Source organism: Triticum aestivum, chromosome 2A, assembly GCF_018294505.1.
Source record: "Triticum aestivum cultivar Chinese Spring chromosome 2A, IWGSC CS RefSeq v2.1, whole genome shotgun sequence".
Lineage (NCBI taxonomy): Eukaryota > Viridiplantae > Streptophyta > Magnoliopsida > Poales > Poaceae > Triticum > Triticum aestivum.
The window spans coordinates 210493747-210565835 of NC_057797.1; positions in this window are offsets into that span (position 1 = coordinate 210493747).

Below are 72089 nucleotides of genomic sequence, written 5' to 3' on the forward strand. Positions count from 1 at the left end.
GTTTTAACACAATAACACATTATGCTTTTCTCAAGCTCAAGATGCCCGGTCCACGTGGCATCATCTTAGTTAGCGAAAATACCGAACATTTTTTACGTACGGAAGAGGACGCGGAGGCTCTAGCAGTCGCAAACTAGAAGGCCTCACCAACCAGAAAAGTGGCAGGTCGTCAAGACCACGAACAAACCAGTCGGGCTTTCCATCATATATACATGAGATTGGTTTGATGATCAAACCCTCATAAACAATATCAGGGGCTTCCCGCGTGTAATTAGGGCCAGCCCGGCTCAACTTGGCTTCTCTTGAATTTTGATAGTTCATTGCTAATAACCAATTCTTCTTTTTTTGGCACGACAACTTTCACCTAAGTTCTTTCCTTTTACAGATAACAATCGTGCTACACCCATCCAGGACACGGCACAACGGAGACACATGTGTAGACGTGCAGCAGGGGCCCGCCCAAAGGTTTTTTTTAGATTAAGACCCTGCATAAACCTTTTTTACTGTCTCTTGTTGCTCACGTCCTCTGGATACTCCACACAACCGAGAAGGATGCTGGCGTTATTGGCATGTGGCCACGCCAGGATTTTGCACGTACCTGGACACATGGGGTTTCTTATTAAGGGTATTGTTTAGCCCGGTATATGTTATAAAGACCGAGCACCTTAGGGAGTGTTCGGCGTCACGAGTTTGGCCCTATATGCATCAGCTCCGAATCATGTCTTTGGTCAAATGTTGGGTTTGCCCGGATCCCACGTTTTGGTACCTTACGTTTCGTTATATCGGCTAAGGTACACTGGGAGAACTACTGCGATTGTGCCCTGGTTCATCCGGATGAGCACCTCAGTAGAGAAAGCCAAAAACTGACTATCATGATATAGCGAGAGACTGGTCAACCACTCGATGACTCATCGGAATCTTCGGGATTCCTCCGCATTAATGAAGGGCCGTTTCCCGGTCATGTACGTACGCACCCCATATTCAGACGAGAGCAGAAGTACCAGGGGCTATATAGTAGCCCCACTGTCAAACTCCCATGGCTAAGTGAAAGTGTTAAAGCAATATAGTCCGATTGACTCGTTCGCTGTCCTATCACCTCCTTAACAGACCAAGACGTTGGATCAAGTGTGGATATGCATCTTTTGCGAACACCCCCGCATTATATGCATGGGGGCGGAAGCCGACGACTGCAAACTTTCAGGTTATATACATATATACATAGATGGCCGCACAGGAGGCATCATAGTACTTTCGGGCAAAAGTATAAACACAGCCTTGATAATTCAGTAAAACATTGTTTGTACAATGGGAATACATGTCACTAGAACATAATATTCTTCAAGCACTGAGCCTCTATCGAACGAGCGCCTTCAAGAACTTCTTCAAAGTAGTGCTCGGCAGCCACTCGGCCTACGGTCGAACCCTATGTCGCAACAGTGGTGGCCTCCATCTCCGCCCAGTATGTCTTGACATGGGCAAGGGCCATCCGCGCACCCTCTATGCACGCCGATCTCTTTACAGCATCGATGTGTGGCACAGCACCAAGGAATTGTTGCACTAAGCTAAAGTAGCTATTCGGCCTCGGCCCTCCCGGCCACAGGTGATCCACAACGGACCTCATCGCAAGTCCGGACAACCTATGGAGCTCGGCCCCCTCGGCCAATCACTCAATCAACAGTAGGGGACAGACTGGAGCGTGAAACTGTGACCAGAACAGCTTTTCCACTTCGGGACCTTTCTGATCCTTGAAGTACTCGGCCGCATCAGCAGCACTTGCATCCAAATCCATGTACGCGTCCGCAGAACTCCATAGCCGGTCCAGAGGAGCGTACTTTGGATCACCGAACTTAGTCCGCAACAAGAAGGGCTTCCCAGACACGATATATGCAGCTTGATTCAGCTCCTCCTTCATCGCTCTAATTTTGGAGCGGGCTTCCTTGGCAGGCACCAGGGCCTTCTCCAGGTCCGTCGCCTTCACCCGGTTTTCTTCTTCAAGAAGTTGATAATGGTCAGCGGCATCTTTTAACTCTACAGCCATCTTGGCTATTTTGTCCTTGCTCTCGCAATGTGCGGCCTGTTCGGCCCTTAACTCTTCGGCCGCCTTTGGAGCGGCCACATTGCTACTCCTTGCTTGCTCCTTGGCTCGGGCAAGCTCCGCCCGAAGGGTCTCCACAGTGGCAGCTCCATCTGCAGTCACAACATATTAAAGATACTGGCACCATGCTACTCTTATTATGTGACGATCACCAGAAAAATCACTCACCCTGTGCCTCGTCAAGCCGCTTGTTGACAAGCACGATGTCGGCATCTGCCGCATCAAGTTGCTGCTTTAGCTCGGCAAACCCATCAGTCCGGCTAGCCACCGAAGCTTCAGCCACCTGCACATAAAGGCAGTCTGGTTATTACCTGGGACTATGATCCTCTGTTTGCCGCCTTTTTCGACGACAACCAGAGTCTCAGGGGCTTCTATCTGCATAGAGCACACCTAACGTGTGTGGTACTGTTAAAAACATACATCATTTCACGTACCTTGAAGCCTTTCAGCAGACTCATAAAGGCTTCATGCACACCGCTTTCAGTGGATGAAATCCTTTCAATTACCGTACCCATTAGCATACGATGTGCTTCCGAGACGGCCGCTTGCCCCAGAAGATCCTTCAGTGCGTCCAACCGCACTCTGTACGGACCCTTGCTGTCGCCCTCCTTAGGAGCCGGATACTGGGGATACTGGGTAGCCAAAGGGTCATCCTTTGGCCTTAGTGGATCCGGAGATACCCTTCGCGACGACACTTCAAGGTCGCCCGCTTCATGAGGCGGGGTGTCGGGGGAGGCTTTCTCTCTCCATCATCTCCGAAAGAAGATCCCTCGAAGACGAACTCTGTCGAGACGGGCTACGATCCGGACTACAATTTATAAGCACTGGTTATTGTCTTCGGAAGTAAGGTAGGATATTTCCACTATTAAGTACCTTTCGACTACTTACAGCTCGGTAGAGGGCTGATCCCCGTGCGGACATTGTGTGGCAAGAATACCCTCTGAGGCAGGACCCTCTGATGAAGATTTCTTCTCCCGTTTGGAAACCTTAGTTTCCGGATCTTCAGAGGTAGTCCTCTTCCTTCCCCGGGGTGAGAGAATGTCAGATTCTTCCCTTTGATTGTCCTCCCTCGCGGAGGTGCTCATTCCCCCGGCTGGAATAAGTAGCGAGTGAGGCCCGCTTTCGCCCTCTCTATTCCCCCATCATCTTCCTTTGAGGGCATTGGATAAGGCGCCGGCTCAAGCATCTTGTCCAGTACCGGATTGTCCAAGCCCTCAGGAAGGGGGGCCAAACACCTGATCATCATCGCCTTTGTTATCCAGTCCTGGTCAAAAGGCGGCTCTTTAGAATGATGCCATGATAAATAAAAGGACAGCAGGTTTGGCATGGGATTACTTACTTGGGCAGCGGGGCGGTTGCAGCTCAGGCCCACGTCCTCGGTGGTGTCCGGACACTCTATTCGGGGTCCGAAGAACGATTTGTACATCTCTTCGTGCGTCATACCGAGGAAATGCTGAATAGCTCGTGGTCCTTCCGGGTTGAATTCCCACATACGGAGGGGCCGGCGTTTGCAGGGCTAGACTCGACGAACTAGCATAACTTCCATTACCATAACCAGACTGAAATCTCTCTCAAAGAGATCTCGGATACGGCTTTGCAGTATTGGCACGTCCTTGGGCTCGACCCCAGCTCAGCCCACTGCTGATCCATGACATCAATTGCGGTGGGGGCCCGAGCGAAAGGTGGTGGCAGCTACCCACTTGGCACTTCGGGGAGCTGTGACGTAAAACCACTCCCGCTGCCACAATCCGGACACCTCTGGGAAGGAACCCTCTGGCCATGGAGCGTCAGCGATTTTGCTTATTAAGGCACCTCCACACGCTGCATGCTGCCCCTCGATCATCTTCGGCTTCACATCGAAGGTCTTGAGCCACAGGCCGAAGTGAGGGGTAATGCGGAGGAAGGCCTCACATACGAAAATAAATGACGAGATGTGAAGAAGGGAATCCGGGGCCAGATCGTGAAAATCCAGCCCGTAATAGAACATAAGACCCCTAACAAAGGGATCTAGAGCGAGGCCTAGTCCTCGGAGGAAGTGGGAGATGAACACAACGCTCTCGTTGGGTTCGGGAGTAGGGACGACCTACACTCGGGCGGGCAACCTATGCAAAATTTCAGCGGTCAGACATCTGGCCTCTCTCAACTTCTTGATGTCCTCCTCTGTGACGGAGGAAGGCATCCACCGACCTTGAAGGTTGGATCCGTACATAGTTGAAGGTCCGAAGAACCTAACCTGAGCTTTGGGTGTTAGAACTCGAGGCGGGAGAAGGATTCGATTGAGCGCGGGAGGGAAAAAAGAAAAAGCCTTGTCCCCTTTATAAAGAGGGTGAATATCAGGCATCCTCCTTGTGGCCGTTTGAGACTTACCTAAGATCTAGGAGTCATACCAACAGGCATGGTTGGGTTACCCACGTCTGTATTGATGAGAATCCCGTGATAAGGGGGACACGATCTCTGCTTTGACAAGACGTGTCAAGAAAGCCGCCCCGCGTTATGTGCAGAGCTGGTTGAGAAAAACGATTCGAATAATGACCGGGCCATGGCGTGATGTCACGCTGTCAAAACGTGTCACCAGATTAGATTTGTGGAAATATTATTCTCTCTACAGTGGTATGTGGAACTTATTTTGCAGCGTCAGACACTGTCCTTGTATTCAATCTCTTCCATGGTGTATTCGGGGGAGGAACCCGCCTTGCAATGCCGAAGACAACACTGCGCGCCGGACTCATCATCATTGAAGCCTGGTTCAGGGGCTACTGAGGGCGTCCTGGATTAGGGGGTCTCCGGACAGCTGGACTATATCCTTTGGCCGGACTGTTGGACTATGAAGATACGAGATTGAAGACTTCGTCCCATGTCCGGATGGGACTCTACTTGGCGTGGAAGGCAAGCTAGGCAATACGGATATGTATATCTCCTCCTTTTTAACCGACCTTGTGTAACCCTAGCCCCGTCCGGTGTCTATATAAACCGGAGGGTTTTAGTCCATAGGATAACAGACAATCATACCATAGGCTAGCTTCTAGGGTTTAGCCTCTCTGATCTCGTGGTAGATCAACTCTTGTAATACTCATATCATCAAGAACAATTGAGCAGGACGTACGGTATTACCTCCATTAAGAGGGCCCGAACCTGGGTAAACATCATGTCCCCTGCATCCTGTTACCATCCGCCTTAGACGCACAGTTCGGGACCCCCTACCAGAGATCCGCCGGTTTTGACACCGACAAAGATCCTCATCGGTCAAACCGCATAACAACATACGTTGTTCCCTTTGTCATCGGTATGTTACTTGCCCGAGATTCGATCGTCGGTATCTCAATACCTCGTTCAATCTCGTTACCCGGCAAGTCTCTTTTACTCGTTCCGTAATGCAACATCCCGTAACTAACTCACTAGTCACATTGCTTGCAAGGCTTATAGTGATGTGCATTACCGAGAGGGCCCAGAGATACCTCTCCGATACACAGAGTGACAAATCCTAATCTCGATCTATGCCAACTCAACAAGCACCATCAGGGACACCTGTAGAGCATCTTTATAGTCACCCAGTTACATTGTGACGTTTGATAGCACACAAAGTGTTCCCCCGGTATTCGGGAGTTGCATAATCTCATAGTCATAGGAACATTTATAATTTATGGAGAAAGCAATAACAGTAAACTAAACAATCAAAGTGCTAAGCCAATGGATGGGTAAAGTCAATCACATCATTCTCTAATGATGTGATCCCGTTCATCAAATGACAACTCTTTGTCCATGGCTAGGAAACTAAACCATATTTGATTAACGAGCTAATCAAGTAGAGGCATACTAGTGGCACTCAGTTTGTCTATGTATTCACACATGTACTAAGTTTCCGGTTAATACAATTCTAGCATGAATAATAAACATTTATCATGAGATAAGGAAATATAAATAACAACTTTATTATTGCATCTAGGGCATATTTCCTTCACATATACTCAGAATGTGTGGGTAGTACAATCGCTTGAATCAAGTGGGAGTTAATCTTCCAGATAAGATAGTGATTGATAGAGTTCTCTAGTCACTATCACCAAGTTACTAGAACTTCGTGATGAACTATAATATGCAAGGGATGACGAAAATGATTCCCAAGCTCTCCGCGATGTTGAAATCAGAGAAGGTAGAAATCAAGAAAGAGCATCAAGTGTTGATGGTTAACAAGACCACTAGTTTCAAGAAAAAGGGCAAGGGAAAGAAAGGGAACTTCAAGAATAATGACAAGCAAGTTTTCACTCTTTGGAAGAAGCCCAAAGCTGGACCAAAGCCTGAAACTGAGTGCTTCTACAACAAAGGGACTGTTCACTGGAAGCGGATCTACCCCAAGTATTTGGCGGATAAGAAGGATGGCAAAGTGAACAAAAGTATATTTGATATACATGTTATTGATGTGTACTTTACTAGTGTTCGTAGTAACCCCTGGGTATTTGATGCCGGTTCAGTTGCTAAGAATAGTAACTCGAAACAGGAGTTGTAGAAATAAACATAGACTAGTTAAGGGATAGGTGATGATGAATGTTGGAATTGATTCCAAGGTTGATATGATCAACATCGCGCACTCACTCTACATTCGGGATTAGTTTTGAACCTAAATAAATGTTATTTGGTGTTTGCATTAATCATGAATATGATTAGATCATGTTTATCACAATACAGTTATTCATTTAAGTCAGAGAATGATTGTTGATATGTTTATATGAATAAAACCTTCTATGGTCATACACCCAATATAAATGGTTTATTGAATCTCGATCGTAGTAATACACATATTCATAATATTGATGCCAACAGAGGAAAAGTTGATAATGATAGTGCAACATACTTGTGGCACTGCCGTTTAGGTCATATTGGTGTAAAGCGCATGAAGAAACTCGATGCAAATGGGCTTTGGGAGTCATTTGATTATGAATCATTTGATGCTTGTGAACCATGCCTCATGGGAAAGATGACTAAAACTCCATTCTCTGGAACAATGGAGCGAGCCACTGACTTATTGGAAATAATACATACCGATGTATGCGGTCCGATGAGTGTTGAGGCTCGTGGTGGGTATCATTATTTTCTTACCTTCACGAATGATTTGAGGAGATATGGGTATATCTACTTAATGAAACACAAGTTTGAAACATTTGAAAAGTTCAAAGAATTTCAGAGTGAAGTGGAAAATCATCATAACAAGAAAATAAAGTTTCTATGATCTGATCGCGGAGGCGAATATTTGAGTTACGAGTTTGGCCTTCATTTAAAACAATGTGGAATAGTTTCACAACTCACACCACCTGGAACACCACAGCGTAATGGTGTGTCCAAACGTCGTAACTGTACTTTATTAGATATGGTGCGATCTATGATGTCTCTTACCGATTTACCACTATCGTTTTGTGTTATGCATTAGAGATAACTGCACTCACGTTAAATAGGGCACCATCTAAATCCATCGAGATGACACCGTATGAACTGTGGTTTGGCAAGAAACCAAAGCCGTCGTTTATTAAAATTTGGGGTTGCGATGCTTATGTGAAAAAGCTTCAGTCTGATAAGCTCAAACCAAAATCAGAGAAGTGCATATTCATAGGATTACCCAAAAGAAACTGTTGGGTACACCTTCTATCAAAGATCCGAAAGCAAGATTTTTTGCTAAGAATGGATCCTTTCTAGAGAAGGAGTTTCTCTTGAAAGAAGTGAGTGGGAGGAAAGTAGAAATTTGTGAGGTAATTGTACCTTCTCTTGAATTGGAAGGTATCTCATCACAGAAATCAGTTCTAGTGATGCCTACACCAACTAGATAGGAAAGTAATGATAATGATCATGAAACTTCAGATCAAGTTACTAGCAAACCTCGTAGGTCAACCAGAGTACGTTCCGCATCAGAGTGGTATAGTAATCCTGTTCTGGAAGTCATGTTACTAGACCATGACAAACCTACAAACTATGAGGAAGCAATGATGAGCCCAGATTCTGATAAATGGCTTGAGGCCATGAAATCTAAGACAGGATCCATGTATGAGAACAAAGTGTGGACTTTGGTGGACTTGTCCGATGATCGGCAAGCCATAGAGAATAAATGGATCTTCAAGAAGAAGACTGATGCTGATGGTAATGTTACTGTCTACGAAGCTCGACTTGTTGTGAAAGGTTTTCAACAAGTTTAAGGAGTTGACTACGATGAGACCTTCTCACCCGTACCGATGCTCAAGTCTGTCCGAATCATATTAGCAATTGCCGCATTTTATGATTATGAAATATGGAAAATGGACGTCAAAACTGCATTCCTTAATGGAATTATCAAAGTAGAGTTGTCGTGGAATTGTCACAGCAGATGTCCTAGTGAAAGGACTTATTCATGGAGCCATCACAACTAGGAAGCTTAAAGGGGTTAATCGGGACAAAGGACACGAAAGGTTTATACTGGTTCGGCCCCTTGCGGTGAAGGTAAAGCCTAGTCCAGTTGATGAGCTATTGTTAGGTTTCGATGACCAAGGAGTGAAATATGCTAGCTTGGCTTCTCGATCTCTTGTTTCTTCCCCTAAGCCGCCACCGGGTCATCCCCTTATATACACGGGTTGACACCTAGCGGCCTATAGAGTCCCGACCGGCTCATATAACGTGTCCGGCTCGGTGACTTCCTTTACATGCCTTTCTTTACAAGCCTTTCTTACTCATGGCGGTTTACAATTATGGGCCTCAAGCCGCCTCTGGGCTTGGGCCTACTACAAGTCTTATACTAAACCATCGCCTTGTATATTCACTGAACTTTTAGTAACCCGCCATTAAGATTGACCCGGCCCCTTCTGGGCGGGTCATACCTGGTAGTTATATCCCCAACATTAGGCCCAGGTTGATTTGAACCTTGTTCTTGTCAATCTCTAACACCTTAACCGAAATCCATCCTCCTTTGTTTGTAAAAGCTCTTGTAACCCGCCATGGCGTCATCTTCAGAAAATATGAAAATCTGCCATGATATCATCTTCAACGGATCCTTATCCTTAAATGTCTTCCGAGAATCGAGGCGTCCATTTAGCTGGATAATCATTACTTTGGTCTTCCTCGATTTCCGCGCCTGCCTGTTCACTTATCCCCTTATAAATAGGCTTGGCCATTCCTTCCTCTTTCTTCTTCTTCCTCTCTCACCTTCTCTACCACTCGAGCTCCGCCGCTGCTAGCGCACCATCGTCCTCAACTCCGGCCGCTACATCACCCTGATTCTGTCCAGAGAACGGCGGCGATCCTCCGCAGCAACTCCGCACCCGTAAGCTATCACCTTCCCACCCCCATAGATCTGCATTAGGGTTTAGGAGGTTTTGTTCTTGTGTTCTTCGCTGTTCGTCGTAGATTCGTTGTAACCTCTCTTACCGCACCCTCTTTCAATCTAAAAGTAGTGCAGAACTTATGCGGTAGCTGTTTCTCATCCATTTTAGATGCTAGCAGACCCCCTTCTCTTGTATAAATGCCTCTTTGGAACTGACGAACTCCTTTGTGCCCGTTTTTTAGGTCTAACTTTATTTTTCTTTTCTGAACCATTTTGATCCATAATAATAGCCACAACTTGGGAAACCTGTTTGTCTCAACACTTAGCCAATTTTGATTCTAGCAACCTTCGAGTACTTTTTAGTCATGGCGGCTTATGACCCCAGCTTATTTTTCCTTTATATGCCATTAGCCCTTACTTACGCCGCCATTACTCATTTGTGCCATTATCATTTAACTTTTAATTTCACCATTGAATTGAACCGGCACATTACTTTATTTTCAGTTTGTCTTTTGCTCATCATGCCGTCAAAAGCACCAACTATCTGCAACTGGGTCCCTTCCACAGTTACTGAGGATACCTTGAAGGAATTTGTCACCATAGGATTTTTGCCAGAGAAAAATGTTATGTCTTATCGTGCACCTGACCTGGACGAAGAACGGCCTCGGCCCAAAGACGGTGAAGTTATCATTTTCACTGATCACATGAACCGAGGCTTCTCACCACCCGACTCAAAGTTCTTCCGAGACGTTATGCATTTTTTCAAGCTTCGCCCACAAGACATTGGACCCAACTCTATATCCAACATCTGCAATTTTCAAGTTCTTTGTGAGGTATATCTTCAAGAAGAACCGACGGTGGAACTCTTCAGAGAGTACTTTTACTTGAACCACGAGAATGAGTGCACCAACGGCCTTAGCTTGGAACTTGGCGGAATTTTAATTCAACGCCGACAAGGTGCCATTTTTCCTTTAGTGGTCTTACCAAGCCATCCCAAAGACTAGAACCAAACCTGGTTCTACTGCCAAGATACATCACCAGCTGACGAAAAACCACTGCCAGGTTATCGTGCGGAGCATCTTGATTCCAAGTTTGTGCTTCCTGAAAACTGGCTACTGCTGAACGCAAGAAGCTTATCCCATCTATCAAAAGGACTCAAGCTTTATTAGGAAATGGCTTAACCGGAGTTGACTTGATCCGTTGCTGGATCTCGTGGCGGGTCATCCCTCTAAGCCGCCGATCCAAGTTAATGTATGAATATGGCGGAGGCCCAGATGACTCTCTGCGTTATAGCTCTGTTCAATTGACTGAATAAGACATTGTTGCAATGTCAACCATCCTTGTGAACGGCAAATATGAGGACTGCAGTAAGGTTGGATTAAATCCCTTCTGCAAACTTAACCCGTCAGTTTGTCTTTTGCTCATCATGCCGTCAAAAGCACCAACTATCTGCAACTGGGTCCCTTCCACAGTTACTGAAGATACCTTGAAGGAATTTGTCACCATAGGATTTTTGCCAGAGAAAAATGTTATGTCTTATCGTGCACCTGACCTGGATGAAGAACGGCCTCGGCCCAAAGACGGTGAAGTTATCATTTTCACTGATCACATGAACCGAGGCTTCTCACCACCCGACTCAAAGTTCTTCCGAGACGTTCTGCATTTTTTCAAGCTTCGCCCACAAGACATTGGACCCAACTCTATATCCAACATCTGCAATTTTCAAGTTCTTTGTGAGGTATATCTTCAAGAAGAACCGACGGTGGAACTCTTCAGAGAGTACTTTTACTTGAACCACGAGAATGAGTGCACCAACGGCCTTAGCTTGGAACTTGGTGGAATTTTAATTCAACGCCGACAAGGTGCCATTTTTCCTTTAGTGGTCTTACCAAGCCATCCCAAAGACTGGAACCAAACCTGGTTCTACTGCCAAGATACATCACCAGCTGATGAAAAACCACTGCCGGTTATCGTGCGGAGCATCTTGATTCCAAGTTTGTGCTTCCTGAAAACTGGCTACTGCTGAACGCAAGAAGCTTATCCCATCTATCAAAAGGACTCAAGCTTTATTGGGAAATGGCTTAACCGGAGTTGACTTGATCCGTTGCTGGATCTCGTGGCTGGTCATCCCTCTAAGCCGCCGATCCAAGTTAATGTATGAATATGGCGGAGGCCCAGATGACTCTCTGTGTTATAGCTCTGTTCAATTGACTGAATAAGACATTGTTGCAATGTCAACCATCCTTGTGAACGGCAAATATGAGGACTGTAGTAAGGTTGGATTAAATCCCTTCTGCAAACTTAACCCGACACCAGAGGTGAAAACCGCTGACCTCTTTCTCTTTTTGTGTTTTCCTCAGTAGTTTAAATACTTGCATGACCTTTTAACCTTTTTATTGGTTTACAGGCCAAATCTGACTTCTGGAAGGCCAAGTATGATCATGAAGCTGCCTAGAAGGCTAGAGCCGCTGCCATAGCCGCCAGAAGAACGACCCGGAAGCCCAAGAAGAAGAAGACAACATTTGACATGTTCCAGCTGGATGATGTTTCTGAGTCGGAGGTAGCCCTTGACTCCCTTGGCCAATTTTTCAACTATCTTATTGACACTGACTATTGCCAGGACGACACGAGGGCCAGCTAGGCCGTGGAAGAAGAGGTAACTATTTCCTCCGACTCAGCCCCTTTGCCAAGACAGAAACTTCGACTGGTAACCCGGAAGGTAAGGTTTTCGCACCCTTTGGCTTACTTGGACCCTCATTTTCTTTGAAAAAGAAGCAATATGAGAGCCACCGTCAGGCCCGGACTAATGATGATGATGAACCACCTTCTGACTTACAAAAAACTCCTCGAAAACGCCAGAATGAGGTTTCTTTCACCTTTGTCCTTTGTTTTCATCCATGAATCTATTTCCTCTTATGCTTTAACTTTATTTTACCTTTGTAGGAGGTTTCTCGCTCTTCTGGCGACTCATATCAAAGTCAATTTCCGGCTTTCAAGACTGCCCCTGGGTAAGGAAAATCATCTTTCCTCTGCATCTTTAAAACTGCATCATTATACTAACTGTCTCATAAAAAATCTTTCTTAGTGGTCAAGCAAAGTCCAAGAAAGCTAAGGTGATTAAACCGGCAGAAGACCCAAAAAATCCTGCACCTGAACCGGCAACATCAACTCCTCCCACTCAATCTGAAGTACCAGAAGATCCGGCTGTCCATGCTCAATTGGACCCTCCTGAGCCATTAGCTGACGAAACCATTGCCGATCCATCCACTGTCAGACCATCTGGTTCAGCTAACCCGCCAGCGTCTTCTGACCATGACGTTTTGATCACTGGCAGCATATTTTTTGTGCCGGGTAATCCGACTGTGCTGGCCAGGCATTCTGCCAAACAGGAGGCCTTGGAAAGACAGAAAGTACAGTTTGATATCTCTCACTATGCTCACCTGAATGTTAGTGACGTGTTGTCCGGCTATCTCAGTCATGTGCATTCCAGCCGTGACTCGGAAATTGAGATGGTCAAGCAATTGCAACTGAAATATGAGGTATGTACTCCAGTTTATATATACTCTGCTAGCCCCCAAGTCTTCAGATTATGATGAACCTGAATGATTTGTAGAATTATGATATAGTTTGATATCTTGTATTTAGATTTTTCCTAACTCCAACAGATTAGTCTAAGATTTCACCTGTAGTCCCCAAGGCCCGGCTCAATTTATCATAAATGAGCTGGTACTTAACTTCATAACTGTCTTAAATCAGTCCAAATAAGCAGTGTGATCCGGCTCAACTTAAAAACTTTCTGAATGTCATGCATTAGCCCCCAAGTGCCAAGCGTTGTTACTTTGTAAAACACTTGGGACTTGAAGCATAGAAGAGTCATTTTGCATAAAAATTGCTTTGGCAGACATTAGCCCCCAAGTGCCAAGTGGTATTGCGTTTGCAAATCACTTGGGACTTCAATCATTATAACCTTTAGTTAAATCTTGACACACCTGTGCATGCTTGTAGACCGCCCTAACTGAATTGGGCTCTCAATTGACGGATGCAAAGACCCGGCTGGTGGATCAGGAAGCAGAGATAAAGACTGCTAATTCCAAACTTCAACTGAGTCTCCCTGAAACTGAAAAATTGACGGCCAGCTTGACTGAAAAGAATAAATCCTGGGCTGATGAGAAGACCTTGCTGATACAACATGCCGAGACAGCAGAGGCGGCTCTTGAGGAGGTTACCACGGAGCTCACCAGTTTAAAAAACCGTGTGTCTCAAATGGTCTCCGCCATCTTCGATGAGTCATTTGTATTGATCACTTATACTTTATTTTGACCAGGAATATAAGCCGCATGCTGAGCTTTTGTTAAAAAACACCCTCAGGTCCACGAAGTAAAAATCTGAGCCAAGACAGTGTGACAAAACTGAAGGCGGTTTATACCTTGGTGGAGCAATTGTATACTGGCGCTCAACGAGCACTTGCTACTATCTCCCCTGCCAACCAAGGACCCAACCATTTGAGTGATGTTTTGAAGAAGTTATCGAACTTACCCACCAGGTTTCAAGAGGTCAAACGATCATGTGCCAGAGCCGGAGCCTTGACTGCCCTGAGCCGCTCCAATGCCTGGGTGCCGGATTTAGACCCGGTGGACGTGGCTAAGGGGTACCCTACCGTGAAGGAAGACGGGACTCCATTTAAGCAAGATGACTTTATTGCCTATGTGAGGGGAGTTCGTCCTCAAGCTACCATTCTTGGAGAGGAGACCAACATCGATAAATATTAGCCGGGTTTTGATATGGAGAATAAGAAGATGGCGACTCCCTCTTATAAAGTGACAGATCTTATCCTGCCGGTTCACCAACACACTTTTGCCCCGGAAGTCGACCCAGTCGGCCTGATTGACGATGAAGCGGAGTTCATTGCTCTGAACGGCTTTGACTGGTCCAATCCCAGCTTCCAACCAGTAGAGGGAGGTGAACCGGCGAGGGGAGAGTCATAACCATCTTTTGGGCTCTCAAAGCCTTGTAAAAGATTAGTTTGAAAACTTCATGTTTTGCCTATGCCATCGTGCATAAAATGTTGCATATGAATCTTTGCCAATGATGTCAATATATAAATGCAGCACATCCGTGATTACATCTGCAATGTTTTAACTCTGTTCCTGTAAAAAATGAAAAAATTGTCCTGGCGGTTTAACACTGGACGGGTCAAAACACCCGGTATATGACTATGAAATTATCATAGTGGAAAAAACAGAACCAGATGTAAGATAAACAAGGCTGAAAAAACCTTTGATTAACGAAAAAATACAGAGAAAACTGTTCATGAATGACATTGTCATACCTGTGTTCTTTGAATCTGGACTGCTGGTTTACATGACCCGGATGATGAGGTTGATAACCCAATCTTTTGTAGAAGTCAATACTTCCATATGTCTGATGACTGTTATGCCTTGGCAACTCATTGTTAAATAACCGAGCCAGTTTAATTTGAAACCATACTGACAGTGAGATTTGAGATGATAAAAAAATAGTAAGACAAAACACCAGGCTTCAGACAATGTAAATCAAAACATTTAAATAAAAACTGGAGGCTTCTGATTTGAATACGATCAGTAAGCCGGACCAAAGGGGTTAAGCTAAGATTCGAATGCGATCATATAGCCCCCAGTGGCTTTGGCATTGCGCCGATCAAGAGGGTACCGACAGTTATGTTCTCTTTGGTTCGAATACGACCTATGTTTGAACAGGAAGCCCCCAAATGACCTTGAGAGGTTTTTAACAACCCTGATTCGAATACGATCCAAGTCGGACCCAAAAGGGGTTAAGCTATGATTCGGATACGATCAAGAAGCCCCCTAGTGAGTTTGGCTTTGAGCCGGTCAAGAGGGTTACGATAGCTATGATCTCTTTGGTTCAAATACGACCTATGTTTGAACAGGAAGCCCCCAAGTGACCATAAGGTTTACAGCTAGATTCGAATACGATAATGAGCTGGACCAAAAGGGTTAAGCTAGATTCGGATACGATCAACCCCCTTTTGGTCATTAAAATAATGAAAATAAGAAAGATATATGATCATTTAAAGGGAAAAGGACAGCGGTCCTACTTTATTACTTATCATAATATATACAACGTCAAAGTATGTACATGACGAGAGCCGGTGGCTTAAGTGTAGTATGGCCGAAGCTGAGCAATGTTCCACGGCCGGCGGGTCTCCTCCTCCGACTTACGTGAGTCTTTGTGATCTCGAACGTCAATGAGGTAATATGACCCATTGTTTAAGTTCTTGCTGACCACAAAGGGTCCTTCCCAAGGCGGGGATAGTTTGTGTGCATCAGACAGATCCTGGATGAGCCGGAGCACCAGGTCACCTTCTTGAAAGGTTCTGGACTTAACTCGAAGGTTGTGATAACGGCGCAGGTCCTGTTGATAAATTGCTGATCGAGCCGCCGCCAAATCTCTCTCCTCATCTAACAAGTCAAGTGCATCCTGTCGGGCTTGTTCATTATCAGCTTCAACGTAAGCCGCCACGCGAGGCGAGTCATGACGGATGTCACTAGGCAGAACTGCTTCTGCTCCATAAACCATGAAGAAAGGTGTATAACCTGTAGACCTGTTAGGAGTGGTATTGATACTCCACAGCACCGAGGGTAATTCCTCTACCCAACAACCCGGCGTCCGGTGTAAGGGAACCACAAGCCTGGGCTTGAGACCTTTTAGGATTTCCTGATTTGCTCTCTCATCTTGACCATTGGATTGGGGGTGAGCTACTGATGAAACATCAAGCCGGATATGCTCACGTTGACAAAACTCCTCCATAGCACCTTTGGACAGATTAGTGCCATTGTCAGTTATAATGTTGTGTGGAAAACCAAAGCGAAAGATCACCTTTTTCATGAACTGAACCACCATGGCTGCATCACACTTGCTCACTGGCTCTACCTCAACCCATTTCATGAATTTGTCAACTGCCACCAAAAGATGTGTCTTTTTATCCTTAGACCTTTTGAAAGGTCCAACCATATCAAGCCCCCAAACCACAAACAGCCAAGTGATTGGAATCATCCGTAGTTCTTAAGCCGGTACGTGCGCTCGTCGTGCGAACTTTTGACATCCATCGCACCTACTGACCAGATCCTCTGCATCAGCATGAGCCGTTAACCAGTAAAAACCATGACGAAAAGCTTTGGCCACTAGAGATTTTGAGCAGGCATGATGGCCACAATCTCCCTCATGGATCTCACGAAAAATCTCTTGAGCTTCTTCAGGAGAGACACATCGCTGAAACACCCCAGTGACACTACGATGATATAATTCACCATTGGAAATTGTCATTGACTTAGACCGCCGGGTTATCTGTCTTGCCAAGGTCTCATCCTCTGGCAACTCGCCCCGAGTCATGTAAGCCAAATATGGCACTGTCCTGTCTGGAATGACCTGAAGAGCCGCCACCAACTGGGCTCCGGGTCAGGAACGGCCAAGTCTTCCTTTGTAGGCAACTTGACAGAAGGGTTATGTAAAACATCTAAAAATGTGTTAGGTGGCACCGGCTTACGCTGAGATCCCAACCGGCTTAAGGCATCCGCCGCTTCGTTCTTTCTACGATCAATGTGTTCCACCTGATACCCCTAAGTGTCCAGCCACAGCATCCACCTCTCGACAATAAGCCGCCATGAGAGGGTCCTTGGAATCCCACTTGCCTGACACCTGCTGAGCCACCAAATCTGAGTCGCCATGGCACCATACCCGGCTCAAACTCATCTGTTTAGCCATTCGAAGACCATGGAGCAAGGCCTCATATTCTGCTGCGTTGTTAGTACAAGGAAACATCAATAGCAACACATAAGAAAACTTCTCACCTCGAGGAGAAGTTAAAACAACTCCAGCCCCCGAGCCTTCCAACTGTCTGGACCCATCAAAATGAATCGTCCAATATGTGTTGTCTAGATTTTCTTCAGGTGTCTGTAACTCTGTCCAATCGGTAATGAAATCGACCAACGCTTGAGATTTGATCGCAGTACGTGGCACATACTTTAAACCATGAGACCCAAGTTCCATGGCCCACTTGGCGACTCGTCCTGTGGCTTCTCTATTTTGAATAATATCTCCTAACGGAGTGGAGCTAACCATGGTGATAGGGTGACCCTGAAAGTAATGCTTGAGCTTCTGGCTTGCCATGAACACCCCATAAACAAACTTCTGCCAATGTGGGTACCTTTGCTTAGATTCATTGAGCACCTCACTCACATAGTAAACCAGCCGCTGAACCGGATGTTCCTTGCCAATTTTCTTGTGCTCCACCAACAATAGCCACACTGACAGCACGTGAGTTAGCAGCCACATATAACAACAATGGCTCCTTCTCAACAGGAGCAGCAAGAACTGGCGGCTTAGCGAGCTGTCTCTTCAGATCCTCAAAGGCAGAGTTGGCAGCGTCACTCCAGACAAAGTCATCTGCCTTTTTCATCATTTGATACAATGGCATAGCCTTCTCACCCAACCGGCTTAAAGCTGCAACACGGCCCGCCAGCCGCTGAACGTCATTGATGCACGCCGGTTTAGCCAGATATGTGATTGACTTAATTTTCTCCAGGTTAGCCTCAATGCCTCTATTAGACACCAAAAAACCCAAGAGCTTGCCAGCTGGGACTCCAAAAACACACTTGGCCGGGTTAAGCTTCATCTTGTAGACCCGGAGGTTGTCAAAGGTTTCCTTCAGATCAGCTACCAAGGTTTTCTTCTCTCTAGATTTCACCACTATGTCATCCACATAAGCATGAACATTACGTCCAATCTGTTTATGAAGGCAATTCTGTACACACCGCTGATAAGTCGGCTGGGCACTCTTAAGCTTAAAAGGCATAGACACATAACAGAAGGCTCCAAACGGAGTGATGAAAGATGTCTTCTCCTGGTCCTTAACTGCCATCTTGATCTGATGATAACCAGAGTAAGCATCCAAAAAACTTAAACACTCACAACCCGCCGTAGCATCAATGATTTAATCAATACAAGGGAGAGCAAAAGGGTCAGTCGGACAAGCTTTGCTCAAATCTGTGTAATCCACACACATGTGCCAGGTGCCATTCTTTTTAAGCACAAGCACCGGGTTAGCCAACCACTCTGGGTGAAAAACTTCAATAATGAACCCGGCCACCAAGAGCCGTGCCACCTCTTCTCCGATAGCCTTGCGCCTTTCCTCGTTAAACTGCTAAAGAAATTGTCGGACCGGCTTAAACTTTGGATCAATATTGAGAGTGTGCTCAGCAAGTTCTCTCGGTACACCCGGCATGTTAGAAGGCTTCCATGCAAAGATGTCCCCGTTCTCATGGATGAACTCGATGAGCGCGCTTTCCTATTTTGGATCCAAGTTAGCACTGATAATGAACAGTCTGGATGAATCGCCAGGCACGAAATCAATCATCTTGGTGTCATCAGCTGATTTGAATTTCAACGTCGTCTCATGCTCCATAGTTGGCTTTTTCAAAGATGTCATGTCTGCCGGGTCAACATTATCCTTATAAAACTTCAACTCCTCGGTTGCACAAACAGACTCGCCATATGCAGCATCACCTTCTTCACATTCCAGGGCTATTTTCTGGCTTCCATGTACCGTGATAGTGCCCTTATAACCCGACATTTTGAGCTGCAGATACACATAACACGGCCGAGCCATGAACTTAGCATAAGCTGGCCGTCCAAACAGAGCGTGATATGGGCTTTTGATCTTAACCACTTCAAAGGTTAACTTCTTAGCCCTAGAATCATACTCATCTCCAAAGGCTACTTCCAACTCAATCTTACCAACTGGGTACGCCTACTTACCAGGCACTACCCCATGAAAAACAGTGTTGGATGTTTTAAGACTCTTATCAGTTAACCCCATGCGACGGAACGTCTCATAATAGAGGATGTTGAGGCTACTACCTCCGTCCATGAGCACTTTAGTGAACTTATATCAACCAACCTGAGGCGCCACCACCAAAGCCAGATGACCCAGATTATCAACCCGAGGTGGGTGATCCTCTCTACTCCGCACAATAGGTTGTTCACACCATCTCAAATAACGCGGAACCGCCGGCTCAACAGCATTTACATCCCTCTAATGAAGCTTATGATCCCTCTTGCACAAACTGGTGGTAAACACGTGGTACTGCCCACTGTTCAACTATTTTGGGTTACTCTGATACCCGGACTGTTGCTGCTATTATTGACTGCCCTGGCTGGATTGCTAATTATAGCCGCCTTCCTAGATGGCCCTGGCCATGAAAAACCGCCACCGCCTGAGCCAGCGCCCGGGCCATGAAAGACGTCACCACCTAAACCGCCGCCAGGTCCGTGGTTACCATCGAATATGTTAGAATTCTTAAAAGCTTTCATGATCATACAGTCTTTCCACAGATGGGTAGCTGGCTTCTCCTGGGTGCCGTGTCTTGGACAAGGTTCGTTTAGCAGCTGCTCAAGCATGGGACCTGACCCGCCAGACCCTGGAGGCGGCCTCCCCTTGCATCGTTGATTGTTTCCCTACGTATTTGTGTTAGCCACAAACTCGTCAGCGTTACGTTTATTACCTCCTTGATTCGTCGGGTTGTGCTGGTGACCCTTGCCATTGCCATTCTTCTTTCCCTTCCCTGTCTTCTCTTCGTCAAACGCGGGGTCCTTGGTACTATCAGAATCGGCGTACTTGACGAGAGATGCCATCATCTGGCCCATGTCATTACAGTCACGCTTGAGCCGCCCCAACTTTTGTTTCAGGGGTTCAAAATGGCAATTTTTCTCCAACATTAAGACCACGGAGCTGGCATCCATCTTATCAGATGAATGTATTATTTCCTTGACCCGGCGCACCCAATGGGTCGTGGATTCACCTTCCTCTTGCTTGTAGTTGGTCAAGTCCACGATCGACATGGGCTGTTTGCAGGTGTCTTTGAAGTTCTGAATGAACCGGGCCTTTAACTCTGCCCATGAGCCGATGGAGTTGGGCGGCAACCCCTTTAACCAAGTACGAGCTATTCCATCCAACATCATGGTGAAGTATTTGGACATTGCTGCGTCACTGACCTCTAATAACTCCATGGCCATCTCGTAACTTTCAATCCACGCTTCGGGTTGCAGGTCGGCTGTGTAATTGGGCACCTTATGAGGCCCCTTAAAATCCTTTGGCAAACACTCATTACACAAAGCCGACACAAGATAAGGGACACCTTCTGTCCTGGTGGCCACCCCAGACTCAATAGAGGCCACTGGATAAATCGGGAAAGCTTGCTGAGTCGCCTGCTCGGCCGCCTACTGAATCGCCCGTTCAGTCTCTTGACGGATCCTTTCCCAGTCCACCAAGTTAAGGGCTCCGCCTGGGGCTAGGCCATGCCCGCGTGGTTGGTTACGATGCTGGGTGTTGCTCGACATGGCCGCTGAGTCCATATGCCTGCTATAGCTTGGGCTCCGGCTTGGTCGAGGGGTTGAATGGATTCTATCTCGACTGTAATAATACGCATCCTGCTGTGCCAGAGCTGTCTGAAGAAGTTCTCTGACCCTTCGTGTTTCGATCACCATCCATTGGGAGAGACGCCAAACGAGCCGATGCAGCAATTAAATTCTCTAGAGGGTTATAGAAGTGACCCGGTGGTATTGGTGTGTAGTGAGGCGGAGCAGTATTCACACGTGGCGGCTCCATGGCGTGCGGTTGAACCGGCGCCCCAGCCCCGGGTGTTGTGATCCGGTTGCCTCCGGCGGGTTACTGGGACCAGCCCCGGGTGTGCGAAAAAGGTTCCTAGGATCATAAGTCAGAGGCAGACGTGATTGAGCCTTCTGGTACCTTCTCCTCATGACCTCGTTTGGCGTGTTCAGATCCACCGAGAGCCGGAAAGTCTCCGCTTGAAGCTGCTGAGCACGTGCATCCAGAGCCGCCCGTTCTGCGGCCATCCTGACATCTTCCGCCGCAAAATTTTCCTTGGCCTGTGCTACCTCTCCGTGTAGCCGTGCTACCTCTGCATCATGCTGAGCCTTATCCGCCGGCTCGACCACAGCAGTCAACAGGGCCGTCATCCTATCCATGAGGTCCATTAATACCTGAGCCGGGGGGGCGCACGGGGTCTCCTGACCCGGCCACTACTGACCCAGTGGTTATTGCTGCCGCAGCCGTAGAATTCTGACCAAGTTGAGTGCTAGCCATGAAGACTCCGGCTCGATTCGGCGGCTCAGTGGGGTCCGAAATACTGCTGCCATCGGAACAGCCCCCAAGCCTGCCATCTTGTAACTGATACAAAGAATCTGTTTCGCCTGTGGACGACTCACCATCAGAGCAAATGGCCGTCTCACCACCGTCCACCGATCCTTCAGAAAGTTTCCCTTCATGGATGCAACCCACGAAGGCACGCCTCATGGCGGGTTGAGCCAGGGCGGATCTAGCATGCTGAGCCGTCTCAACGAGGTTGGTGCAGATGTCCGGATCAGGGCCCGGCTCGCTGATCCGGCCGATGAAGACGTGGATTCCACCGAAGGGGGCTGTTGAGGATATAGCTACCAGGTATGACCCACCCAGGAGGGGCCAGGTCAACTCCAATGGCGGGTTACAAAAAGAAGCCCGGTAAACATACAAGGCGATGGTTTGTTATAGGGCTTGTACTAGGCCCAAGCCCAGAGGCGGCTTAAGGCATGTAATTATAAACAGCCATGTGTAAAGTAAGACTTGTAAAGAAAGGCATGTAATAGATGTCACCGAGCCGGAGACGTTATATGAGACGGCCTGGACTCTGTAGGCCGCCAGGCGTGAACTCGTGTATATAAGGGGACGACCCGGTGGTGACTAAGGACAAGAATCAATAGATCGATAGCCAAGCTAGCGGATTCGCTCCTTGGTCATCGAAACCTAGCAATAGAACATCAATTGGACTAGGCCTTACCTTCACCGTAAGGGGCTGAACCAGTATAAACCTCTTGTGTCCTTTGTCCCGATTAACCCCTTTAAGCTTCCTAGTTGCGATGGCCCTACGACTAAGTCCTTTCGCTAGGACATCTGCTGTGACAATTCCACGACAGTTGGCGCCCACCGTGGGGCCAGCGCACAGTGGATTTGAGTTCTTGAAGGGCAACTTCGAAGGGCTCAAGGGATGCGCTATGTGCCGGATGACCAAGAGTCGTCGCCGCAAGCTCTACATTGACGATGAAGGCTGGGGCCCCGACGCCGGCTCAATTGAGTACGGATACCGGGTCCCCTTCGGCGGAATCCACGTCTTCATCGGCCGGATCGGCGAGCCAGGACCTGAGCCGGGCATCTGCACCGACCTCGTTGAGACGGCTCAACGCGCTAGATCTGCCTGGGCTCAACTTGCCATGAGGCGTGTCTTCGTGGGTTGCATCCATGGAGGGGAATTTTCTAAAGGATCGGTGGACGGTGGTAAGATGGTCGTTTGTTCTGACGGTGAGTCATCCACAGGCGAAACATATTCTTTGTATCAGTTACAAGACGGTGGGCTTGGGGGCTGCTCCGATGGCAGGAGTATTCCGGACCCCACCGAGCCACCGAATCGAGCCGGAGTCTTCATGGCTGGCACTCAACCCGGTCAAAATTCTACGGCTGCGGCAGCCATAACCACCGGGTCAACAGCAGCCGGGTCGGGAGACCCCGTGCGCCTGCCAGCTCAGGTATTAATGGACCTCATGGTTAGGATGACGGCCCTGTTGACTGTTGTGGTTGAGCCGGCAGATAAGGCTCAACATGACGCAGAAGTAGCACGGCTACGCGGAGAGGTAGCACAGGCCAAGGAAAATTTAGCAGTGGAAGATGTCAGGATGGCCGCAGAATGGGCGGCTTTGGATGCACGTGCTGAGCAGCTTCAAGCGGAGACTTTCTGGCTTTGGTGGATCTAAACGCGTCAAACAAGGTCATGAGGAGAAGACACCAGAAAACTCAATCACGCCTGCCTCTGACTTACGATCCTAGGAACCTTTTCCACACACCCAGGGCCGGTCCCAGCAACCCGCCGGAGGCAAACCGGATCACAACACCCGGGACGGGGGCGCCGGTTCAGCCGAGGGCCATGGAACCACCCCGTGTGAATATTGCTCTGCCTCATTACACGCCAGTACCACCGGGTCACTTCTCTAACCCTTTGGAGAATTTAATTGCTGCGTCGGCTCGTCTGGCGGCTCTCCCAATGGAATGCGACTCTCCAACGGCGATCGAAACACGAAGGGTCAGAGAACTTCTTCAGACAGCCCTGGCACAGCAGGATGCGTACTCTTATAGTCGAGACAGAATCCATTCAACCCCTCGCCCGAGCCAGAGCCCGAGCTATAGTAGGCATATGGACTCAGCGGCTATGTCAAGCAATGCCCAACGCCATAACCAACCGCGCAGGCATGACCCGACGTAGGATGGAGCCTTTAACATGGTGGATCACGAGAGAATCCGTCAAGAGGCTGAGCGGGTGATTCAAATGGCAGCTGAGCAGGCAGCTCATCAGGCTTTTCCGGTTTATCCAGCAACCTATGTTGAGGTAGGAGTGGCCACAAGGACAGGAGGTGTCCCTTGCCTGGTACCGGCTCTACGTAATGAGCGCTTGCCAAAAGATTTTAAGGGGCCTCGTAAGGTGCCTAATTACACGGCCGACTTGCAGCCTGGGGCATGGATTGAAAGTTATGAGATGGCGATGGAGCTATTGAAGGTCAGCGATGCAGCAATGGCTAAATATTTCACTATGATGTTGGATGGAACAGCTCGCACTTGGTTAAAAGGATTGCCGCCCAACTCCATCGGCTCATGGGTGAAGTTAAAAGCTCGGTTCATTCAGAACTTCAAGGACACATGTAAGCAACCTATGTGAATCATGGACTTGACTAACTGTAAGCAAGAGGAAGGTGAGTCCACGACCCATTGGGTGCACCGGGTCAAGGAGATAATACATTCATCTAATAAAATGGATGCCGGCTCTGCGGTCTTAATGTTGGAGAAAAATGCCGTTTTGAAACTCTGAAGCAGAAGCTGGGGCGGCTCAAGCGTGATTGTCATGACATGGGCCAGTTGATGGCGGCTCTAGTCAAATATGCTGATTTAGATAGTACCAAGGATCCCGCGTCTGATGAAGAGAAGACGGGGAAAGGAAAAAAGAACGGCAATGGCAAGGGTCACCAGCATAACCCGGCGAATCAAGGAGGTAATAAACGTAAGGCGGGCGAGTTTGTGGCTAACACCAGTACACAGGGCAACAACCAACAGTGCAAGGGGATGCCACCTCCTCGGTCCGGCGGGTCAGGTCCCACTCTTGATCAACTACTGAATGAACCCTGTCCGAGGCACGTCACCCGGGAGAAGCCAGCTACCCATCTGTGGAAGGACTGTACGATCATGAAGGCGTTTAAAAATTCCAACATATTCGATGGTAACCACGGACCTAGCGGCGGTTCAGGCGGCAGCGGTTTTCATGGCCCGGGTGCTGGCTCAGGCGGAGGCGGTTTTCACGGCCAGGGCCATCCGGGTAACCAAGGTGGTTATAATCAGCAATCAGGCCAAGGTAATCAGCTGCAACAGCAGCAGCAGTCCGGGTATCAGAGTAACCCGAAACAGCTGAACAGTGGGCACTACCACGTATTCACCACTAGTTTGTGCAAGAGGGACCAGAAACTTCATAAGAGGGTTGTAAACGCTGTTGAGCTGGCGGTTCCACGTTATTTGAGATGGTCAAAACAACCTATTATGTGGAGTAGGGAGGATCACCCTCTCCGGGTTGATAATCCGGGTCACTTGGCTTTGGTGGTGGCGCCTTAGGTTGGTGGATATAAGTTTACTAAGGTGCTCATGGACGGAGGCAGTAGCATCAACATCCTCTATTATGAGACGTTTCGTCGCATGGGGTTGACTGACAAGAGTCTTAAACAATCCAACACTATTTTTCATGGTGTTGTACCTGGTAAGTCGGCATACCCAGTTGGAAAGATTGAGCTGGAAGTAGCCTTTGGGGATGAATACGATTATAGGGCTGAGAAGTTAACTTTTGAAGTGGTTAAGATCAAAAGCCCATATCATGCCCTGTTTGGACGGCCGGCCTCTGCCAAGTTCATGGCCTGGCCGTGTTATGTATATCTGTAGCTCAAGATGCCAGGTTATAAAGGCACCATCACAGTACATGGAAGCCGGAAAATAGCCCTGGAATGTGAAGAAGGTGATGCTGCTTATGCTGAGTCCGCTTGGGCAACAGAGGAATTAAAGTTTTATAAAGATAATGTTGACCCGGCAGACATGACGTCTTTGAAAGAGCCAACTGTGGAGCATGAACCGGTGTTGAAATTCAAATCAGCTGATGACACCAAGATGGTTGATTTTGTGCCTGGCGACTCATCCAAACAGTTCATTGTCAGTGCTAACTTAGATCCAAAGTAGAAAAGCGTGCTCATCGAGTTCATCTATGAGAACCGGGGCATCTTTGCATGGAAGCCTTCTGACATGCTGGGTGTCCCGAGAGAACTCGCTGAGCACACTCTCAATATTGATCCGAACTTTAAACCGGCCAGGCAGTTTCTTTGACGGTTTAACGAGGAAAGGCGCAAGGCAATTGGAGAAGAGGTGGCCCGGCTCTTGGCGGCCGGGTTCAATTTTGATGTTTTTCACCCAGAGTGGTTGGCTAACCCGGTGCTTGTACTAAAAAAGAATGGCACCTGGCGTATGTGTGTGGATTACACCGATTTAAACAAGGCTTGTCCGGCTGACCCTTTTGCTCTCCCTTGTATTGATCAGATCATTGATGCTACGGCGGGTTGCGAGCTTTGAGTTTTTTGGATGCCTATTCGGGTTATCATCAGATCAAGATGGTAGTTCAGGACTAGGAGAAGACAGCTTTCATCACTCCGTTTGGAGCCTTCTGCTATGTGTCTATGCCTTTTGGGCTTAAAAGTGCCCAGGCGACTTATCAACGATGTGTGCAGAATTTCCTTCACAATCAGATTGGGCAGAATGTTCATGCTTATGTGGATGATATAGTGGTGAAATCCAGAGAGAAGGAAACCTTGGTAACTGATCTGAAGGAGACCTTTGATAACCTCCGAGTCTACAAGATGATGCTTAACCCGGCCAAGTGTGTTTTTGTAGTCCCAGCTGGCGAACTCTTGGGTTTTTTGGTGTCTAACAGAGGTATTGAGGCTAACCCGAAGAAAATTAAGGCAATTACATATCTGGCTAAACCGGTGTGCATCAATGATGTTCAGCGGTTGGCGGGTCACGTTGCAGCCTTAAGCCAGTTCATAAGACGGTTAGGGGAGAAGGCGATGCCTTTGTATCAAATGATGAAGAAGGCAAATGACTTTGTCTGGAGTGACGCTGCTAACTCTGCTTTTGAGAATCAGAAGAAACAGCTCGTTGAGCCGCCGATTCTTGCTGCTTCGGTTGAGAAAGAGCCATTGTTGTTGTATGTGGCTACTAACTCACGTGTTGTTAGTGTGGCTATTGTTGTGGAGCGCAAGGAGGCTCGCAAGGAACATCCGGTCCAATGGCCGATTTACTATGTCAGTGAGGTGCTCATTGAATCTAAACAAAGATATCCGCATTGGCAGAAGCTTGTTTATGGGGTGTTCATGGCAAGCCGGAAGCTCAAGCGTTACTTTCAGGGTCACCCAATCACTGTGGTTAGCTCTGCTCCTCTAGGAGACATTATTCAAAATAGATAATCCATAGGACGAGTCGCCAAGTGGGCTATTGAACTTGGGTCTCATGGTTTGAAGTATGTGCCACGTACTACAATCAAATCTCAAGCGCTGGTTGACTTCATTAATGACTGGACAGAGTTGCAGATGCCAGAGGAGAAACCAGACAACACATATTGGACAGTTCATTTTGATGGGTCCAGACAATTGGAAGGCTCGGGGGCTGGAGTTGTTTTCACTTCTCCTAAAGGTGACAAGTTTTGTTATGTGTTGTGATTGATGTTTCCTTGTACTAACAATGCAGCAGAATATGAAGCCTTGCTCCATGGACTTCGAATGGCTAAAGAGATGAGTCTGGGACAGGTACGATGCCTTGGCGACTCAGATTTGGTGGCTCAGCAGGTGTCAGGTAAGTGGGATTCCAAGGATCCTTTCATGGCGGCTTATCACCGCAAGGTCGACGCTATTGTGGGGCATTTTAAAGGTTATCAAGTGGAACACATTGACCGCGGAAAGAATGAAGTATCTGATGCCTTAAGCCGGTTGGGATCTCAACGTAAGTCGGTGCCACCTAACACCTTTTTGGATGTTTTACATAACCCGTCTGTTAAGTTGCCTACAGAGGAAGATTTGGCCATTCCTGGCCTGGAGGCACAGTTGGTGGCGGCTCTTCATGTCATTCCATATTGTACAGTACCGTTCTTGGCTTACATGACCCAGGGCGAGTTGCCAGAGGACGAGACCCTGGACCGATAGATAACCCGGTGGTCCAAGTCAATGACAATTTCTGACGGTGAGTTGTATCATCGCAGCGTCACTGGAGCATTTCAACGTTGTGTTTCTCCTGAAGAAGGTCAAGAAATTCTTCATGAGATCCATGAAGGGGATCGTGGTCATCATGTCGGGTCAAAGTCTCTTGTGGCTAAAGCTTTTCATCATGGTTTTTACTGGCTAACGGCTCATGCTGATGTGGAGGAGTTGGTCAGTAGGTGTGATGGATGTCAAAAATTTGCACGACGAGCGCACGTGCCGGCTCAAGAGTTGCAGATGATTCCAATCACTTGGCCGTTTGCAATCTAGGGGCTTGACATGGTTGGACCTTTCAAAATGTCCAAATATAAAAACACACATCTTTTGGTGGCAGTTGACAAATTCACAAAATGGGTTGAGGCAGAGCAAGTGTGATGCAGCTACGGCGGTTCAGTTCATGAAAAAGGTGATTTTCTGCTTTGGTTTTCCACACAACATTATAACTGACAATGGCACTAATTTGTCCCAAGGTGCTATGGAGGAGTTTTGTCAACGTGAGCATATCCGGCTTGATGTTTCTTTAGTAGCTCACCCCCAATCTAATGGTCAAGTTGATAGAGCAAATCAATAAATCTTAAAAGGTCCATTGCCCCGGCTTATGGTTCCCTTACAACGGACGCCGGGTTGTTGGATAGAGGAATTACCCTTGGTGTTGTGGAGTATCAATACCACTCCTAACAGGTCTACAGGTTATACACCTTTCTTCATGGTTTATGGAGTAGAAGCAGTGCTGCCTAGTGACATCCATCATGACTCACCTCGCGTGGCGGCTTACGTTGAAGCGGATAATGAACAAGACCGACAGGATGCACTTGACTTGTTAGATGAGGAGAGAGATTTGGCGGCAGCTCGATCAGCAATTTATCAACAGGACCTGCGTTGTTATCATAGCCGCCGGGTTAAGTCCAGGACCTTTCAAGAAGGTGACCTGGTACTCCGGCTCATCCAGGATCTGTCTGATGCACACAAACTATCCCCGCCTTGGGAAGGACCCTTTGTGGTCAGCAAGAACTTAAACAATGGGTCATATTACCTCATTGACGTTCGAGATCACAAAGACTCACGTAAGTCGGAGGAGGAGACCCGCCGGCCGTGGAACATTGCTCAGCTTCGGCCATACTATACTTAAGCCACCGGCTCTCGTCATGTACATACTTTGACGTTGTATATATTATGATAAAGTAATAAAGCAGGACCTCTGTCTTTTTCCTTCTCAATGATCATCTATCTTTATTATTTTCATTATTTAAAATGACCAAAAGGGGGCTGATCGTATCCGAATCTAGCTTAACCCTTTTTGTCCGGCTCATGATCGTATTCGAATCTAGCTGTAAACCTCATGGTCACTTGGGGGCTTCCTGTTCAAACATAGATCGTATTTGAACCAAAGAGAACATAGCTGTCGTAACCCTCTTGATCGGCTCAAAGCCAAACTCACTAGGGGGCTTCTTGATCGTATCCGAATCATAGCTTAACCCCCTTTGGGTCCGACTTGGATCATATTCGAATCAGGGTCGTTCAAAACCTCTCAAGGTCATTTGGGGGCTTCCTGTTCAAACATAGGTCGTATTCGAACCAAAGAGAACATATATGTTGGTACCCTCTTGATCGGCGCAACGCCAAAGCCACTGGGGGCTATATGATCGTATTCGAATCTTAGCTTAACCCCTTTGGTCCGGTTTACTGATCGTATTCGAATCAGAAGCCTCCAGTTTTTATTTAAATATTTTGATTTACATTGTGTGAAGCCTAGTGTTTTTTATCATCTCAAATTTCACTGTTAGTATGGTTTCAAATTAAACCGTCTTAGTTATTTGACAATGAGTTGCCAAGGCATAACAGTCATCAGACATATGGAAGTATTGACTTCTACAAAAGATTGGGTTATCAACCTCATCATCCGGGTCATGTAAACCGACACTGTCATTCATGAACGAGTTTCTCCGTGTTTTTTCATTAATCAAAGGTTTTTTTAACCATGTTTATCTTACATCTGGTTCTGTTTTTCCACTATGATAATTTCATAGTCATATATCGGGTGTTTTTGACCCGTCCGGTGCTAGACCGCCAGGACAGTTTTTTCATCTTTTACAGGAACAGAGTTAAAACATTACAGATGTAACCATAGATGTAACATATATATTGACATCATGGGTAAATATTCATATGCAACATCTTATGCACGATGGCATAGGCAAAATATGCACTTTTCAAACTAACCTATTACAAGGCATTGAGAGCCCAAAAGGTTAGACTGTTTTTTCTCTCCTAAGCAGGTCTTAAGCTAAAAGATGGATTGTTCAGATGGTTATGACTCCCCCCTGGCCGGCTCACCTCCCTCCACTGGTCGAAAGCTGGGATTGGACTAGTCAAAGCCATTCAGAGCAATGAACTCAGCCTCATCGTCAATTAGGCCGACCGGGACAATTTCCGAGGCAAAAGTGTGTTGACGAACTGGCGGGATAAGATCCTTCACTTTATAAGAGGGAGTCGCCATCTTCTTATTCTCCATATCAAAACCCGACTGATATTTGTCGATGTTGGTCTCCTCTCCAAGAATGGTAGCTTGAGGACGAACTCCCCTCACGCGGGCAATAAAGTCATCTTGCTCAAATGGAGTCACGTCTTCCTTCATGGTAGGGTACCCCTTAGCCACGTCCACCGGGTCTAAATCCGGCACCCAGGCTTTGGAGCGGCTCAGGGCAGTCAGGGCTCCAGCTCTGGCACAGGATCGTTTGACCTCTTGAAACCTGGCGGGTAAGATCGATAACTTCTTCAAAACATCACTTAGGCGATTGGGTCCTTGGTTGGCAGGAGAGATAGCAGCAAGCGCCCGTTGAGCTCTCGTATATAGTTGTTCCACCAAGGTATAAACCACCTTCAGCTTTGTCACACTATCCTGGCTCAGGTTGTTACTCCGCGAACTTGTAAGTATTTTAACAGAAGTTAAGCAGGCGGTTTACATTCTTGGTACAAATAGAGTATAAGGGACTTATGCAAATAACTCACCAAAGATGGCGGAGACCATTCGAGACACCCGGTTTTTTAAACTGGTGAGCTCTGTAGTAGCCTCCACAAGAGCCGCCTCAGCTGTCCTAGCGCGTTGTATCAGTAGCGTCTTTTCTTCAGCCCAGGATTTCTTTTTTGCAGCTAAGCCGGTCTTCAATTTCTCAGATTCAGAGAGGCTCAATTGGAGTTTAGAGTCAGTGGTCTTTATCTCTGTCTCCTGCTCCGCCAGCTAGGTCTTGGCATCCGTCAATTGAGAGCCCAATTCAGATAGGGCGTTCTACAAAACATTCACAGGTGTGTCAAGACATAAACTAAAAGTTATAAGGGTTCAAGTCTCAAGTACTTTGCACTGCAATACCACTTGACACTTGGGGGCTAATGTCTGGCAAAGCAATTGTTTATGACTTTTATATGTTTCAAGTCCCAAGGGTTTTACAAAGTAACAACGCTTGGCACTTGGGGGCTAATGAATGATATTCAGAAAGTTTTTCAAAGATTGAGCCGGATCACAATACTTATTGGGACTAGTAAAAGACAGTTATGCAATTAAGTACCGGTTCATTTATGATAAATTGAGCCGGCCCTTGGGGACTACAGGTGAAGTTTATGCTACTCTACTGGACTTTCGAAAAACTTAGAGGCAAAGTATCAACTTATATCATAAAGTCTACAAATCATTCAAGTTCATCATCTGAAAACTTGGGGGCTGGCAGAGTATAGGTAAACCGGAGAACATACCTCATCTTTTAGCTACAATTGTTTGACCATCTCGATTTCCGAGTCACGGCTGGAGTGCACAGACTGAGATAGCCGGATAGTACATCATTGACATTGAGGTGAGCGTAATGGGAGATATCAAACCGCACTTTCTGCTTCTCTAAAGCCTCTTGCTTAGTAGTATGCCGGGCTAATACAGTGGGGGTCCCTGGTTCAACAAACCGGCTACCGGTAATCAAAACGTCAGTATCAGAAGTTGTTGGCGGGTTAGCTGAGCTAGATGGTTCAGTAATGGTCGGATTAAGGGTGGCCTCATCGGCTGAAAACTTAGGAGGGTCCAATTGAGTATGAACAGCCGGGTCTTCCGGTGCTTCAGTTTGAGAGGGAGTTGGCATGGCCGGTACAGTTGCAGGAACTTTCGGGGTCTTCTATCGGCTTAATCACCTTGGCCTTCTTGGATTTGGCTTGACCACTAAGAAAGATTTTATGAGTCAGTTAGTGTAATAATGCAGTTTTTAAAAGATGCAGAAGAAAGATGATTGTTCTTACCTAGGGGCAGTCTTGAAAGCCAGAAATTGAGTTTGCGACGAGTCGCCAAAAGAGCGAGAAACCTCCTGCAAAGGTAAAATAAAGTTAGTGATGCAAGGGAATAGATCCATTAATGGAAGCAAAAGACAAAGATGAAAGAAACCTCATTCTGGCGTTTTCGAGGAGTTTGTTGTAAATCGGAAGGCGATTCATAGTCGTCATTAGTCCGGGCCTGACGGTGGCTCTCATGTTGCTGCTTTTTCAAAAGAAAATGAGGGTCCAGATAAGCCAAAGGGTGCGAAAACCTTACTTTCCGGGTTACCAGTCGAAGTTTCTGTCTTGGCAAAGGGGTTGAGTCGGAGGAAATAGTTACCTCTTCTTCAACGGCCTGGCTGGCCCCCGTGTCGTCCTGGCAATAGTCAGTGTCAATAAGATAGTTAAAAAACTGGCCAAGGGAGTCAAGGGCTACCTCCGACTCAGAAGCATCATCCAGGTGGAATAAGTCAGATGCAGTCTTCTTCTTGGGCTTCCGGGTCATTTTTCTGGCGGCTATGGCAGCGGCTCTAGCCTTCTTGGTAGCTTCATGATCATACTTGGCCTTCCAGAAGTCAGATTTGGCCTGTAAACAAATAAATGGGTTAAAAGGTCATGCAAATACTTAAACTACCGAGGAAAACACAAAAAGAGGAAGAGGTCAGGAGTTTTCACCTCTGGTGTCGGGTTAAGTTTGTAGAAGGGGTTTAACCCAACCTTACTGCAGTCCTCGTATTTGCCATTCACAAGGATGGTTGACATTGCAACAACGTCTTCTTCAGTCAATTGAACAGAGCTATAACGCAGAGAGTCATTTGGGCCTCCGCCATACTCATACATTAACTTGGATCGGCGGCTTAGAGGGATGACCCGCCATGCGACCCAGCAACGGGTCAGGTCAACTCAAGTTAAGTTGTTCCCCAGTAAAGCTTGAATCCTTTTAATAGATGGAATAAGCTTCTTGCGTTCAGCAGTGGTAAGCTTATCAGGGAGCACAAACTTGGAATCCAGACGCTCCACGCGATAACCCGACAGTGGTTTTTCATTAGCTGGTGACATATTGGCAGTAGAACCAGGTCTGATTCCAATCTTTGGGATGGCTCGGTAAGACTATTAAGGGAAAGACGGCGCCCTGTCGGCGCTGAATTGAGATTCCACCAAGATCCAAACTAAGGCCATTGGTGCATTCGTTTTGACGGTTCAGATAAAAGTATTCTCTGAAGAGTTCCACGGTCGGTTCTTCTTGAAGATATACCTCACAAAGAACTTGAAAATTGCAGATGTTGGAGATAGAGTTGGGTCCAATGTCTTGTGGGCGAAGCTTGAAAAAATGCAGAACGTCTCGGAAGAACTTTGAGCCGGGTGGTGAGAAGACCCGGTTCATGTGATCAGTGAAAATGATAACTTCACCGTATTTGGGTGGAGGCCGTTCTTCGTCCGGGTCAGGTGGACGATAAGACATAACATTTTTCTCTGGCAAAAATCCTATGGTGACAAATTCCTTCAAGGTATCCTCAGTAACTGTGGAAGGGACCCAGTTGCAGATAGTTGGTGCTTTTGATGGCATGATGATCAAAAGACAAACTAAAAAGAAAGTAATGTGCCGGTTCAATTCAATGGTGAAATTAAAAGTTAAATGATGATGGTACAAATGAGTAATGGCGGCTTAAGTAAGGGCTAATGGCATATAAAGGAAAAGTGAGCCGACGGGATAAGCCGCCATGACTAAAGACATTCGAAGGAAGCCAGAAATAGAATTGGATAAGTGTTGAGACAAACAAGTTTCCCAAGCTATTGCTATTATTCTGGATCAAAATGGGTCAGAAAAGAAAAATAAATTTAGACCTAAAAAATGAGCACGGAGGAGTTCATCAGCTCTAAGAAGGTATCTATACAAAGGAAAGGGATCTACTAGCATCTAAAATGGGTATAAAACCACTACCGCGTAAGTTCTACATTTCTTCTAGATCAAAAGAGGGTACAGAGAAGAAACTACAAGAAGGTCTGTGATGAACGGCGAAGAACACCGACAAACTCACAACCCTAATATAGATCTAAGGGCGCGGAAAGGTAGGAACTTACGAATGCAGATCTACTGCGAAGGGTCACCGCGGTTCTCTGGACGAGCTCAAGGTGATGCAGCGGCCGACGTTGAGGGCGACCGTGAGCGCTATGGCGACGGCGGAGCTCGAGAGGCAGAGAGGTGTCGAGAAGATGGAAGGAAGACGAAGAAAGAGGAAGGACCGACCAAGCCTATTTATAAGGGGATAAGTGAACAGGCAGGCACGGAAATTGAGGAAGACCAAAATAATGATTATCTAGCTAAACGGAAGCCTCGATTCTCGGAAGACATCAAAAGATAAAGATCCATTGAAGATGACGTCATAGCATGCTTTCATGTTTTCGGAAGATGACGTCATGGCGGGTTACAGAGTTTTTACAGACAGAGGAAGATGGATTTCGCCTAAGTGTTGAAGATTGACAAAGAACAAAGTTCAAGTCAACCTGGGGCTAATGTTGGGGATATAGCTACTAGGTATGACCCACCCAGGAGGGGCCGGGTCAACTCCAATGGCGGGTTACAAAAAGAAGCCCAGTAAACATGCAAGGCGATGGTTTGTTATAGGGCTTGTAGTAGGCCCAAGCCCAGAGGTGGATTAAGGCCTGTAATTATAAACCGCCATGTGTAAAGTAAGACTTGTAAAGAAAGGCATGTAATAGAAGTCACCGAGCCGGACACGTTATATGAGCCGGACGGGACTCTGTAGGCTGCCAGGCGTCAACCCATGTATATAAGGGGACGACCCGGTGGCGACTGAGGACAAGAATCAACAGATCAACAGCCAAGCTAGCGGATTCGCTCCTTGGTCATCGAAACCTAGCAATACAACATCAAATGGACTAGGCCTTACCTTCACCGTAAGGGGCAGAACGAGTATAAACCTCTCGTGTCCTTTGTCCCGATTAACCCCTTTAAGCTTCCTAGTTGCGATGGCCCTACGACTAAGTCCTTTCACTAGGACATCTGTCGTGACAATTCCACGATAGGACTCGGTATCCGTACTCAATTGAGCCGGCATCGGGGCCCCAGCCTTCATCGTTGATGTAGAGCTTGCCGTGACGACTCTTGGTCATCCGGCCCACAACATATCCTTTAAGCCCTTCGAAGTTGCCCATCAAGAACTCAAATCCACCGTCCGCTGGCCCCATGGTGGGCGCCAACTGTCGTGGAATTGTCACGGCAGATGTCCTAGTGAAAGAACTTAGTCGTAGAGCCATCGCAACTAGGAAGCTTAAAGGGGTTAATCGGGACAGAGGACACGAAAGGTTTATATTGGTTCGGCCCCTTGCGGTGAAGGTAAAGCCTAGTCCAGTTGATGTGGTATTGTTAAGTTTCGATGACCAAGGAGCAAAATATGCTAGCTTGGCTTCTCGATCTCTTGTTTCTTCCCCTAAGCCGCCACCGGGTCGTCCCCTTATATACACGGGTTGACGCCTGCCGGCCTACAGAGTCCCGGCCGGCTCATATAACGTGTCCGGCTCGGTGACTTCCTTTACATGCCTTTCTTTACAAGCCTTTCTTACTTATGGCGGTTTATAATCATGGGCCTCAAGCCACCTCTGGGCTTGGGCCTACTACAAGTCTTATACTAAACCATCGCCTTGTATATTCACTGAACTTTTAGTAACCCGCCATTAAGATTGACCCGACCCCTTCTGGGCGGGTCATACCTGGTAGTTATATCCCCAACATGAGTTGTATATGATGCAACCAGAAGGTTTTGTCGATCCTAAAGGTGCTAACAAAGTGTGCAAGCTCTGGTGATCCATTTATGGACCGGTGCAAGCAACGCGAAGTTGGAATATACGCTTTGATAGTGTGATCAAAGCATATGGGTTTATACAGACTTTTGGAGAAGCCTGTATTTACAAGACAGTGAGTGCACTACAAAAAAAGACACATCCGTGACATTTTGGGCCGAACTAAATTTTTTTCTGTCATACATATGACACTTCCATGATGATAATTGTGACAAAACCCGGTATCATCATAGATGTGGTGGGCTCCTACTTCTATGACAAAAAATCATGACAGAAAATGGGCTTTTCATCCTGGGCGGGCCAGAGACGCAGCTGCATGACATTCTTTGGGCCGTCCATGACGGAAAAAATCGTGGTAGAAGCGAGGGCGAGGAAAATTTCGGGGAGTTCCCGGTTACGGTGGGAGGTCGGGGGACGAGCGATGCACGTTTCTCTCGTACATGTACGCGCGTGTGTGCGAGGCGTTGGCTCTAACTGAACCCGAGCGAGTCATTGGGCTCTAACTGAACCCGAGCGATTGCACTGCAGGCTACGTGTTACTGAACCCGAGCGATTGATCGATGGCTGTTAACTGAACCCGATTGAGCAATTCCTTCGCTACTGCTGCTAACTGAAGCCGATCGATGCTACCTCTGGGATGAACAGTGAGCGTTGCGGGGGGGGGGGGGGGTGGATGAACAGTGAGCGGTAGTGTTGCCTCTGGATGAACAGGACCCCGTGGTGTGGTGGAGGGCTGGATGAACAGTAGACGGTGGAGGGGTGCCCGTGTAGGGGTGATTGAACAGGACCCCGTGGTGTGGAGGGCTGGATGAACAGTAGGCGGTGGAGGGGTGCCCATGGAGGGGTGGTTGAACAGGACCCCGTGGTGTGGAGGGTTGGATGAACAGTAGGCGATGGAGGGGTGGTTGAACAGTAGCCGGTGGAGTAGCGCGCGGTGGAGGCTGGATGAACAGGAGCCCGTGGTGGCTGGAGGAGGTCGACGGTGGAGATGAACAGTATCCCATGGAGTCCCGTTTTGCGGTACGCCACACCCCTCCCAATGAACAGGACCCCTGTTTCGATCGTAGGAGGACCATTTCGTCCGTTTTGCGGTACGCCACACCACTCCCGATTAACAGGACCCCCGTTTCGACCATAGGAGGTCCGTTTCCTCCGTTTTGTGGTACGCCAGACCCCTCTCGATGAACTAGATCCTGTTTCGAATGTGGCCGGTCGAACACAAGGTCGTTTCCTCCGTTTTACGGTACGCCAGGCCTCGTTTACATCGCCTATTCCGTCCAAGCCCTCCCAATGAACACGACCACGCATTCCGTTCTGACCTAGCCGGTTGGCTCCCACGCGTTCCATTTCCTCCTGTTGAACACGCCGCATTCTGTTGCCTCCCCATGAACACGAGCATTCCGTTGCCTCCCCATGAACACGACGACGACGCTGTTTCTCCGTTCCGACCCAGCCATGTACACGATCCCTGGCCATACGTATGCATGAGTAGGCGTTCGAGACCCCGCCCGTATGTACACATACGTGGCCATATTTTCTTTCTTGCACCCTGGCCGCTGTACGTACGTGTACATGCTACATGTGCACCTCTACTACGACACGTGCGCGCCTCTACATCCACCAGTATATATGTACATACACGTTCGCCACCAGAATGACAACGCTACGTACGCTTCGACCAGGTGGGTCCCGACTGTCAGGCACTTCCTTGCGTGCGAAGATGTAGCTGGTGGGTCCCAGCAGTCAGGGGGGCGAATCATTTTGTTTTTTTTTGCCCGGATGCACTTCCTTGCGTGTGAAGGTGTAGCTGGTGGGTCCCAGCAGTCAGGGGGGAAACGTTTTTTTCGTGAAATACGATGGCCCGTCCAGTGGGTCCCCGCTGTCAGGTGGAGGAATAATTATTTTGCGCGTAATAAGGAGGCACTTCCTTGCTGCGGCCGTGGACCCAGTTGTCAGTGTCTCCTCGCATAGTACTCTTCCGATGGAAGTCGGTCGTTGACCACATTGACCACGCCGCGCCGAGAGCGCCACGGTGATGGACGACGGCGAGGCCTAGGAAGGGGATGACACAGAGGCAGGGAAGACTCGGCAGTTGTTTCCCACGCGGAGGGGAGTATGACTCTACGAGGGTTTGCTGGTTCGTCTGCCGCCGCCGGAGAATAACAATAGGTGTGGGTGAGTAGAGGGATGGCTAGGTCAGCGATGGGAGTACGGTGGGGCGATGAGGCCTGCACGGCAGCACAGCCAGCTGCGGGGAGGAGGGAGCAGGCAGTCCTGCCGGCGCTTGTTTGAGCGGCTGGAGCAGGAAGAGCAGAGATTGAAGAAGCACGACGGTCGTTGGATGGACATCCAATAGTCAGTGCTTGTGCATCAACCTTTTTTTAGGAAAGCCTCAAATCTGTGGAAAACAGCATACAACCCATCTGCCATTATTTCTAATAATTTACAGCCCATTTCATAATTCTTAAGGGTTTTTTGGAGCCGTATTCTTTTTGTTAGCATTACAGTCCATATTGTGGCCACGGTTAAAAAATTATATGAAATTTTGCATATTTCGGTGCGGTCCGAACTGTTTTTAATCCTGAAATTTCGACTCACATTCAAACTGATTTTAAAAATAAATGTATATCAATATAAAATCCAACAAATTCTCCACGCATAAAAATTAATGTAATTTAAAATCTTGAAATGAAAAAAAAGATATTTGAAACTAATTGGCGGTTTGATGTGATTTAAAAATGTACAGCCCATTTCTCATTACTGATGGGCCATTTTCTCGGCCAGCCGAATGAAAGCTCTCCTCGTCTTGAAAGATTTGTAGCCCAACAGGCCTGACAAAGCGACTTACTTGGCAAATCACAAAAAAACTGGGTTGTGGCCGTGAACCCAACTGTCAGCCTCTCCACATACAGTACTCTTCCGATGGAAGTCGTTCCTTGACCACGTTGACCACACCGCACGGAGAGCACCACGGCGGTGGACGACGGCGAGGCCTAGGAAGGGGACTATGCGGAGCCGGGGAAGACGCGACAGTGGAAGCCCGCGCAGAGAGGAGTACGAGGGTACACTGGTTCGGCTGCGGTGTGAGGCTGCCTTCGCCGCAGGGCCTGGCCAGCGGTGGGAATAGTAGGGGCGGTGAGGCCTCTACGGCAGCACAGCCAGCCACGGGAGGCAGGAGCATGCGGCAAGATCGGCGCTGCTTTGGGCGGCTGGAGCAAGAAGACCAGAGGTTGAAGAAGCACTACGGCCGTTGGATGGACATCGTACGGTCACTAGAGCTAGAATCGTTCTTATTGACTAAGTTGACAAAGCCCTTCGTCCCCGACAACTTAGTAGGCCCACAAGTCAGCCTCCCACGAAGGTGGGTTCCAGCTAGCCGGGGGAGTATTCATTTTATTGTGCGTAATAAGGAGGCACTTCCGGTGGGTCTGAGCTGACAGCGGGGGAACGTTTTTTCGCGAAATACAGTGGCCCGTTTGGTGGGTCCCAGTAGTCAGGGGGAAATGATTTTTTTCGCAAAATACTGTTGGCCCGTCCGGTGGGTCCCCGCTGTCAGGTGGAGGAATAATTATTTTCTGCGTAATAAGGAGGCACTTCCTTGTGGCTACCGTGGACCCAGCTGTCAGCCTCTCCACGTACAATACTCCTCCGATGGAAGTCGGTCGTTGACCACATTGACCACGCCCCGCCGAGAGCACCACGGCGGTGGATGACGGCGAGGCCTAGGAAGGGGACAACACGGAGCCGGGCAAGACGCGGCAGTGGATGCCCACGCGGAGAGGAGTACGAGCATTCACTGGTTCGGCTGCGGTGCGAGGTTGCCGTCGCCGCAGAATAACAGGGGGTGTGGGTGAGTGGAGGGATGGCCTGGCCAGTCGTGGGAGTAGTATGGGGGCGGTGAGGCCTCCGCGGTAGCACAGCCGGCCACGAGAGGCAGGAGCAGGCGACACGACCGGCGCTGCTTTGGGCGGATGGAGCAAGAAGACCGAAGGTTGAAGAAGCACTATGGCCGTTGGATGGACATCATACGGTCACTGGAGTATTGACTAAGTTGCAAAGCCCTCCGTCCCTGTCAACTTAGTAGGCCCACAAGTCAGCCCAACAATATGGTGGGTCCCAGCTAGCAGGGGGTATTCATTTTTTTGGGTGTAATAAGGAGGCACTTCCTGCGTGCAAAGATATAGCTAGTGGGTCCAACCTATCAGCGGGGGGAACGTTTGTTTCGCGAAATACAGAGGCCCTTCCTGTGGGTCCTAGCTGTCAGGTGGAGGAATCATTATTTTGCGTGTAATAAGGAGGCATTTCCTTGCGTGCGGCCGTGGACCCAGCTGTCAGCCTCTCCATGTATAGTCCACTTCCGATGGATGTCGTTCATTGACCACGTTAACCAGGCCGCGCCGAGAGCACCAGGGCGGTGGACGACGGCGAGGCCTAGGAAGGGAACAACACGGAGCCAGGGAATACTCGGCAGTTGTTTCCCACGCAAAGGAGTATGAGGGTTTACTAGTTCATCTGCCGTCGTGGGAGAATAACAGCATGTGTGGGTGAGTAGAGGGATGGCTAGGCCAGCAATGGGAGTACGGTGGGGTCATGAGGCCTGCGCGGAAGCATAGCCAGCCGCGGGAGGAGGGAGCAGGCAGTCCCGCCGGCGCTTGGTTGAGCGGCTGGAGCATGAAGAGCAGAGATTGAAGAAGCACGACGGTCGTTGGATGGACATCCAACAGTCACTGCTCTCGTGTGTTGACTAAGTTGACAGGGCGTTGCGTGTGCGTCAACCTTTTTTTATGAAAGCATACGCGTCAACCTGTAGTAGGCGCACAAGTCAGCCTCAAATCTGTGGAAAACAGCATACAACCCATCTGCCATTATTTCTAATAATGTACAGCCCATTTGCTAATTCTTAAGAATTTTTTTGGAGCCCATCTTCTTTTTGTTAGCATTACACCCCATATTGTGGCCACGGTTAAAAAGTATACGAAATTTTGCATATTTCGGTGCGGTCAACTGTTTTTAATCCAGAAATATCGATTCACATTCAAACTATTTTGAAAAATAATTTATATAAATATAAAATCCAAATAATTGTCCACGCATAAAAATCAATGGAATTTAAGATCTTGTAATGAAAAAAATTGAAACTAATTCCCGGTTTGATGTGTTTTAAAAATGTACAGCCCATTTCTGGGCAAACCGAATGAAACTCTCCTCATCTTGAAAGATTTGCAGCCCAGCAGGGCCGATAAAGCAAGTAGGCCTTGTTTGGGTATTTCTTTAAAAAAATAGAACTGGGCTAGCCATTTTCAGCAAGAAAAAAACACAACTGGGCTCATGATGTGGTAAACATAAATAAAACCCTGGCTAGACGGGCCACAGCCCCCGCACAGCCCCGTTGTTACCCTGATCCGTCGCTAAAACTAGTATAAATAACAACTGCTTGTTCCTCAAAAAAACTGCGCGACTTGCTGGGTCCCTGGTGTCAGCCGCTCGTAGTGTAATTCTCTCGTTTATTGACTACGTTGACAATGGCGTGAGCCCCAGATGTCCAACCATTAGGAGGAACCATATTTTTGGACTTGTACTATAGAGGCACTTGCTTGTGTACTGCCCTGATGCTGGTGGGTACCTACTGTCATCCTCTGCACGTACAATCATCTCCTTGTTCCTCTCGGTTGTTGACGACGTTGACAACGCAAGAGGGCGGCGCACCGCGCATGGCGAGCGAACCAAGGCCGCAAGGCGGAGGACGATGACGAGGCCTCGCACTGAACGAACATGAGCCGTTGAAGATGTGTCGGTCCAGTCGCGGGGGGAGGGGAGTACGAGGGTTGACTGGTTCGGGCGCAGGTGCGTGTTGGGGCTGACGTCGCCGGAGAATAACAGGACGTGTGGGGGAATAGAGGGAGGGACCGGCCAACGTTGGAGGGTACATACGGTAGGGCGGCGGAGGCGCAGCCAGCCATGGGAGGTGGGAGCAGGCGGAGCCGACGGGGTGGTTTGGTTTGGGCGGCTGGAGGAAGAAGAAGACAAGAGATAGAAGATACACGACAGATGTTGGATGTCAATCCAACGGTTGGTAGGTAGAATTGTTTGTTGAGTGGCTAGTAAGTTGACACCACCTTGGATAGGCTATTTCCTCGCGGGTCCCAAATGTCAGAATCCAAATCTGTCACGGTTATGCAGCCTTTCTATAAAAATTTACAGCCCATTTGATGTGCTTGTTCGAAATAAGTTTGTGGGTGCTGGTGGGGGCTAATCACTTGGCTTCTGTAATGCACAGTGAGCTCAAGCAGCCGGTGAGAGTGATGTTATTTCCCTTGGTTGGGATTTGTTACAATATTTCACTCTAAATTAAATAAATGGCAAGCCATTTGCCTTGTTTCAAAGAAAATATGACAGTCATAGCCGAGTTGAAAAGGGTAGGAACATCTAACTTCAGCTTACAAGCACAAGATTTAATTGTTCATCAGGTTTACAAAAAAACAAGATTGAAAAGGGCAACAACATCTAACTCCGGCACTATTTTCGGCAGTCACAGTCAAATGGATTGTCAGGTCCATAGAATGAACATCCTGGGTCGTAAAATTTACTAGATTATGACCACAATATGTTATAAATAGAGGCCCGACATGTTCAGAAGCTCTTTTGCCCACCTGAAACTCCTTTTTTTGCTCTTCGACATACCCATCCGTCAATTCAGTAAATATATGGGCTTTTGAATTGATTGTACTATTTACTAGTGTGGATGGGCTGTTTTGTCTTGGGCCCAGAGAAACAATTACTACTAGTACAGTGGAGACACTCTACAGCTACCCAGAAAAACAATTACTACTAGTACAGTGGATACACTCTACCGCTTATGGCTCCTCCTAGGTCATTGAAACGTCTCCCTCTACTGAATGCCGTTATACTTTTGTTCGCCGACATGCGGGCCATGCAGCACGCGGGCGCAAATGCCATCCACCAAATTAGAAGGCAGTATGCAGGTGGAGAGTCACCCCGGTCGTAGTGTGGCAGTAATGAGCTGTCGTATCACAAAACCCCACCTCCCCGTAGTCTAAGTTTGACGGACGAAGCAACCATCATTTCACTCTTCGCTGAATCCCCTTCTCCCTCACCGTCTTCAAGAAAGGCAACACTCGCATCTGCCACTGTTCTTCTCTCCGAACGAAGGGAAGGTAAGCAGATTCGTGATGTTGGTATATTTCGTTCAGAGAAAAAAAGAACTTTTGCAAAGCAGTAACCGATCCTCACTCTCTTTTTTGTTTCATTGTCATTGCGATTGTGTTTTCCTTTCAGTGGTCTCCTAGTATTCGTCAGTTTCATGATGGACCAAGGAGAACCAGGCAAAGATCTGCCGATATTGGAGCAGACACGGGAGGCTGATCCTCACGAGACAGAAAGCTCCAAGAAGATGGAGGCAACCACCGAGCCGACCCCAGGTACGCTCACGACCACTACTGAGATGGTCAACGCCCCGTTTGAGGTTACAGCCCCCGTGGCACTCCAGGAGCAGTTTTCCCCCTTCGAGGATGTGTCCCCCCCCCCGCTGAGCTGCCCAAGGTGATTTCCTTCTTTGCCGATCTCGATTGTGGTTTTTCATCTAAGTATGTGGTGATTTTTTTAGAAAAGGAAGTATGTGGTGATTAATAATGCAAAATTTTATTAGCTTCGATGCCATGCTATACATAGTGGTTTAAATAACTTGTGTTTCTTATACTGAAAAGTAATTCAGAATTTGTTTCTGTTTCAATTAGAGCCCTGATGCAGACAAGGATTGTGTGGTTGTACATGTCACTCGCTATGAGGCGGACGACCTGAATATACGCACTGGGAAAACAGAGTTCTTAGGCTGTTGGATCCTGGAAGCCATTTGTGGTTATACCAATGAAGAGTTGTATTCCAGCCTCACTGTTGTCAGGCGTGTTGTCCAGGGTGTACTGAAGCACAAGAAGTTCAAAGCTACTCCTTCGTTTGTGAGGCATACTGTTCTTGTCAAGCTTACGCAGGAAGATGACGTGGCATGCCTCCACAAACAAGTTTATCAGTGGCAAGGCCACAAGGTTGTCTTCATGAAGGTTCACAGGATTGAGCTGCTGCGGGACGTCCTCGATGATGTTCATGGCAAGGTCCGTCTTGTGTCCAGCCCAAATTAGATCGAGGCATGAAATAGTTGCCCCAGCTAGTGTTTAATAGTAGTTTGGATTGTGTCTAATTATCCGAACCTTGCCTGTTATCGACCCCTCTGGGGCTAGTACTCTGTTTGAATCCGTCTATGGGAACTGCTGCTACTTTTGTGTGCCCGTGAATCATTTGAGAACCATCGTAATTGTTGCCGAAATAGATGCGTCCTCACTAGTTTTTTCATGAATATGGCATGGTAAGACATAAGTTGTCACGGTTTATCATACGAGCAGTGTGTGTTTTGATGAAATAGAGCACTCTTCGAGAACCGTGCGCCGACGTATACATAAGTACTTGTAAACACTGTTGGTGCTACCCCACTTGTAAGCAGTTGTGCAAAACACGGCACATTGGCTCAGCTCGCTTCAACACTAGGCTATCGACCAGCTAACAATCAACAATCTGATGTCTGACATATAAGCAACTATGTATCTTGTTACAGTGGTTCATGCAGTTAATTGAGGCCACAATGTAATAAATTCCAAACGTTCACACGCTAGTCCAGCGCTCATGTGGAACACTCACATTAAACTCGTCTTCATAAAAAACTTGAAAAGCATAAGTTAAGCAATTTTAGACATCTCAATGATTCATAGAACATAACTAACATATACTAGTTCACAGCAAAAGACAAAGTTGTGAGAAGGTTTACAAATCAGGAAAAAACAAGCAAGGCTTCTCTGAGCAAAGGGCCTCCCGGCAGGCTTAAATTTCCTGGAGTTCACTCTGGTTTTTTCTTGTTGCCACCATTCAGGGTTAGGTTCTCTCATTCCAGAATAACCAATTATAATTGTGGTCTCAGCTGGAATGCTGAACTGAACCATGTAGTGTACTGACCAGCTGAAATGCTTGTGCATTCCATTAAATTTAAGCACAACTATTTGCAGAAATAAGCAGACCACAATGCCTCTTGTCCGTGCACCTATCCAAAAAACCACAGTGCAGCCGTGCCAGCTAGTCCTCGGTCCATGGATGAACTAGTAGAAAGTGCATTCCGGACTAGGATGCAGTTGTTTTCGCTCGTCCCTGCACTGCAATCAGGAAGTAAAACGTACGAATCAGCTTCTTTTAGATTGCGTTGGTCATTCTACCTTAGTTACTACCAATGTAGGGATACCTTGAGGACGGGAGGTTAGACGACGGCAACGAGGGATAGCCATCTCATTTTGCGCAGTTGTGCTAAAACTGAGGTGTGTGCTTTTGATTGCGCGAATAGAAATGATACAGAGACAGACATCCTGAAACGATATGGAGACAGACATCCCTGTTTGCGCAAATACGAAATATGGTTATTTAAACAGTGACAGATATTACTACTTTCCCCCGTTTCCTCTTAGAACCAAGTCCTAGATTCATGCTACAACTTTCCCACTTTCTTCCCTGTTTGAACCAACGCTTTGAGTCGACTGTATGAACTAGCTTTACTTCTAATAATAGTAGAAGTCTAGGTGGCTTTGGAACAGCGGATGGAAGTAGAAAAGGATCCACATGAAGGGAGCTGGGGCAGTAGAGCAAGGCATGTTTCGAAGGAATATATACCCGAGGGTCGTCGGCATGTGGCAAAGACGGCGTCAGAGGCCCTCCCGAGCCGGCGCTCTCTCGGAGAGAATGGCACGGCCGCCGATCGGGACGTGCTGGCAGTCATTGGTCTCCTCCCTCGCCGCCGATGACAGCATGAACGATGCACCTACACCCCTGCCCTGGTCGAGGTTGTCCGGCCGGATTTGTGACCAACCGTGAGCTGAGAGAGAGTGTGGCCACATATGCGTTGCTTAGATCTGGAGAGCATGAGAGAGTGAACGAGAGGAACCCTAGTAAAGCAAGCGCTAAGGCTCCTGCTTTTATATATAGTGGAGTGATTTTGTTGTACCAGCTTCAAAAAAATGCGCTCCTATGTGTACCCGCGAGTGGGTGTGAGAGAGTGCGTGCATGCACCGCTTCTCTTCGTGAGAGTACAATATACTATGCCCCAAGAACGTTCGCCGCAAGAGTAATAGTATAAGTGTGTGACGTGTGAGCTAAAATAAAATGTGCGCCGTCTTTTGTTTTTTAGAAGTTCTGAGGGTAGGGTGTGGAGCACATATGTGCGTGACGTCTACCTGCAGATAGACGGTGGGTGCGACGTGCGAGTCTGCGAGAGGACTCGGGAGAGTCGTGACTCGTGAGGGTGCGTGTGCGTGAGAGAGAGGGGGCACGTATCAATGCAATGCATGTGTCCATAAATCATTATCCGACAAACGTTCGCCAAAAGCCTTTTCCTGACGAACGCCGTAAGAACCGTTAGATTGACATCCGACAGTGTCAGTTTTGCCATGTCATTTAACAGAACAGCCACTCCTCCTCCACACAAATCTTCCACGTGAGTGTTAGCAACTGCCGTATGCTCCCTCCGTTCCGAAATGCAGTGCATATAGCTTTATTGAAAATTCGAACCTCGCAAACTTTTACCGAGTTTTCGCGTACCAAATTGCACATGTTGAATACCATGTACTATATATCATTTCATTCATCTTTGAGAGGTAACTATAAAGATGGGTGAGGAGTCTACAAAGAAAGACCATCGTATCACCCGCAGCAATTTCATATATCCTTTAGTGTCGAGGAATATCATAGGAACTCTATATGATATGATTTATATAGGATTTTTTCCTTTAGAACCAATTGGTTCATAGGAATAGATTCATATACTCCACATTTCAAAGGAAATAAACATGATATCATTTCTATAGCTTTAGAGCCACTTGGTTCATATGAATGGATTCCTATACTCCCTTAATTTCAAAGGAAAAATAAACATTAGCGTATATTCAATAGAAAAGTTCCTATGATATGAACCAAATTACATATCTTTTCTAATCCCTCCTCATAGGAATTGAGATACATGTCATCTCTAGATTCAATAGAAAAGTTCCTATGATGTGAACCAAATGACATCTCTTTTCCAATCCCTACTCATAGGAATTGAGATGCTCCATGTCATCTCTTTCCCTACAACTTCCATGTATACATCTTCTATTCCTAAATAGATAGTACAACCCACTAGTAGCTTTTTTCCAAAACATGCAACTATGGCACAAGAACTATATAGTGTGCCAATAACTTTGAAAGATGGTCGCTGGATGAAGCTAACCCGACAGTGCAGAGATAGGAAAAATCCAAGCACTACTGGCCATTGGATATCATAAACATTCCACCAGATCTGCCACATGTACAATTTAGAAGACTCCATGGTTGAACTTAAGCATAATGCACAAACCTCAAAACACAAGCACTTCTCCTTTGTTCTAGAATCTTCTGTATCATAATTGATTATTTTTTCTAAATGAATTGCCATTATTTGTTTTTTACTTTATGATTTACAACGCACAACCCCATGAATCTTAACATTTTTATAAAATTAATTGATTTTGAATGAGATGAACTATAAGAACTAAACGAACATCTACATCATGCATATATGACTCAAAGCTTTACATGCTATAGTGTGTATTTATTCATAATTTGGTTTCGAAATCTGATGCGTTCAATACATGTGTACCTTACTAGTTTTGAGTAGAGCAGCAAATTTCACGCGGCCCCGGGTATATCAAAATGCAGGGCCCATGCATCATTGCCTTTCGGTCGAACCTACGTCCACAATTTTTTGTACGTACTATATCTCCATTGGTCCCCGAACCCAAAATGTTACCTCGTTCCCATAAAACAAAGCGGCCCATACATATTTAAGGCGTCGACTCGAACCCGTTTACTACGACGTGGCCCCGCACGCCGTAGTACTCCTACAAACCCTACTGCCGCACTCATCATTGGTTTTCTTCAAGAGGACGAGGGAGAAGCCGATTTGTAGTGGAGGTGCTTTCAAAAAAAGGATCTGTAGTGGAGACTCCTACCCTAGGGTGCCCTAGGTAGCTGCCGCATGCATCATTGTTTTCTCTTTTCTTTATGCTCTTGCGCCGTAGAGTGAAATGATGGTTGCTTCGTCCGTCCAACTTAATGCGGGAAAGGTGGAGCTTTGTGATTTGACCCCTCATCGCTCATTTTCTACTACTGCGGTGCTACAACCGGGGTGCCTCCAATTCCAACCGCTGCTCCGAACTGTAATTTGGTGCATCGCAGGTGGAACAAGACGGTGGATGAGCCACATGTCGGCCAAAGGGGTCCTGTTAAGTGTGTCGCCATTTCGTGTGTGGACTGACCCTGCTTGAGTTGCTACGCCAACACGACAGGAGCAGCCTACCACTTGGTTTTGCTCCTTGGTGAATCCCGACTATATTGATCTAAAAAGATACGTGCTGAACTACCCTCTTCGTCTCGGTTTTTTTATTTTTAGGCGTCTCGGTTTATAGGGCATGCACGTAGTTCTAGGTCATCCATTTGACTAACTAAATATGAGTTACTATATCACAAAAAGTATATCATTGGATTCTTAAGTGGATGTAGTTGTATTTAAAAGTCGAGGGCGGGGCTTTTCCTGCGCAGTAGGCGGGGCAGTTCCGCCTAGTCGGTTCGACAGAGACGCGAGAAGACGAGGGAGTAGGCTGCTGCAAACGTAGGGCTGTGTGATTTGACAGAGGGTTACTGCTGGACAGGTGGGGCCCCATGATTTGACCTTCCATTATCATTTTAACTGCGGTGCTATGACCGACGTGAGTCTCCCGATTCCTGACCACCTCCATTACAAAGAAAGAGATAGAGAGGAGTAAAAAAATACACTTATAGCCAACCTTGTTGTAGTATGAGTGACTAAGTGATGACTATGTATGACATGCCAACATCAGATAGCCTAACACACCGTGTTAAATCTCCAAGGGCGCGAGCGACGCGACGGTCGTGGTAGGCGCGACCATGATACGGGCTGCTGGCAGCCCTTGGATCTGAGATCAAACGGTCGCATGCTAAGTTGCTGAAAATTTGCAAAATAACCCTCCAGGATAGGATATTCACCCATAGGTGCAGAATCACGCCATGCAACCGTTCGATCTCAGATCCAAGGGCTCTCGGAAGCCCGTATCATGGGATAATGGAAAGCCACTACCCAGCCGTTCGCACGCTGGCAGTTCGCTCCTACTCGTCCCCGCATGTCCTTCAATACTACGGCGGTTCGCTCCTAGTCGTCCCGTCCATTCACATTATGGCAGTTCCACTAATCCTAACCCTCCTCCCAAATCCATGGCGTCCCAAATCTCCACGATTGGCAGTGAGTACAAGGTTAGAACCATCACCAGCGATGAGTTCGACGTCATCTACACCCGTTCTTCTGCGACGGTGAAAGGATGCCTTTCTCGCTTCAGACGCATGTTCGAAAACTCAGATGATGAGTAGGTCACTGGGCTAGATGTTGAGTACACCACAGTCCTGGGACGAGAGAAGGATATAAAGGACGAAGAGAGGAAGAAGCCCGCCGTGATCCAGGTTTGCGTACATAATGTTTGCTTGGTCTACCACATATGCCATGCCGACGTTGAGTGCCAGGATTTTAAGAACTTCCTCAAGGAAAAAATAGTGAAATTCGTTACTGTAGACTTTAAGAACGACAAAGAAGTCCTGGGTCGGATAGGCCTCATTGTAGGCAACCCCTTCGACCTCCAGAAGAATCGGGTGGTGCCCTCTCGTCATCTTTCAATGCTGACCCTGGCAGGAGCCATGGTTCATCCTTCGTACCGTAAACTGGAGAAACCTCATCACACATTTCATCGTCATGCATGGCAGTGGAATGTACTAGATATAGACCACATCCACTATGCTACAATGGATGGCTAGCTTTGTTTCAATATCTACAAGGGTTGGATGAAGAGCAACAGCCAAGTGTGCGGTTCAAGCAAAGAAGTATCGGCCAAGAGGAAGAGGGACAAGGACGAAGTGGAGGACGTGGACGAGGACTCCGAGTAAGGTGGTAGTGTCGTTGCTCATGGTGGTTCTAAACTTCTAATGCAGTGTCTACCGAATTAGTTGCATAGTTTAATTTCAGGTGTGCTTAGTTTAATTTGAGGGGTGTGTTGTGCTGAGCCCCCAGCAGAACTATGTTATGTTTCTTCTCGTTACTTTAACTCTTCAGTATGTACATACTACTAGTATTTCTTTAATAGAATTTAGCACCCCAATTAAGCACGTACTAGCTTTTTTAATAGTACTATATGCATAATTTGGTGACGAGCACTCTCTATATGTACCACCTTTTTTTAATTTCAATTTTTGCTCCATGACGCAATCCATCGATAGTACTACTGTACGAAAGTATACATTTTTTAAAAGGCTAGAGTACTGTTCATCACATATATAGCCAGTTAAATTCTCAACCTAGAACGATGTGCATGCCATGTAGTAAACCGATACGGAGGAAGTATAGTAAAAATGAGGTGATTTTACTGAGCGATCAGCAGGGGAGCATGGCCTGTCATGCGGTCCCACGTGTCATGATGTACCAAGGCCATGCGCGTGTCCCTCTTGAGGCAGAAGCAATACTACGTGGTTTGAGATGATGGCGAACCGAAGTGTGAAATAATGGTTGATTCATCCATCTGGAAAGGTGCGGCATTGTGATTTGAAGTCTCATTGCTCATTACTACTACTGGGCCGGTATGAGTGGGGTGCGTCCCCCTGCTGTTCTGCATTGTTATTTGGTGCTTGACACATCGACCCGGTTGCTATATGTCCCACATGTCGGCAACAGGAAGTACAAAATTCATGGAAGGGATCGACTTAGTTTTGGAAAAATCTGTGTTTACGGAGTACGTACCCACTAGGGTTTATAGGGCTCATCTAAAAAACATTCGTTTTTCCGTTTGACAAGTCTCAATTCTACTATACTACTAGTAGTACCATTACATGTTGGATTTCGAGGTGCGTTAGATCACCCGACACAAGCAGTGTCAAGAGGAAACTAACCAATGCATGTACAAGTTCATGGAAATTTAGTGGTCATTCATGCATTCATTCTAATTAATGCCTCGGTAAACATAACTTCTTGAGAAAAACGAGCGTACTAATTACTTGTGCAAACTACGAAATTAATTCGACCACTCACCGTCTACCTTGGTTGGAGAGATTTTGAAATTGAGCCATAAACTGGAAAGGAGGGAGTAGTAACTTTTGTCTCGATTACTATTTGTGGCCTTGTATAGATGCAAAATGTATTTTTTATAGTGGCCTTGTATAAGTAAATGGAGGGAGTACTAACCAAAGTACGTAGTGGGGACGAGGAGTAAACGGAGGGAGTAGTAAAATTTTCTCCTCGTGCTACGAGCCACCGCGCGCGTGGGCGAGGGAGCGGGCGTAAAGGCGTACAGTACTACTACTACTACTACTACTACTCGCAAGCAAGCTTCACCTCATCCTGCGAGCCACCGCGCCCGTGGGCGGGGGAGACGGCGTACTAAGCAAGCTTCTCCTCGTTCTGCGAGTTGACGGGACACATCAAAAGTACTCCAGTGTATAGAACCTTGCCTCTAAGGTAGGCCCCACATGGTTTGCCTCTTTTTTTAATTTAACATAACGCGTCAAGTCGCAATTTGTTTGTTCACCCGTGGTAGACGATCCTCCCTCCACCAAGTGGACAACCAGTACACGTGCCAAATTACCACGTGGGCTGCCTTTTTCATACAGAAATGAGCTCCACCATGTACCTGCGCGGGTGTGGTTGGGAAAGAGACGGGAGTACGTGCGTCGTGTGTGCACCTCTTCTCTTCGTGCACGTCCCCCACCTACGTGGGTGTGTGTGAGAGAGATACAATCCAAGACATAATGCGCCGTCCATCCCCATGCCTCCTCCCAATCCGACCACCAGTCACCACCACGCCCCACTCCTCCTCACTGTATCATCTTTCTCCCTCCATTTTTATATACAACACTACTAAAAAATACACTTCCGTATGATACGTGTTTGTCACGGTAGGTCGCATTTTTGTCATGCATGTACATCCATGACGATTTTATGACAGAATCAAGATAGTCATACCTATGCTGTCATAGAAGTGTTCCATGACATTACCAAAATTATCATCACAGAAGTGTGCGCTTCCATGACGATAAATCGCGCGTCACAGAAGTGCTTTTGTCAAGGGTGACCCACACGTGGCATCCACCGTAACGGAACGCCGTTAAGCTATCGGGTCGGGTTTTGGATCCGATAACCAGTTAACAGCCCCGACCAATGGGGATTTTCCACGTGTAAAATCATCATTGGCTGGAGGAAACACGTGTCGGCTCATCATTGGGACAGATGTCATCCACTCATTGGACAGAAGGCGCCTATGATATGTCGACACGTGGCACATCCCAACAGAGGCCCATTCCTATGAAAAGGCCGGCCTGTTTGACTTGGTCAAAAGGTGGCGGGCCGGCCCATGGAAAGCCTGTTAACGGCCTATTCGCATATAGCCCATTTACAGCCCGCTAACACAAGGCCCGTTACGCCCTATCCGAATTAGGCCCAGTAGCGTCATCTGGGCCATCCAATATGATTCCAACCCGTTTTCACTTCTCGCCCATGTATGGCCCATGACGTCTTTCGGCCCATATGAGGCCCTATGTAACTCTTGGCCCACTAACGGCCCGTGTTGAAACTGGCCCGTAATGAATAGTGTATCACTTTACACCCATTAACGGCCCTTGGTGAAACTGGCCCGTAATGAACAATGTATCACTTTATACCCATTAACGGCCCGTTATTCCATTGGGCCGTTTCCAGCCCATGTTATCTTTCGGCCTTCTCAGAGCCCATTTATTCTGGGGCTCATTTCCAGCATTCGTTTACTTACGGCCCGTTACTGTCATTTTCTGCTTGTGGGCCAAATTCAGCCCGTGGTTACAGTCGGCCCGTTTGTGGTCCGTTAATACGTTGGGCCATTTTCATAGCATCATCAAATATGGCCTATTAACGATGGCCCATTTACGGCCATAATGCGGCCTGTTATTGGCCCATGTTTGGCCAATCGATCATACGTCTCGTATAAGGCCCATTGATGATACGGCCCGTAGAAGGCCCATTGTTTCTACGGCCCATAGAAAGCCCATTGTTTCTATGGCCCATAGAAGGCCTACTGTTTCTACGGCCCGTAGAAGGCCCACTGTTTCTACGGCCCGTAGGAGGCCCAGTGTCACCACAGTAAATATTAGCCCATGGTTATTGTGGCCTAGTTTTAAAAAATAGGTTATTGCAGCCACTAGCAAACCGTGGAAAAAGAACTGCACTGACTACAAGCAAACAAATAAACAAGACAACAAGGAAATAAATAAGCAAGCAACTTATGCTAGGCTATCACGGCTATTACACATATTACATCCACTGGGCATCAAAGTTCGCCACCAGTGCAAATATAGGGAAGAAAGCAGCATATAAACGCCGCAGCAAAACAAGTCCAGAGCTGAAACCACTTTAGAAGAGTTCAAGAAACAATATCCTGGGTACCCATAATGCTGGCAAGATGCTTAGCAAGCTTATTAACTTTCTCTTGTTTGGCGCTTAAATCCTCCAGCGCTTGCTGTTGCACAAGAAAGGACTGGTGTTTATCAGCCATAGTAACTTGCTGTTCGAGTTACTGGTAGTACCGCTGGCACAAGCGCTTGTAGCTGGCCAGTACCGCTATCCTGTTCAAGAACCCCCTCCAATTCAAATGGCTAATAAACAAGAAAAGAAATTAAACGTACAGACATTGTATGATAGATAGATGTGATAATTCACATATATGTTGTCTAACCAAACAGGACAGCATGACACAGTTTCACATATATGATGCCTAACTAAACAGGACAGCATGACACAGTTTCAGATATATGATGGATAACTTAACAGGATATAATGGCATAATTCAACATATGATGAGTACCTAAACAGGATGACATGACACAACTATATGATGTCTTTCTAAAATAGGTTGGGATGAAATAATTCACATACATGTTGTCTAAGTATACAGGATGGCATGATATAATTGACATAATTGATTCATATACTAAGCAGCTGGCACTCGCATGCATGATCTCTAAACTAAGCAGACAGAATTCAATATTGTGCATATGATGTCTAAACTAAGCAATGCAAGACACCATATGCATCATATGAGAAATATAAACATTGCAACTTAGAGCATACACCTCAGGTGGGATATAGGACTGGTCATCTGTCTCTGAATCCTCCTCTGAGGAGCTCCCTGTAACCATCGAGATATATGCTTCAACAGGTACCATTGCCTGCTCTGAAGACCTTCTTTTCACTCCAGATTTTTCCATAACCGGCTCAAATGGCTGATACACATGAAGAGTAGTTCAATATACACAGATTGTCGACAAATGGAATACGTAATGAAAAAAAGATGGCATGAGATAATTCACATATATGATTCCTGGCTCCATGGCGGTGCATAATTCACATATATGATAACTGGCTGAAAAACATGGCATTGCATAATTCACATATCTGATATAGAAAGCAAACAGGAGGCATTCACACAAAGCATGTCTAATCTAAGCAGATGGCATGGCAATGCAAGACACCATATGCATGATATGAGCAATATAACACAGCCAAGTTAGAGCATGCACCTCGGGGGGGATACGACTAGTCATCTCTCTCTGAATCCTCCTCCGAGGAGCTATCTGTAACCAGCAAGAAATCTGCATCGACAGGTAGCACTGACTGCTCAGAAGATCTTGTTTTCACTCCAGATTTTCCCATGACCGACTCAAATGGCTGATGCACAGGAAGAGTAGATGAATGTATAAACATCGTTGACAAATGGAATACATTATGGAAAAAATATGGCATGATACAATTCACATATACGATGACTGGCTAAATAGGATGGCATTGCATGATTCACGTATATGATGCCTGACTAAAGAAGATGGCATTGCATAATTCCCATATACTCCCTCCGTTCCTAAATATTTGTCTTTTTAGAGATTTCAAATGGACTACCACATACGGATGTATATAGACACATTTTAGAGTGTAGATTCACTCATTTTGTTCCGTATGTAGTCACTTGTTGAAATCTCTAAAAAGACAAATATTTAGGAATGGTGGGAGTATGATATAGAAACCAAACAGGTGGCATTCACACAAAGCAAATCTAAACTAAGTTGATGACATATAAGATGTATAATGTAAGCAATGCAAGGCGCCATATGCATGATATGACCAACATCAGCATGCCAGGTTAGAGCAAACACCTCAGGTGGTAAACAGGCATGGTCGGCTCCTTCTGAATCTCCATCTGAACAGTTATCTTCCTCTGGAATACAATCTGGAAATGCAGGAGGGGGGCACTTCGCCCACCATGGAGCGGCGTCTGCATGACATTATATTCGCACGCAACCGTCTTCTCTTTTTCTCTACATGTTCAGTACGATTGTGTACAATATCTGACATGCATAATAAAAAAATAGTTAGATTTTGTAAGGCCTAAGGGGTGCATGCAAAAATCAAGACTGATGGTAGCAAACGAGTGGATCGATCCAAAACTAATGATAGCAGGTAGATTATAGCTTCAGTTTAAAAAGATAGACAATGAATCATCTATTGTTTGTTGCCCACCCAACATGAACCACATAGAAGACCCAGATGAACCAGATAGTAGACATATACTATTCATTGCTGGCTCGATATGAGACCCATGGGCAATTAAAAACTCAAGATTGAACGATAAAGTAGCAGGTAATAATAACCGATGTATAACGTAAGCAAACACGAAAGACTGCGACCTCTCTTCTGGAACTGTGTAGTCCTCGGGTTCATCTGCTCAGTCGATGATGGTAATGCAGTTGGCGTGGCTGCCGGCAACGAGGAAGATGATCTGAGGCGGCGAAAGGAAGTCTACAGGGGGATCTCTGCTACAGTGAACGCTTCTGTCGATGGTTAACCTCAGGTGGGGTGGATGACGGCACAACAGGAGCAGGACATAACACACAGAGTTTTCTTTGACGCCTATGTGAAAATGAAGTAAATCTGTAAGGGCTCCTTAGAATTGGAGGATTCTATAAATGCAGGGATAGGAAAAACACAGGAATAGGATAGGAATGCACGTGCAAAATAGAGCATTTGGAAACATAGGATTTCAGTCAACCTGGGTGTTTGGCTCACATGAATTGGAAGAACAGAGGAATGGAGAAACAAAGTGATGCGACGAGTGTACAACCTCTTTGGCATAGCCTTGTGGACCTCAGCATCATTGGGTTGGACGTGGAGGATGGTGATGGTGCTGGTGTGACTGTCAGAGGCGGGGAAGAGGATCTGAGGCCTCTAGAAATGGCGCCGAGGGTACTGCTCCACTGTGATGGACGGTTCCGTCGTTGGAGCAGCTCCGCTAAGGTGTACGGCAACAAAGCGGAAGCATGACAAGACAGACAATGTTCATCTGAAGTGGGACCCTAATATCATCTGTAATAGATGATGTAAAATACATCACCAAAAAGTGCTAGATGTAAAACGCATCAGCCACGCCATGGCTGCTCCGACAGATGTTGTAAGTACTGTTCACTTTGAACTTAACTGAAGAAAATGAACTTCACAGTCGAAACTGAATTTTACTATCGAAACTAATTGAATTAGTAACAGAGCATTGCAATAGATGTTTAGGGCATTCGAGCACTAGTAGCAGAGAAGCAGTGATCTAAATCAGCAGGCGCTCGAGCAGGGAACGCTCTAGCAGAGAGCAAGTCGTGTAGTGGCACCACGAGCGAGTGCTAAAGCAACAACTCCTATAGCTGCCGGAGGTCATGCAGCAGCAGCAGCAGTGCAAGCGAGAGCAAGAGTAGAGCAGCAGCACGAACGAAAGCAGGAGCAGTGCAGCAGCGCGACCGACAACAAGAACAGAGCCGTAGCGCGAGCGAGAGCCGGAGCAACTGCAGCTAGTGCCGTTGTGGAAAGTCGCCGCCGAGGAAGCAACGACATGGGGGAGAGACGTCGTGGATGATGTGGCCGGCGACGGCGCCATCGATGGAGACACGCCATGTCTGCTCAGTATCGAGCACCGGTAGCCCCGTGAGATCGAATAAAAGATAAAATGCAGCGGTGAGTGCAGAACCTCCTTGGTGGCGCCGAGTTGGCCTCGGCTTCATCAGAGGAATTGGTGAGGGTGTTGTGGTTCCGATGTGGCAGGTCAAGACGGTGCTGTGGGGATTGAGGTGGCGCGATAGACGAGGCGAACGTCGGACGTTTCTCCTTGGAGGTGGAGGACGGGGCGGCTGATCCGGCGGGACGATGAGATCGACAACGGATCCTCGTCCGGTGCGGTGGATGAGGGACGGCAAGCTGTTGCGGTGGACGACGTAGTCGGGGAAGAGTCTCCGGCTGGGCGGCGGTCGGGAGGCCGACAGAGGAGCGTGGGGTTTCGCGGGTTTTGGCGGCCTCGGTGTACGAATGGGGGGCGAAGGGGGAGGGGTGAGCCAAGCTTAGGGACGCGCTTGTCCGAAATGTAGGGTAAGTTACCAGCGTACCCCCACCGGTTTTGACACCGCGACATGGAACTTCATTTCCGGTTGAGGGGTAGAAGGGGGATTTCGCGTGTCTGGGCTGCGGGAGCGATTTCGGATGAGGAGGGGTTCTCGCGCATGTCCAAATTTCGGGATAACAAGGCGCGGCGCGGGTTGAAGAAACGGGAGTTTCAAAGCAGGTGAGACAAAAGATACTCGAGCTTGAAAAATTCGGGATAACAAGGTGTGGATTCCTTGTTCGGCAGAACAAACTTAACGTGTAAAAAAACAATTCATACAAGACACAAGAGAGTCATGTCCCCTTTTACTATATTGCTATAGATGCCATTGAAAAAACTACAAGAAAAATGTAAAAAAATCGGGAGAACAAGATTACCCTGCACAGTACCAAATCGATTCGCACTTCCCTCAACAACAACAAAAAACAAATCAATTCCCACCAAAGAAAGAGTAATGTCCCTTTTTATATGATTACAGACGCCATGATCTCGAATTTCAATTTTTTAATCCACGTTATGTTGAATTCGAATATATCGTTAGGTGACCTTGCGGTTTATAATTGATGTTGTCGTACATTTTGATCTTCCATCATATATGAACATTTTACTCCACCATGTGAACATATATATTGTCGTCTACCATATGGACTAAATTTGAATCGATTTTCCTTACTTGAATACGATTGTTGTCAAGTTATACAATAATTTAAATATTATCTTGATAACAAAAAACATACATATAGCAGTAATCATATTTCACTATGAACTACATGTACCATACGCTCTCCAATTCAAATATTTGTATCCATTTTATGTTGAATTCAAATCATAGTACATTATTGGTCTAGGTAGCGAGATGTTTGGGATAATCTAAACCCTGTTTTCATACATATAATTTTTGGCTGAATTGGGACAAGTTTTGGTATAAGCCTCTTGCAAAACCGGAGATTCTCTCAACAAGCCTCATGGTTCTGAGAGGGAACGTGTCACCTTTGTGTGCGAAACGATATACGCTGCCTCCCCCTGATTTTATTTACAGAGGCAGCATAGAACTATATGAGTGCCCTGTTAAATTGTGGAATTATTTCGGGTTCATTTGACTTTTTTATACATTAATTGAGTTTCTGGACTTTTAATGTGCATAATCTAAATATGAATTGCATGCACATGCTCCGGTGCACCAAAGTGGGTTGAAAAATCACATGTGTGTCCCTGGTTGAATTTCTAGGTCCCATGGAAGAAATGAGAATGAAATTCAAACATCTTGGCGTCATGACTCAGCCAAGAACATCGAGAAAATTTGATTTTAAATTCATGTAAATCAAACTCGCCTGGAAATCATGAAACTTGGCATGGTGTCATGTCATGGCACTAACATGCTATGGTAAAAAATTGGGCCGATTTGGAAGCTCGTGGTTCTAAGAGGGAACGTGCCGCCTTTGACTGTGAAACGATATACGCTGCCCCCTTGAGTTTCTTAACAAAGGCAACATAGAACTACATTAGTGCCCTGTTAAATTTTGGAATTATTTCGGATTCATTTGTCATTTTTTATACATTAATTGAGTTTCTCGTCATTTAATGTGCATAAGTCAAATTTGAACTACAAGCACATGCTCTTGTGCACCAAAGTTGGTTGAAAAATCACATTTGTGTCCTCGGGTGAATTTCTAGGTCCCATGCAAGAAATGAGAATAAAATTAAAACATCTGGGCATCGTGGCTCGGCCGAGAACATTGAGAAACTTGGTTTTAAAATTCTTGTAAATCCGAAACACGTCTGAAAATCATGAAACTTGGCATGGATGTCATGTCATTGTACTACCATGTTGTGGTAAAAAAAATTGGCCGAATAGGAACATATTTTGGTATAAGCTTTTGCAAACCGAAGCTTCTCTCAAGAAGGCTCGTGGTTTTGAGAGGGAACGTGCCACCTTTGAGTGCGAAACGATATACATTGTCCCCCTTGAGCTTATTTACAAAGGCAACATAGAACTACATGAGTGCCCTGTTAAATTTTGGAATTATTCCGGCTTCGTTTGGCCTTATTTACATATTAATTGAGTTTTTGGTCATTTAATGTGCATAATTCAAATTTGAACTGCAAGCACATGCTCCCGTGCACCAAAGTTGGTTGAAAAATCACATTTGTGTCCTCGGGTGAATTTCTACTCCCTCCTTCCATCTATATAGGTCCTAATGCATTTTTCGAGGCTAACTTTGACCAAACGTTAGAGCAATAATATATGACATGCAACTTACACAAAGCATACCTTCAATTTTGTATGTCAAATGAGCTTCCAATAATATAATTTTCATAGTATACATCTCATGTGCTATTAATCTTGTCAATAGTCAAAGGCTGTCTTGAAAAACACATTAGGCCCTATATAGATGGAAGGAGGGAGTAGGTCCCATGCAAAAAATGAGAATAAAATTCAAACATCTGGGCATCGTGGCTCGGTCGAGAACATTGAGAAACTTGGTTTTAAAATCATGAAACTTGGCATGGTGTCATGTCATGGTAGTACCATGCCGTGGTAAAAAAATTGGCCGAATAGGAACAAATTTTGGTATAAGCTTCTTGCAAATCGGAGCTTCTCTCAAGAAGGCTCGTGGTTTTGGGAGGGAACGTGTCACCTTTGTGTGCATAATTCAAATTTGAAATACAAGCACATGTTCCAGTGCACCAAAGTTGGTTGAAAAATCACATGTGTGTCCTCGGGTAAATTTCTAGGTTCCATGCAAGAAATGGGAATGAAATTCAAAATTTTGGGTGTCGTGGCTGGGTTGGAAACATTGAGAAACTTAGTTTTTTAATTCCTGTAAATCCAAAACACGCATGAAAATAATGAAACTTGGCTTGGTGCCATGACATGGCACCAACATGCTGTGGTAAATTTGCAGTCCGATTTGCGAAGGCGCACACATTAACAATCAACAAAGTCATTTTGGAACAGGTGTTGTCACGTTACAATCGGAAACACAAGTATTATTGAAACCGTGGGCATTCTACTTACTAGTAACATTTACGTGCCGCCACACGTCCCCATTTTTTATTAGCTAGGAGGCGCCGTGCAGGGTAGCTATTTGAATACGAGAGGTGTGCGATCAGACCCCTGCGCGTGCTTATCGGGAGGAGAGCCCTTTGACCTCCATCTGCCGTCCACACCTCTCCCAGGGTCTCCATTAATGGTGCCCGAGCCTCTATTTAATGGCGTGGCTATGTCTCACTCGACTGAGATTTAAGAGAGAAAAAAGAAAATCTGAAAGCACGGATCTTGATGTAAGATCCGACGGACCTATATAGCATCTACTGCGACTTATAGCAAGACTGGTGAATATATAAGGACGATTAATTTTTTTTATCAAAGAAGGGCTTGCCCCTTCCGATTTTCATTACTGAAAACCACCACAATTCACAAGAAGTTCAGCAAACTCCAACCTAACACGAAGGACTAAAAGCTACCAGATTGAAATCGCAACATCCCAAGAGGCCAACAAAGGCCAAACATCCGCGCTAGAACCCAACATTTCATAACCAACGACACAATCCACATCCTAAACCGATTATTACATCAAAAGAAACCAGGAAACTAGTCTCCGCGGCGAGCGGCGATGAGCTCTTTCGTGTCCTCAAGATGCTTCTTGAGAACATCCACGGATTCCTTCACCGGCCTTTGGCGCTCGTTGCGGAGCATGTCATTCTCGTCCATAAGTTTCTTCAACAAGGCACTGGTCTCCTCCTGCAAGTCTGCACTTTTGACGATCTTCTCCCTCAGCTGGTCGCGCTTGGCCCGGAGCCTCTCATTGCCCTCCCTTAGTTGCCAGATGACGTCGGTAGCCTGTTCAAACGAGGCTATCATGTCATCCTGCAACCTCGCCGAGCCGGAGATCTGATCCATCTGGCTATGGACGATCGCATGCATGCGCTTGTAACAGTCGTCGCCTGCCCGCGAGAAATTTTCCCAGGCCGCCGCGGCGCGGCGAGACATCTCTGCTGCATTCGTGGCGCGGCGGGACATCTCTACTACTTCCGCGGCGCGGCCGGACCAGTCTGCTACATGGACAGCGCGGCGGGACCTCCGTGCTACTTCAGCGGTGCGGCGGGACATGTCGGCTGCTCTCGCAGCGAGGCGGGACATCTCTCGTGCTTCCGCTTCCATGCTCGCCTCTCCTTGGTGGCAATCTCTTGACCCAGAACTCACGCTGGCCATGGCAGACGCAAGGGAAGGATGTTGAATGACTTGTTTGTTTTTGTGGATGAGGAGTTGAGGAGGAATGTGCAGTCATCTTGGCATACTAGTATTTATAACCGAGTACTAATACGCTCCTAAGTGGGAAACCATTTAGGTTGTGATCGATGTGAATAGGTTTGCAATTCAATATAGCATGGAGTAATTTGGAATGTGACGAGACGCAAGCTCAAAATTTATTGACGGTTCTAGTTTCGAAGTGCGGCACTATTCTCGGATGGAGTACTTCTTTTTCTACTCCCTCCTTTCCGGTTTTATAGGGCTTATCTCAAAATTTTAGTTTTTCCATTTTATAAGGCTCAATTTGGTTGTCCCCAACACATGCTCAGATTCCAAGGTGCATTAAATCATTGCATGCAAGTATTAAGAGAAAATTGACCAATGCATGTACTCCCTCCGGTCCTTTTTACTCTGCACATTGGATTTGCCGAAAGTCAAACTTAGCTAAGTTTGACCAAATTTATATTAAAAATTATTAGCATCTATGATATCTAATAAATATAATATAAAAATATATTCCGAAATGAATCTAATGATGTTGGTGTTGTTATGTAAATGTCAATAATTTTTTATATAAACTTGGTCAAAGTTAGATGAGTTTGACTTCAGACAAACCTAATATGCAGAGTAAAAAGGACCGGAGGGAGTACTTTATGCATGCATGCATTGCAATTAATGCATTAAACCTATCTCTCGGGACTTCTCGCACGCACCATCGTGCCACGCACAAAAACTTGTACTCTGAGTTTAGTAGTACGTTATACAGGAAGAGAAGAGGTGCACGCACGCACTCGTCCTCTCACACACGCGCCTGTTTTTCTCTCGAAAAGGACGATGATGACCCCCGGCCTCTGCATCTGGGAGTCACACACGCAAATTATTGAAATATATCGAGTGCAGTGCTTTAATGTGTCGCGTCAACTCGTACATCAACGAGAAGTTTGATTATCCTCTCCCTCGCAGACTTAACAGCACCTGCCTTTGGCTGTATGACAGGTTGGCCACACACCTATAGGGCCCACCTGTCATACACGCAAAGGCAGGAGCGTCCCTCCCTCGCCCATGAGCATGGTGGATGGCAAGACTAGGAGAAGCTTTCGCTACATGTTCTCCCTCCCGCACGTGGTGGACATGCAGCAGTCCAATCGGTGTCAGATGGCCAGAAGCATACTTTAGTACTCCTCCAGTGCAGTAGTATTCCATCAATGTTCGACTTCCCGAAGAGGCGAAGAGCCAAGCACAGCCCGGACGCTCGTGTGGCAGTTTCATGTGTATAGTAGTCTAGGATAGCGTGTACCATGCCTGTAGGCTTAAAATCATTGGGGTCGGCTCCATGCTATGTGGCCATCTCGAAGTTTTTTAAAAAAATTAAAATAGTCTTCTAGCCCTACCCGAAAACTGCCGCGCGTACTGCCCGGGAAAAGCCCCGCCCTCAAGTTTTAACTACGCGAAAATAGTTCGAGCTTGTTCGTTCTATATAAATGTAGTACTTACTTTATGTTTATTCACCCATGGGGTTGTTCAATGAATGGAGGGGCGGGGAGCACAAGTGAACAATATTTTAGTACTACTAGTAGTAAGTAGGAGTCGTACAGTAGTCACCTTAAATAGAGAGTTTCTTTTCTTTAATGCCACGTACACAAATTGAAACGCTTGTTGTGGAGAGAAAAAAGATAATCACTCCACTATATATGGACGCAGGGGCCTGAGCGCTTGATTTACTAGGGTTGCTCTCTTCATTCTCTCATCCTATCCAGATATAAATAAGACAACGGTAGCGACATTTTCTCTCTGCTCACCGATGGTCACAGATCCGGCCGGATCCCTTCGGCTAGTTTGTGTAGAGGACTAAAAGGTGCATCATTCACGCGGTCATGGCTGCCGAGGGAGGAAACCCACAGCTGCCGGAGGGGCCCGATCCTCTGCCCGTGTTGTTCTCTCCGACACATGGCCGGCTCGGCAGGTCCTCCGACCCTTCTTCCTCCCTGCCGTATTGTCCGCAGATCCGACCTGCCGCCGCCGACATCCCGGCGACCCTCAGGTATAAGTTCTTCGAAAGCGGCCTTGCTCTACTGCCCCAGCTCCCCACGTGTCTGCATGTGCATCTTTTTCTACTCCCATCAGCTCTTCCAAAGCCACCTAAATTTTTAGTATTATTAGAGGTAAAGCTACTTCATGCATTCGAATCTAGGGCTTTGTTCAAACAACAAAGAAAGGGGGGAAAGTTGTAGCATGAATCTAGGACTTGATTCAAAGAGGAAATAATATGGTGAAAGTAGTAGAGACCGGATACCCAACCGGTCTCTTGGTTGAAAAGGGAAATAATGGGAAAACGCGGTACAAACTGGATAAGGAACAGATCTATTATTGGTTGAAAAAAGGATAGAAAGTGGTGGCTGGTGGACAAGTCAACAGAGTATGTCCAGGATTAGATTTGCTGCCATCACATAGTAAAAGGTCTCTAGGATTAGATTTGCTGCCCTCACATAGTAAAAGGTCTCAGGATTATATTTGCTGCCCTCACATAGTAAAAGGTCTCCAGGATTAGATTTGCTGCCCTCACATAGTAAAACGTCTCCAGGATTAGATTTGTTGCCCTCACATAGTAAAAGGTCCCCAAGATTAGATTTCCTGCCCTCACATAGTACAATGGCACTCCTGCTATTTTCCCCAGTATGATAAGTAAGTTGCTCCTTTACGCTGCTGAGTGTCCTGGTGTCCCCACGGTCCCATGCCCTTAAACCAACTCTTTAGCTGCTGTTGATTTACTGTGTCTGGTAAACAAGCAATGCCACCATTAAAGTAATCCCATATTTGAGGAATCTCATTGTTGATCATAATGCTTCTGGTAACATGAAGCATTGCTGACGTTTTAAAATTTCTACTGTCCTTGCATGATTGCCATGAACATAATTAAGATGCTTCTTTTCATTTTGTATATGTTTCGTATATTCTTATTGACCATCAACTGTTTACTTTCTATCTTTTTGTGCAGATAGGGATATCCATTTCACCTTGTTGCTATTGTGACCTTTTGGTGAAATGCACAAAACACTTTTTTTTGGAATGAGTTCCTTGTGCAGTTTAACTAAAATGTCACGTGGGCAACATCTCTCAATTTTGGTGGAACTGCACAAAATGGTGATTGGAGTTTCCAAAATCTATGTCAAGTTCTACTGGTAATCTCGTGCAACATTTTATTAGCCTTTGCAAGATGGAGCCGTCACTGTCACCACAATGGCACTTTATTTTAGTGGAACTGCACAAAAGGATAAGAAAATTATAGTTGCATTGCACCTTACATGAGTCGGACAGCCAACCTTAAGGTTCCTCAATTTTAGTACAACTACTAAAGAAGAACCTACCAGCTCACTAGAGTAAGTACTTCTTGCTAGCTGAATGATGCAATCTTTGCTTCATTTCAGGTGAACTGTAGAAAAAGGCGCATGAATTGAATCATGGAACTGCAGGCAGACCTCATCCAAGTAGAGATGGAGGTTGAGTTCAAGGAGGCCGCTATTAAAGCAAAATCATGCTCTTTTGTCTCCTTGTTTGTGTTGTGCAAACATGCTGTGCAAACAGGAATACTCAACTACAGATGTTGTGACGGTCAAGAGCATTCGCCAAGTTCTTCGATTGTATGACATGGCTAGCCAAGATGGATTTAATCCCAATATTCACTTTATCAAAAGGCTCTAATGGGTTGGTTTTGAATCTTGCAAGCTGGGAATCAGTGAGATGTGTAGGCATCTTTGTTGTACTTATTATTTGGATCTTATTTGTTGGTTTTGAATCTTGCAAGCTGGGAATCAATGAGATGTGTAGGCATCTTTGTTGTACTTATTATTTGGATCTTATTTGTTGGTTCTGAATCTTGCAAGCTGGGAAACACGGCATGATGATGCAGAGGACAACAACCATAACAAATAGTTCAAACTTGGTAGTATTATCTTTGTGAAAGTGCGACAAATGTGCTGATCGTGTGCGTCCTGAGAATAATAATTCTAATTGTTGTGCATGTTGATCCTGTGGCACTGATAGAACGAGCGAATGCATTGCTTCTTTTAAGTACAAATTTCTATTAAAGATAATTAAATTTAAGTAAAGTGACCACTATCTCCTGTTATTACAGTACTAATACAGACCCGCTCGTGAACCGACGTGTGGCTGAGGGTGCATCTTCTGCCGGGCATGCAGCGGACGAGGGAGGAGTAGTAACTATTGTCGCCTGTACACACTCAGCTTACTGTTGAATCCAGTTCCCCAAGAGCTGAAAAATGAACTGTTGTCGCCGCCTACACACTTGTTCACTCGAAGAGACTCCAATGGCGATCCGAGGGGTGAGCCTGCTGGATATGGACTTCAGCAACGAGTTCCCCTTTGAGTTCTCCGTTCAGTCCTATGGCTGCACCAAGTTGAATGTGATGTACACCAACGATACGGACTCGGTGAAGCTCTGGCTCGCCTCAGTCCTATGGCTGCACCAGGTTCTGGAGCATTCGCCCGTTTCATCGGCAGCGTCGACTGCACCTTCGCTACGGTGGAGAGAAGGAAGAACGCGACGATTCGGCCATCTGGTGCAACCAGCTTGTCGACATCCAGATGCAATACAAGATCATCAGCAACGGGCAGGAGAAGGACTCCGTGGTTGACCTCGCTGAGACCATCATCGACCCCTGATACGCCAACATGAAAGAAGACGACATGAACACGTGGAACGTACCTCTGAATCTAGCCTACATAACCTACGCGGCCAAGGACGCATACGCATGCTACGACATGTACAGGCAGATCTTGGACATGAGGGCGTGTCTGCTTCCTGTAACCGATGAGTACACAGACAGCCGCAGCATCATGATCAAGCGTGCCAGGAAGGTCTAGATGTTGTACTTTATCTGTTTATAAGCACCTTTATCATCTAAGTGTTTCATGCATTAGCCTATATGTCGTAATTATCTGTTTTGTCTAAAATATTTCTTTTAAGAACCCATTAACATGATTTCTTTTTTAGTGGCTATTTTCTTATGTATCTAAACTAGTTCACTTGTCCGTAAAAAAAACTAGTTCACTCGGCTGACGTCCTTTAAATCTCCTTCCTCCCAACATATTCCCCTCCTCAGGTGGACCCAGCAGGTCTCTGAATTTTCTCCCACTTTCTTTTTTGATGTAAACTGAGTTTTCTCCTAGTACTTTCCCCTAGAACCAACTCAACTGTCCCACGTCTAGCCTTAAAAATAATAATACCCCATGTACTATTAACTCATCATTCGTAAGTTGAAAGTTCTTACAAAATAATAATAATAATTGTTTATATATAACTTGGCAAGTTAACTCCTAGTGATTGCGTACATTAGCTTGCAAAGATTTTACTGACGTGCAATCATGTGTTTATGTTTTTATAAAATTTCTCCGTCTAGCCCAACATGATATTTTCACCCAGCCCAGCAAGTCCATGGATTTCAAGAAAAATGCAAATTGGATTTAAACGGGCTGCATAGATGCTACATCATTGTTTCACCCAGCCCACCAAATGGACTAAAAAAACAAATGGATTGACAGCTGGGTCCACGGCCACAGCCTAGTTTTTTGTGATTTGCCAAGTAAGTCGTTTTGTTAGGCCTGTTGGGCTGCAAATCTTTCAAGACGAGGAGAGCTTTCATTCGGCTGGCCGAGAAATGGTCCATCATTAATGAGAAATGGGTTGTACATTTTTAAAACACATCAAACCGGCAATTAGTTTCAAATATCTTTTTTTCATTTCGAGATTTTAAATTACATTAATTTTTATGCGTGGAGAATTTTTTGGATTTTATATTGATATACATTTATTTTTAAAATCAGTTTGAATGCGAGTCGAAATTTCAGGATTAAAAACAGTTCAGACCGCAACGAAATATGCAAAATTTCGTATAATTTTTTAACCGTGGCCACAATATGGGATGTAATGCTAACAAAAAGAATAAGGGCTCCAAAAAAACCTTAAGAATTAGCAAATGGGTTGTATTTTGTTTTCCACAGATTTGAGGCTTTCCTAAAAAAAAGGTTGACGCACAAGCAGTGAACGTGTACGTACATATATACTGGTCGATATAGAGGCGCGCACGTGTCGTAGTAGAGGCGCGCACGTAGCATGTACACGTACGTACAGCGGCCAGGGTGCAAGAAAGAAAATATGGCCACATGCGTACATACGGGCAGGGTCTCGAACGCCTACTCGTGCATACGTACGGCCAGGGCTCGTGTACATGGCTGGGTCGGAACGGAGAAACAGCGCCGTCGTCGTCGTGTTCATGGGGAGGCAGCGTCGTCGTTGTATTCATGGGGAGGCAACGGAATGCGTTGTGCTCATGGGGAGGCAACGGAATGTGTCGTGTTCATCGGGAGGCAACGGAATGCATGGTCATGTTCGTCGGGAGGGCTTGGACGGAATAGGCGATGAAAACGAGGCCTGAATAGGGTCCTGTTGATCGGGAGGGGTCTGGCGTATCGCAAAACGGAGGAAACAGACCTCCTACGGTCGAAACGGGGGTCTTGTTGATCGGGAGGGGTGTGGCATACCGCAAAACGGACGAAACGGACCTTCTACGGTCGAAACAGGGGTCCTGTTGATCGGGAGGGGTGTGCCGTACCGCAAAATGGACGAAACAGACATCCTACGGTCCAAACGAGGGTCCTGTTCATCGGGAGGGGTGTGGCGTACCATAAAACGGGACTCCACGGGATACTGTTCATCTCCATCGTCGACCTCCTCCAGCCTCCACGGGCTACCGTCGACCTCCTCCAGCCTCCACGGGCTCCTATTCATCCATCCTCCACCGCGCGCTACTCCATCGGCTATTGTTCAACCACCCCTCCACTGTATACTGTTCATCCAGCCCTCCACACCACGGAGTCATGTTCAACCACCCCTCCACGGGCACCCCTCCACCATCTACTGTTCATCCAGCCCTCCACCACACCACGGGGTCCTGTTCATCCAGAGGCAATGCCACCGCTCACAGTTCATCCAACCCCCCCAGCAACGCTCACTGTTCATCCCAGAGGCAGCATCGATCGACTTCAGTTAGCAGCAGTAGTGAAGGAATCGCTTGATCGGGTTCAGTTAACATCCATCCATTGATCGCTCGGGTTCAGTAACGTGTAGCCTGCAGTGCAATCGCTTGGGTTCAGTTAGAGCCCAACGGATCGCTCGGGTTCAGTTAGAGCCAACGCCTCGCACACACGCGCGTACGTGTACGAGAGAAATGTGCTCGGCCCCCGACCTCCCACCGTAACCGAGAACTCCTCGAAATTTTCCTCCCCCTCGCTTCTACCACGGTTTTTTCCGTCATGGACGGCCCAAAGAATGTCATGTAGCTGCGTCTCCGGCCCGCCCAGGACGAAAATCCCATTTTCTGTCATGATTTTTTGTCATAGAAGTAGGAGCTCACCACATCTATGATGACACTGGGTTTTGTCACAATTATCGTCATAGAAGTGTCATATGTATGACAGAACATTTTTTCGTTCGGCCCAAAATGTCAGGATGTGTCTTTTTTTTGTAGTGCAAGGGGCCACTATCAAAATTACAATTTGCAGATATACAAGGCCACTAACACTAATTGATGCAATATTAATGGTGTTTGCCTTGTGGTACTAGCAAAGGAGGACATTAATTATCCCTTGCATGCATGCAGGAGTTTGTAAAAAAATGCATCTTGATGTTCCATGCAATGCACGGGCATCTTTCTAGTCCATGAAAACAACAGATGGCAAAATTCCACGGCGAACGAGGGATTTGAATCTGTTGGGAGGGGCTGTTTGGATCTTGCCCGGTGTAGCCAAAATATTGGTGAACCATTTGTCCACCGGTTCCTTTGCCACCGATGAACGAGGAATGGCTCGGGTGCTCATGCTGTCATGCATCCTCCAGCGTGCACGTTGGAGATGAGCTCGCATGAGCTGTGTTTTTTTGTCCCACAACGCCGCCCGAGCCACCCGCAGACCGACCGGCGACCCGCAAATTACGCCATCCAACCGTAGCCGCACACATTATGACAGCAACTCAACCAACCGGACGAAATTCACGCAAACACGTAGACAAACTGATATTTCATATAAACAACGATGGAAATCATATAAAATACCGGATTTTCATACAAACATGGCGGATTTCATTACATTCAAATGAACTAAGCGGTGCTAGTTCTGGACAGCATAGGTATATAATACCTGGCCTAAATGGTCGACCGCCGATCGATTTGTGTTCCTCATGTCTGGCAGCACGATCACCGGACTGCCGGGAGCCCCGGAGGTATATGCTTAAGCGCAAAGGACGGCTCGCTTCCCCACTGCCCAACTGATATCATTGGCTGGTGCCGAAGATTATGGTGGCCGGCACCGGTTCGAGTTCATCACCGACCACTACTTTGCCATGGACGACACCGGCTCGAGTTCATCCTAACATTCCCCTCTTCTGTGGAGCCCATGCGGGGTCGACGAAGGTCCTCACAACAAAAGGATTCGGCAAGACACCTGCTATGTACGCCGGCGTCGCCTCCGCGTTGGCCTTCATGGGACCCAAGCGGCGGCGGCCTCCCGTGTTCTACTTCTCCTCGATGATGGCGGCGGACGCGGAGGCGCTGGCCACCAACTTGTCGCTCTCCCACACTCGGCTTCTGTCGCTGCTTGCATGGCGCGGCCGCTGGCATGGGAGTCTCGGCCACAGAAACGGGAGACGCGGTACGAGGCGGCGGCGTGGACGGCAGCAATGACGCCCGTGCGCCGCTCCTCGTCGAGCTAGCCTGGAGCGGCGAGTTGTTGAACCGCGCGCCGGCTTGGGCGGCAACTGGCTCCGTCGGGCGAGGGGAGGGAGGTGGATTAGCGAGCTGCATAGCTCGTATCCGGCGGGCTACCCAGCCGACTTGGATGCGGAATAACTACTCTTTGTAAGCCATTGTAAGAGTGGACAAAATGGTGGAGGAGATAGGGGAGCGGCGGAGGTGTGTGATTCTTGGCCGGCGTTTGGCCTTGTTTAAATAGGAGATTAAATAGACGGCGGACGGGAGGAGCTCGGCCGGTGTTGCGTTTAACGCCGGCCCGGTCATGAACGGACGTGTGTCCAGAGTGGGTTTCTCGGCTTCCACACGGGCGGGTTTCATGGAGGCGTTTGAATGCGGCATGGAGGCGTGTTCAGCCGGGCGTGCCGCGAGTGGCGCCCTCGACTCTGACCTAGGACACCGCACCGTTCTTCCACTGACATGTGGGATCTTTGGGTGCATGGCATGCATGTTAGTGACCCAACGCAGGCAGCGCACAGCAGAGGAACCTTATGTTGATAGCCCGTTCGATACGTTGTGATTCATAAAGACCGCTGCAAACATCAATGTTCTGCTTATCACAGATAAGATTGATTAATACTCGTAACAATCCATGTCCTTAACAAAGTGCATGCACGTATAGGTTGAGCGTGTGTCTTGCGTCGTGTGATGTGTGCATGCAGGCGTGCGAGTGTTGCGTGCGTGCAAGGGTATGTTTCAGTGTTGCATGCATGGGTGCGTACGTGCGTGTGTTCGTGAGTGCATGTGTATGTGTCAGTGTCGCACGCCAGCCTGCGTGCGTATGTACGTGTCAGTGTTGCACGCCTACATGCGTGCGTGTCTTGCGTGCATGCATGTGTACATGCGGGGTGAGGCTACACGTCAGTCGACTAACTTTTTCATCTCTGGTCATTAGATTTTCCAGCCGTTGGATACGAAATCAAGGGCCTCCAGTTTATCATCAAACTCCACCCCCCTGAGCCGCCAGCCACCACCGGCCGAACCGCCAGCCCCCGCCGCTAGCGGCCGGCCCGCCCTCCCCGAAACCACTCCCCACCGCCGGTCCGCCGCCGCACCGGCCATCACTCTAGCCCCCCCCCCCCCCCCCCCCGCCGAGCTTTTTCTCTAGGGATCCCCACCCCACCGGCCAATGAACGCCCCCCCAACCGCCGGTGACTGCCAACCAGAGGTCTCACGACTTCGAATACCCACCGACCACTAATTTATTACCATTTATGTCCTTCATATACGCGTTGATGGGTGGGCCCTGTGGTAATGTGCGCTGCTGAATGTGGACCGTTTGACTGGTCAATTGATTGTGTTATCAACAAATTACGGAGATGTATGGTGAGCCAGTGACCGTATGATCACCCTAAAATGTACTCCTATTTTATTAACACAGTACAGGCTCAAACTACCATTTCTTTCTTTCATATACGGGCTGGCAGGTGGGCCCCATGGTTACGCGTCCCGATGGTGCAACACTAGTTGCGCCGCATGGAACGTTTGACTGGTC